The following is a 59,089-nucleotide window of genomic DNA, read 5'->3' as shown; positions in this document are numbered from 1 at the left end:
TCACTTTAGCCAGTTAGTTATTGAACATGTAATTTCTATTAATAAAAGACTCCAATACCAGCAATAGTTGTTTATTTAAACTTCAATTAATCTTTTTTAATTCATTTACTTTACTTCAATTATTTTACTTAATCAGCCTGTATGTTATTTTAAGAATTATATACCTCTTATTGTACCTGTTAAAATTTAATGTAATGTATCAATAAACCATTTATCTCTTGTGTGTTCTTAATAATAAGCATTAATGTATATATAGTTTGCCCACCACTCCTTCTCATTATGTGCCTGAGGACGACGGGGGAAACACGTCGAAACGTGTATATGTGAGTGGTGGATATACTAATTTATATGTACCATAGTATATCCACCTATCACTTGATCTGAGTGTGGGTGGGTCTGAGGGAATAAAAAAAAAAAAAAAAAAAAACGTCGCTTAAAACTTTAACCAGTGATTGTTGTTCCATAAAGCTGTGTCTATATATCGTACTCACAATTGCTAAATGCCATTTAAAGACTTTTTTGTTCGTTGTAGAGTGTTCGTCGTATATTGAAGCAGTCAAACAGTCTCTCCCAGCATAACATGTGAACATGTGAACGACCTCTGCATAAAACAATGACGACTAGGATGTATACACTAGGGTTTTTTTTAATCCTAACCCCTGATTTCATCTCACATCCTAGCTGCTATTTCCAATAATTGAGAAAGGGGCAAAGGGCATGTTCAGAGTTTTTAGTCGATTTGCCGTTGCTTTCTGTTATGATATCAAAATGGCATTTGACAAATCTGGAGACTCCCAGACTAAAGAGAAATCATTCCTTAATCAAGACCTAAAAACAATGGTTTTTCAAGTTCAAACCTCTAGTGTACTACACTGAGCACGATTCATTCCTTATCAATGACTTATGTGTAAGGGCGTTAGGACTATATATATATTTTTAAATATTGCCCCATTTGTCCAGAGATATCGCTTGTGCATAGCTGGCTCCTTACATCAATCAAAGCCACAATAAATCTAAATAAAACTCCATCCGTTCTTATTAGTTAAAGATAAATTGAATTAGATCCAAAGATAAAAAAGACCCCAATCATGGTACAAAAATGACATTTTTTTTTAGGTAATATAAGGTTAAGTACACACCATTTGTTTGTAAATTGAGTGCCATGAAAAGATCATTCAAATACAAGGCTAGTTTACTCCGGAATTCACTACCTCAAGTACCTAAACAATCTAATGATGAAGAAGGTTTTAAGACAGGACTGAAAAGGGAATTACGATCATAATATGTAATTGTGTGTCTAATAGTACTATATTTTCTCTTCATCTTTGATAACCAAAGGAAAATATTACCTCAATTAATTCAATTTATTTTATGTGTTAATCACATTATTATCGCAACCATACATTTTCATATATTCATTTATTTTCATTCTTATTTTTTGTTTATCATTTTGTAAATATTGTAGTTTTATGTAGAAAGATCCCAGGGAAGATTGCCTTGTGCAACTGGGTTTCTAATAAAGCTATTATTATTATTATTATTATTATTATAGCGTATACGTATATATCACAGATGAAAGTGGCGGCTCCAAAGAAAAATGCATTGCAAAATCTTTCAAATTGCATAAAATACAATAAAAAACGATAATAGATAAACGTATCGACATATTCCCCTAGAGTTATGGCACAGTTGAAAAGATATTTCGGTCATAACTATAAATATTAGAGTTCATTGAGTGAATCTTCAATAATCCGCTGATGGATCTCACCAAATAACGGGATACAGATTACGAAATCCATAAAATCGATCAACCTACTACCTTCCCTTTTAAATTCACTCAGTAAATGAGCGAACAATTGAAAGATAGAAGTAAGTAAGTTATATATTAAGTACGCTAGAAAGTAAGTACATGTAGTCACTAAGTAAGTACCAACCAAATCAGCCGATTGTATGCGAAGTGAATGGGTAATCTTGCTTAGTTCTTTACCCCTTCCTCTTTTGCGGACCCTTTACTTACTTAATGAATATGTTCGTGAGTTAAACCACCTGCTGTTAGTTCCAGGATCAAACTGTTAGAAGTTGCGTCCCCTGATTCCATATCTTCTTATAGAAAACTGATCAATTCCTGCAGATAGAAAAAAAAATAACCATCAGACTGTAGAAATTCATTAGTAACGATCCATTAGTAATGCTCCAAGTTTCTAGTAAAACTCCATTAGAAATGATCCCTGTATCTAATAAAGCTACATTGGTCATACTCCATGTATCTATCAAAGTTCATTAGTAATACTCCATGTAACTAGTAATGCTCCATGTATGTAATACTCAGTTAGTTATGTCCAATGTACCTAGTATATTCAATTAGTAATTATTCATGTATCTAGTATCTATCCCATTAGTAATGCTCCCTGTATCTAGTAATTTTCTATTTATTTGATAATATGCTCCATATATCTAGTAATGCCCCGTGCATCTAATAATGTTTTATTAATAAAACTCCATATATCTAGTAATGATCTATATACCTAGTACTATTCCGTTAGTAATGATCCCTGTATCAAGTAATGTTCCACGTATCTAGTAATATGTTTGTGTAACTTTATATAAATGCTCCATAAAGTTAGCAATGCTCAATTAGTATTACTCGATTAGTTATGCTCCATGAATCAAGTAATTATAAATTGTATCAATTAATACAAAGAACCTACTCTACATTTCTCCATCTTAATATCCAGTGCTTTATAATCATATTTTATTCATCAACTGTTGAATCATTGAACTGAAATTATACTCAACACCCTAACAATGTCGAGCTATTACTATCTTATACCTTGACTGCATTAGCCACTTTTCACAGAAAGTAATAATTTGATTGGATTGAACACGAGCGAATACGGCAAATCAGAGCTCTCGACAGAAAGACTGAAAACATTACAGACTTTCTGTCGACACCTCCAATTGGCTGTATTTCCTGGCTTAAAATCCAATCAAATAGCTGTATTTACATACCAAGTTTTATGAGAATGATGTGAAAACTGAAAGAACTATAAAATTTCAATATGCAAGGTCTCGGTGTTAATATCATGGGGAACTAGTCATAGATTGCTAATTTTCGAAAGCTGAAGATTCCATAACATTTTCAAGATACGAGAAAAGGGGGTTAGTTTTCCGAAATCGCTAAAATTTGGCCTTAATTATAATTTTAGGTAAGCCTATGTATTCAAAAGCCAAATTTGATAAAAATCGATTATAAAGTATTGATTCTACAGTGTTTATGTCAATTATTACGATGTATTGTGAATCAAAGGAGGGGAGATTGGCGGACGGAGGACGTAAAAAAGGACTAACCTTCCAACAGAAGACAGAAGGACATGGGCTCCAGCAAAAACAGAAATGGGCAAATCGGTCCACTTTATCATAGTGATTGTAATTGAAGTTCGATGTGGAGGTTCCAGGTGTCGTACCTGCGAATATATAAATGTATCTCACTATTTCGAAAACAAGAAAAACGGTAAAATTTTCGAACTTACGAAAGTAATTTCTTGCATCGATAAAAACATTATATACCTAATTTCTTGTAAAAAATGTGACGTTCAATATGTTGGCGAAACTCAAAACGCGTTGCGGACTCGTCTTAGCGGTCATCGCTTCGATATACTCCATAAGAAAGATAGACCGATTGCGAATCATTTCAATTTACCCAATCATTCCATTGAAGATCTTCTAGTTATGCCTATAGAAAAAGTATAACCTGTATCAACATTGGATAGAGTCATTCCTAACGGCCTAAATATCCAATATGACAACCGAATCATACCCATCATTGCCACCTACAAAACTACAGCTAAAAATGTCTCTGTCATTGTCAAACGCTTTTACATTGAGCTCCAAAATGAATTTCCAAACGTTTCTGTATATAAAAGAACTAAAAACTTTAGTAATGTATTGGTTCATGGAAGATTAGAACCCCTTTCATCAACTCCCTGAAACAATTGCATTGGAATTTGAATTGAATATATTTTTTCTTGTAATCTCTCCAGAAGTAATTATCTATGAATAATCTTCAGTAAAACATATTCTGTTTGAATTGAAATAGTTTTCATGTTGAAATCCATAGTCTCTACTTGTGACCTAGGCCAGTGCTTCTATAGGAGGGTATCTTCTATAACACCTATAACTATAGAGTATCTTCTAATGAACTTCAGTGTAACAATCGGTATCGACATTTAACTCCTGAGCCTTCAGACCGATGAAAAACCTCTTATGACTAATAAATGTAGTCAGTTGCCCGTATACTGTGCATAAATATATAAATACGTAACAATACAAATTTTGTTGACATGAAGCTGATTCGTCGAGACCTAAATACTCGACCAATCAAATTTTAATATGAGGTGGCTAAATGGTTAGATTAAACGGACTAGACCATGTTGAGAATTCAATGCAACTCTAGGAATATTTCTGTTAAGGCTGCATGGAGAAAGACCAAACTTTCTATGTATAAGTATTTAATTTGGCTTGGTGTTCATCCTGAGGTCAATTAAAGTAGCATTAATTTATACAACCATAATATTAACCCGACTTCACCCCGGTATGTGTGAAATTGGAGGTTAACCCTGTGGCAATGTTAGTAATATCCATTATCACAAAGTTTGTTACTGGTATATTATCAATTGATTTGTTTATTATCAATACTTTATTTATCTTATATCACTCACTAAAAGTTCGATAGATTTATTCATTTTCACACCATCTAAGTTTATGGAGTAGAATCAGAATATAATTTTGATTTTCCTGATTTGTTACAAGGGTTTAAAATAAGAGAATTGATAATAAAAAACGGGCTAAGGCATGGCGACATTTTTCTTGTTCAAACTGTCACACATTGTAAATGTCTAACACACTCACTCACCAACGACGAGCCATTTTCCTTCGAAATGCAGGATATAACTTATCTTTTTAATCAATTAAAATCAAACCTAACCCGAAACATACTGGCCTATCAAATTTTTCAAGGAAGAATCTTTATGGAAAAATGTGCATGACACTCTAACTGTAATATTTAGTTTTAAATTGAACAATTTATGACTGAAGCCTACCGATGCATATAAGACGTGGAATGTTCATTTATAGCTCTTCAAATGTAATTCTTATTTAATGAATACTAAATTTTCATAGGCTATTAGTGAAATACTTTTCAAAATTTCAAAAATCTTTTCAGATTGTACACTTTTTAAAATACAACATGAAAATCCACTCAACATATTTATGAACAATAAAATTGAAGAGTAAATATGAACAATTGAAATATATCAAATATATATTATTATATGCATTATAGTCTGATTTTAGGTGTTGCACGAGTGCGGCAAGTTTTTGGGGGTTTTAAAGATTCACACGAATAGAGGTTATTATCAACGGAGGGAAAGGGATAAGGATAGCTGACCTTTGTGTATTGACTCTTTTCCATTATTTAGACGACGACAGCTTCATCGCTTCATGTCAACGATTCTTTTGTTAATATCTTGCATAGTCATTGGTCAAATCTTGGAATACCCTAACAATCGTTGCTGAGTCATAGCTGATTATTGCATTGTGAAGCTATTTATAGGGCACATGGACATTAAACAGACTTTACCTTGCACACAACTGAGCTATTTTATCATAATATCCATATAAACCTGCATAAATTATTCAAATACATTTATATATAAAATTCCCAAATATTCTCCCTTTTGTTATCAAAATAAAGACAGACATTTTGAATGAGACACTGTGATATCATTTCATAAATTCATGCGGAAATAGAAATTTGAAATCATATAAAATCTGCAGTTTTGTGTTTAAAATCAATGTTAAAGCAGAAGAATTCAGAAAACTATCGAATGCATTAGCTTGTCATAAGATAAGATAACGAATCTTAACAAAAATTTCAGGAAATATAAAAACAAAATGGAAAATTTGAAATATTCTAATGATTTTATTACGTATGTTAAAGACTCACCAATAAGCCTATTAATATTTCAACATTGGTTTCGTTAGTGTTAAAATAGAGTTTTATCAAATAATTATCTAGTCTTCATTCTAGATTATTCTAATAAGATTCGGACAAACTTTAAATGGGTAACATAAATTATGCAAATTATTGCCACGTGATCTCCAGTATTGATTGTTAAGTGGGTTATTAAAAGAGGGCGGAGTCAGTTTTGTCACATGATTCAGTCTCCTTCACATACTCCAAACGTCACATACATTTAGCCAATATCAACTAGCTTACATATAGCTGTATATAAGTAATGCTCGTTACTCTATGGTTTACCTCTACAAACATTTACATATTGTGTTCACGTGCAGAAATTCTATTTAAAGTGTGTGAAATAGTGACATAATAAATGTTTTGGTATTGGTTGGAGTATATTATAGTATGATATATAAAGACTAGTATAGTATAATATGACCTGATTGTGGTTGACAGTAAATAATGACAGCCATGTGTGATTTCTCCGATCTGCTGGACGATGACTGTTTTACAATGACTAATAATAATACGATGAGTCAAAATAACCAAGAAGAAAATGATGTGCTCAGTGCTGCTCAATTGTCTTTACAGACGGGTTCTGTAATGCCTATTCTTAAACAGGAATTGAGGTATTCAATATTAGTTCGGAGGAATTCGGAAGGGAAAAGTGAGGTAGACACGCAACCTATACTGAACACATCAAACGAGGTAAAATTAGTTTTATTTTTTATCTTCAAAATCATAGGTGTTTACCTACTTCGCGATTTCTTTTTTCATAAGTTCGCAAATGGGATCAACAGCGCATGCATTGGCAGAACTAAAAAGAGAGATAAAGTAAACATTTCCGTGAAAGGATCCTATTTTTGAATCACAATGATTTTTTGAATAATTCTCAAATTGGACTGGAATCTATTATTTAATCGTAGTTATTGCCTGATCGCTGACGCAGGTTTAAAATTACTGATGCAATAATTTCAAGGACAACTTTAATTTGATAAGGCAATCAGCAATAATCATTGTCACCCATTTGGCCTTCTTGCGTCTAAATTGTTTTTTTATTATTTTAGCTGTCGGAATATGAGATTGAAAAGAAAAAACGACGGAGAGAGCAAAATCGTAAGGCAGCCTGGAGGTTTCGTCAGAAAAATAGAAGTAAAAGTTCACAATTAGAAACGGTGAGACATAATTATTGTAATTTCAATTTCTTTGGTTTTTATTTGCGTATTAAACCTAAGTTTAGGTTACATGTTTTATTTTCGGTTTTTCTCCTTTCATAGATGATATTTCCGGAATTCCATTTTTTGTGTTACAGCATTGCTACAAATACGGCACACTTTTTCCACTGAGAGTTCTTGTAATTTTTTTTTAGACCATAAATTTGGGCTTGGTATTTTTTCATAATTATAATTATACCACAACTATTTCTATCCAAATTGTTGATTGACAGACACATATTTCTGTTTTTCATAAAATAATTCTTCAATGTGTTTATGAAAATGAAATATGTTCTTGCTTTTTTATATAAAAGTTTAATTGTGTTCGCACCATTTTTTACAGGATATCCAAGCCTTAGTAAAAGAAAACGACAAATTACGAAAGATTCAGAATGACTTGATTATTGAGAGAGATAATTTGTTAGATAAAATGAAAGAACATTTTCAGATCTGTAATTTTCGTCCTGTTGGTTTACAATGTGATTTGAATTTATTATTTTCAAGGCATTAAGCTCGAATATAAAATTCAATGAACATATAAACCAGGTGTATTTTATAGTTATTTTTGTAAAATGTCGTGTTTTGCAAATATTGTGCTTAGTAATTACTGCTTTGTAAATATTGTGCTTTATATATATATCATGCTTTGTATATATCATGCGTTTGTAAATATTGTGCTTTGTAAATATTGTGCTTTGTATATATCATGCTTTGTAATTATTGCGATTGTAAATGTATTCCAATTTTTAATAGAATCTAGAGGATGTAAATAGTTGAAGATGTGAAAGTTTCAGTTGTGTATTTTTTGTTTTGTAAAAACGATACTTATGTCTGTGGATCATTTTGAAATTATTTTAGCAGTTTTTGCGGTTCGGATCGTTGGTACTTGGTTTAATTATTCCATTTATATCAAATGAATATAATTATAACAAATTATAGTAGAATGTGAAATATTTGACTAGTTATTTATACTATTCATAATCTATTGATTTTTTTTCATGTAGAAAATACGGCGTAAAAATTCAATTTATTATATTTTAAAAATTAACTTGTCATATTGATATTTATTCTTTTTGTAATTCTCGCAATTATTTCATCCACCACATTCACACACTAAAACATTATGTATTTTGAAATAAAACTAAATAAGTTCAATTTGCTATTATATATTTAGGTCACTGGGTAATTTTGCACAGTGCAATAGCATCATTCAGAAATATTTACAGTTTTATTTTATTCCTTTAGAATATTTACTTTGTTAGTTTTGATATTTGTGATCGAGATATATTTAAATAGTTTCTTTTTGAGAATCTTTAGACCACATACAATGGTAATAGAATATTAGATCAAAATTGACCGACCATTTACTTTAAATATTTACATTATGTTTTTAGGCCTTTTTGTTTCATAATCGAGATTTTTTTTTTTTTACAATAGACTTATTTTATTCGGATCTTGTGTGTCATTATACAACAACAGTTTAAAATAAAAATAAAATACATCGATAGAAGGAAGACAACGCCCAATGTAACTAATGCTAAATCTCAGATAAGCAGTAAAAATAGATTATTCTTTGTGTTGTTCTCAAAAGTCATTATATTTATATTATATTTATTATTTTCAGTTTAGATGATTATGGTCACTTCCTGAATTAATATTTTTACTAGTGTATTTGAATAACATCTAAACGTTGAAAATGTTGATTTTATTACTGAGTATTCGAATTTGACAGATATTGATATCACTTCGAACATACATGATATTATTACTAAATTCAGTACCACAGGTAATTTTAAAAAAATGTCAAGCCTAATTTGATGTAAAATAGATGAAAAAATATATTTCAATCCCTTCAAAAAATAGATTTATGACACTATAACATAGGTTACAAATAAATAAATAAATCTGACCTTTAAAGTATATTAGCCTCTACATCGATATATTTGGAATTAAAAATCAGAATATTGTGTAATAGGCTAGGCTATTACCATTGTTTGCTTTCATTTCATATATAACTTTTACCTACAATTCACCATCAATTCATGTTAAAATATACATAATTTGTACTACGTTTGTCAAAGGTATGATCAAGGCATTAACAAGTTGTAATAATAAGATATTCACGTGAAGTCATATTTTAATATTTCATTTATTTAAATTTGTGATTTAACAACTGATCTCGACTTTTTATTGTTTTTAATTATTTGCATTTTCATTCAGTTTGTTCGATTTTTTTTAAAAATATGTACAAAACCGAATAAATTCGATGAATAATAAAATGTTAAATTATATGAACAGATTGCCTTTTATATGATTATGGAGTTGTTTCCCTTGCTGAGTAAGCTACCAGTTTTAGTAACAAACTAACAGCAAGTTTTGAGTTGTTTTTAACGTGTTCTTGCATGTTTAAACATAGATATTATTTATAGACCTTACTATAATCTATCTCTTTATCTTTCACCGTATAGATATGATAGACAAACTTATGTGTCGCGTGCTGGGTCGGTTACCTACAGTCAACAATTAAAATTTGGCAATCAGCCCAAGTTTTATTGTATACCTTTGTTGAAATGCATTTAGGCCTACTGCATGTTCAATTCGATTTAATCATATTTGAAATCAGTTTTTAAGTTTTAAAACTTGACGCTGAAATTCAATTACTTCAGATGTAATAGTTTCTGCTACTCTTTTTTTTTACCGAGAAATAGAAATGTATGTCAGATAAGCCGCCAATCGATAGAAAAATACCAACAGGCACGTCTGGAATATACTTGTCTAGACTATTGTCTAATAAAAAAAGTTACGAGATGGTTTTAAAGGTGGTGTGGCACATTCACAATTTCTATTGTAATATATCATTAGAATTTAGAAATTTATTTCTATATCGCTTTATACAATAAATGTATTGAGAAGTAGTTTTATTATTGTACCATTACAATATACATAATTATCATACAGAAATATAGAAATATTAAAACAGAACCCGAAACCTGTTGTTACAACATTTTTCAGATCATGTGTTGGATATTTCTTGGTGTATTTTATTATTGAAAATATTTGGTTACTATTGTTATCATCTTTTTTTAATGTTAAATATTTACTTAACTTTAAGAGAAGAAATTTAAGAGATATTATGTTATTTCCTTGTTTGTGGTTAGGATTGAGGCATTAGATTTCACACTTTTCCTCTGAAAATTTTCTAATTTGTGACTACTCGTTTAATTTTTTCTATTAAATATATAATTACCAAGAGACTAATTCCTGCGTATTCAAGTAGAACTCTTCCAAACAAATTTTACCGTGTACGTACATGCGAGCTAAGGCCTTACAATGTCAGCTCAGTCAATTTCAAATCGTAGCCAATTTCATTGAAATCGGATGCAAAAAAAACCTTCAATCATGTTCCCAAAAACAGAACACCGCACCTCTCCCACCCCTACCCTACGTCTGGCAATCTAGGCAGTCGTCATTTCTGGCATACTCAGACATAATCACTTCTATACGATGTCATGTGAAAATGAAATGAAATGAATAGAGTTTTACATTTTACTTACGATTCATGTGAGAATGAGACCTGAAAGGATTACAATAGGGAAAATTTGTGTTACAGAAGGACGGGACGTAGGTTATTGTTTTGAACAGTTGGAATTTAAATCTATATAAAAAATATTTCGACGTCAATGTAGCTTTAACAAATATCCTTATAAATGTCCATAGTTATATCTGATACTATCGCACCTGATTGTAATCTTGTTATTGCCCTATACTTACTATATATTTATTATGCTATACTGAACTAATAATGATTTAATCAAAAAGAGAGACCCACAAACAGTTTCTTGTCGTATCAAGTCCCAAAATAACTACTTGTTTTTGTGTAACTAAGTTAAATAAATTTGCAAATCAAAACATATTTCAACCAGATATCAAATTTAACAGTTGCACTGGTAACTGTAATATCAGTACCATTGTGCCACAACATAACCAGCCATGACTCTACCTGGTAACAATATTATCAATCTTGACTCTACCTGGTAACAATATAATCAATCTTGACTACCGGGTATCAATATTACCCAGCTCGACTCTACCTGGTATCAATATTACCAATCTTGACTCTACCTGGTATAAATATTACCAATCTCGACTATACCTGGTATCATTATTACCAATCTTGACTCTACCTGATATCAATATTACCAATTTTTAGTCTACCTGGTATCAATATTACCAATCTTGACTCTATCTGGTATCAATATTACCAATATTGACTCTACCAGGTATCAAATTTACTAGACTTGACTCTATCTAATATCAATATTACCAATGTTTAGTCTACTTAGTATCAATATTACCAATATTGACTCTATCTGGTATCAAATCTACTAGACTTGACTCTACCTGATATCAATATTACCAATGTTTAGTCTGCTTGGTACCAATATTACCAATATTGACTCTACCTGGTATCAGTATTACCAATCTTGACTCTACCTGACATCAATATTACCAATGTTTAGTCTACTTAGTACCAATATTACCAATATTGACTCTACCTGGTATCAGTATTACCAATCTTGACTCTACCTGTTATCAATATTACCAATTTCGACTCTACCTGGTATCAATATTACCAATCTTGACTCTACCTGGTATCAATATTACCAATCTTGACTCTACCTGGTATAAATATTACCAATATTGACTCTACCTGGTATCAGTATTACCAATCTTGACTCTACCTGATATCAATATTACCAATGTTTAGTCTACTTAGTACCAGTATTACCAATATTGACTCTACCTGGTATCAGTATTACCAATCTTGACTCTACCTGTTATCAATATTACCAATCTCGACTCTACCTGGTATCAATATTACCAATCTCGACTCTACCTGGTATCAATATTACCAACCTCGACTCTACCTGGTATCAATATTACCAATCTTGACTCTACCTGTTATCAATATTACCAATCTCGACTCTACCTGGTATCAATATTACCAACCTTGACTGTACTTGGTATTAATATTACAATTACCTAATATCAATATCTACACTCTTTTTGATATTTTCTGGAATCAACCCTTTATCAATGTATCCACCCCCTGGATCAAAATTGGCAAAGTTATGGGTTGTTGGGAGGTCTGAAATATTGATTTTACCCTGTTTCATTATTACCACTCAGGACACTACTTAGAGTTTACTACTCAGTACTGGTGGCACCAGTAGTATCAGTAATTATAACTCTATCCAGTACAAATGGAGCAAGGTTCAGGTACAAACCTGCTTGGTTTCATGGTACCATCTGTGACTTCCCAGTATCATGGGTGACAGTTGAGGCTCTACCCCACAGGAGATTATTCCGTGCCAGTGCTGTCAGTTGTAAGACTATCTGGTAACAGTGGTGGTAATATCATGGTGGCAAGGTCATGGATGCCAATGATGTCAGCCTTGACATTGCCACCTTTTCGAAGCCAATGAAAATGTTTAAGACTTCTGAACATCTAATATAGTTAATCATTTGTGTCACTATATAATCAGTTTATGGCTTTATCTACGTTTCATTTTCATCATTACTTGTACTTTCGCCTATTGATCTTGTTGATAAATTCATGATAAGATAAGTCGTAAACAATGCATATTATATACATAAACAAACATTGTTATAGACCTATATCTACAAGGGTATATTATCATGAAACTGATACGATAACATTGCTGCCAAGAACAACCTTCGGATAAAGGCGGTGTTTCAATAATATATGACATAGACATAGAGTCTTCCGTTCTACTTCTTATATTTTCTTGGTTTCATGAAGACTTAAAAAGGCATGAAGTATGCAAGATGAGAACGAAAAATGTAGACATCATTTGCTGTCATTGTTTGTACCACAGACAAATCTATAAAGCCTTTTTTGCTGTAGCCATCCCAAAAGATCTTAAATATTATAATAAAAAGATTTTGTGATACTAACGACACGCTATAATTCTCACAAGAACCACTGGGGGAAATTTTTAATTATGTAATTAAAAGCCATAAATTGATTGTCCCAAAACATATTTACATCCCCATTCAGAACAGCTTCACGGGCTACGTTCTGTTTAAATTACTAACTCTATTTATCAATAATGACATTTGAAACGAATTGATTTCTGAATTAATCTGGGAGAGCAGCTTTAATGAAATCTAATTGACTAGCAGTAATAGAAGTACAAAATGTACTCGCACAGACAGAGATAAGTAAATTATTTTAGCACTGGGAGAACTCGTGGCAATGAAGAAACTAAGTTGATAATAAAAAATAATAATTATAAGGAATGTAGTAATTAACTTTTACCTAAACAACTTAAACTGGTGTGTTTGGTACCAATCAATCTGTCATGAGATATTGCCAACTTAGGGTTGAGCTGTCGATGGGTCCACTGTTGTACGAATACATGTCTGTAAATTTTGTCTTTTGAACTTCAATATAAACATACCCGTACACTTCTGGAATCTTGCTCGAACTATTGCACTAGAATCCCACCTCCTCCAATGGCATTTCGTCTATGATTCTTAAGTTTGAGGGGGAGGGGGAAGTAGGGAACACAGATTTATTAAGGTAAGCTCACAGTTCGTCTCCTTAGGCAAATGAGAAAAAAATGAGACTCCCATTGCCACCATTTCGCAGAAACGCCCGTAACCTGTTTGTTTGTGTATTTTTTCGAACTTGAATAGTTTGACCTGTATGACTGATTCAATAAGTACAATTTTTATTGTTAATAATTAAAAATGTAAAGGTAAATAAATATTGCAGTAGTTAAATCGATAAATAAACGCCTACAGTATATATATATATATATATTATATACTGCACCTAGTACTACCTTACCAACTGTTGACTATATACCCAATATCTATTATTGATATGTTTTAGTCCGTTAGTTACTAGCTAGTTTAGAATTTGACTATTTTGTGGATATTACATTAAGCTCAATGTAGGTAAGTTTTCGTTGTGATATCACATTATAACTATGAGATCACTACTCTATCTAACTTCTGTGCGTGGATACATAATCACTGAACTCAATGGCAAATAATTTGATCAGTATTAAATGTATAAGCTGATAAGGTGTACTTTATATGAATATTCGTTACTGAATTTGTCAAGTCGTCTTCGAGTTGAATCGCATGTTAACTTCAGTATACTCGTATATTGTGCAATTTTCGTGTACATTATTTTTGTCATATCACGAATGAATAAGCTTAAGCGGTTTTATCTTCATACCGTTGCTATATTTACCTATAACTTTCTGACATATTAAGACATTCTACAATAGTTCTACAGAGCAATCTCGAAGTTATAGTGTGAAATGGTCTCATATTCATCAGATTTATTCATACTTATAAGTACTGTAACTCAACTTGATTCATGAAGGGTGTGTGAGCCTTTTTAGACATCAGACCTTTGATGTAAAAAGATGATAAAAATTAATTTAGATAACTAATAACCAATACTGGTCTGCTGGATCAAGTAATCTATCTAGATATATTGATTTATGTATTCACTACCAAATTGATGGGGCCGTGACTTATTACTAATCTAAAGTGATACATGTATCTGAAATTTAAATGTGCTCTCATAAAAAGAGATCAATACGTTAAAGAATATACACCGAATAAATATTAGTTTGACACAATTTAATTTTTAAAACACAAGCTGTACCAGCTGTCATGTTTACAAGGTAAGTAAACTTATATGCTTGATAAGCATAGGATCAAGGTTCAAGGTTATACAATGTTTTATACTTCCGTTATATCTTTAATGGTATTGTCAAGTAAAAAACAACATAATTCTTAAATATCAAAAAACTATATTACCTTGAATATCAAAATATCCATCATAACATATCACACTTATCTTAAATATTCAAAACAGCGATCATAGAATCACCCTTCGTCCAGATGCCATCGATTTTACGTCATGATATAAACAATATTGACCCGATATATTCCCAATTCTTGCCTGTACTTTGAAATCTATTCGGTTGATACACAATCGCGAACACAATTGGGTCAGCTTGTATGAAATATTCTGCAAATGTAATTATCCTACTCTATTTTGACTTTTTTTTATCAACTAAGGACAGAAAGGTTGAAGCAACGTTGATTAAGGTTGTTCGCTGCCATGGTTGTAACCTTAATTAATTCAAAAGCTGCAATATTGCAAACCTAATATACTGTACAAGAACTCCGGTATTCAGAATATATGCCTCAACTTGATTTTTCTGTGATTGAATAGAGCTCATGCTTCTGATGCTTTGACTTTTAGCATTGGACTAAAAGTAAAAAATGAGGCATTGGAAGGGTAATATCTCTTGCTCACTCTGCAGACGTTTTGTATGTTCATTGTAAGATAGGAATAATGCCTATATATTCCGAAGCTCAAGGTTTACACCACTTTCAGAATTAGGCTTAAATGACAAAATGACCAACTTAAAGAGTACCATCTCTTGATCCCTTAATTACAGACTACAATTCTTGATGGATTGTTTCCATATTGTATTATGATTTACTGTGTGGATCAAGTTTTATGGCCAGAAGGTTTAAGGTATGATCCCACTCAACTACATTGTATAAGCAGTGTTTTTTGGAAATTGTTTGGTTCTTTGATTGATAGGGGAATGGTGATCTTAATTGAATTTGATGATGAATTAAGTTGTCATTGATTTTCAGCAAGTGAGGGCTGGTTAGGCCTTAGCTCGTGCCCATTTTACAATTCAACAGACTCATTTGCTAACACTAGTCTTTTAATTAGATGTCGTTTGGGCATATTCCAGTATCAGTATGAGTAAATAATGTAAAATTATGTAAGAATGTCAAAAGGTGAATAAAACGTTAATACTTCAGTACTTCGCTTTCACTGACTAATAATCAATACATCTACCTTTTAACATAGGAATCTACTAAAGTATGTCAATATAGGAATTATAGGTTCGAATCAACACCAGATGGACAGTGAAATGATTTATTACAATATTAAATCAAAATAATTCACGTTTGTCAACAAAGGAAACGATAAAATATTGCCTGAAATGATAATTTATGAAGGATATATGTAATAAAATGAGTGCTATATTATCACTCGAGGTCTGTGAGCCTGAAGCTTAGCCCAGTTTACTATTTATTTTGGTTTATAATGATATATATTTAATTGTCAAACTTGTTTTCTACACTGGAATGGGTCCCGAGGTTCGAACAATCCACATTTTCCACACCCTGGTTCTATTTGAATAGCAAATTATTACGCTACAACAACTTAGCCAAAATTATCTACCGGAAAGAAGGGCTAAGGTTGGATTTTTCGTCAACTGGCGGAATCTGATCAATTGATGTATTTATTCGACATGGTTGAACCAGGTGGAAGCGAACGTTAACTTGTCATCTACCAACCAACCAACTGATAACCATAAAACTAGCAGTCGTCTTTCGACTCACCTCAAGAGAAGTAGGATTATGCTGCTGGAAAAATAACCCTCGTTGTACATTACATGGCGTTGCCAGTCTTCATTAGCCCATAATGTGCAAAAAAGTAGGACGTAAAACTTCATGCATTTCATTTCGAAACCCCTCTTCAGGTTGAGATACCTTACAACTTTAAATTATATCGTAATAATGTAGCATCATTTTTGAAAAGAATTTATGATAAATCACTAATCTGAATCAATTTATCCATAGAATAAAGGAAATTGTTGCAAAATATCATGAAAGGATTCTCTGATGCATGACTGAATTTTCAACACTATTTAAGATGATATTGTTAATTAATAAGTCTGATTAAATTGCCATTAAATGATCACCAGACACTTGATAAGCGATCGAAGTTCATTATTGAACCAATGTAGTTTAATAGTTATGCACTGAATGATATCACAGATAACATTTAAAGATGCACGTTACACGGATTTTTTAATGAGAAAATTGTGAGAATTGCGAAAACGAGAGAGGGATGGTGCATGAAGAACAAAATGAAGATGTAGAAAAGAAAAAAAGAACAAAAGGAGGAAGAATGAATATAGAGAGGAATCCAATTAGATGAGATTTGGAAGTAAACGAAAAAGAATAAGAAAAGGAGGAAAAATGAAAGATTGAATTCAGTTTATGAAGAACAAAACGACGATTTAGATGAAGGGGAAGGTGTACAAAACCCCATTCAGTCAATGAAGAACAAGATTTAGATTAAGAAGGACCAAAAGAAGGTGTACGGGAAGACGAAAAAAAAATCCATTCAGTCAATTAAGAACAAGATGAAGATTTAAAAGAAAGAAAAGAAGAAAGGGAGGAAGAATATGTATAGAGAGGAATTCAGTCAATGAAGAACAAAATGAAGATTCAGAAGTAGGAAAAGAAGAACACACAGTAGAAGAAGAAGACGATGGAAAAAAAACATTAAAGTCAATTTAGAACAAGAAAAAGATTGAGCTGAAGAAGGAAAAAAAATATGTAATGGAAAGATGGAAAAAATTCGTTCAGTCAATTAAGAACAAGCTGAAGATTTAGAAGGAGGAAAAGAAGAAGGGAGGAAAAATGTGTCTAGAGAAGAATTCAGTCAATAGAAAACAAGATGAAGATTTAGAAGAAGGAAAAGGGAAAAGAAGAAGAAAGGGAGGAGAAATGTGTATAGAGAAGAATTCAGTCAATAAAAATGTGTATAGAGAAGAATTCAGTCAATAAAAAACAAGCTGAAGATTTAGAAGAAGGAAAGGAAGAAGAAAGGGACGAAAAATGTGTATAGAAGAGAATTCAGTCAATAGAAAACAAGATGAAGATTAAGGAGAACGAAAGGAAGAAGAAAAGGAAGAAGAAGAATGTGTATAGAGAAGAACTCAGTCAATGAATTCCAAGATAAAGATTTAGAAGGAAAAGAAGACAAACAAGAAATAGACAAGTAGAAAGAAGAATGTGTATAGAGAAGAATTCATTCTACATCGAATAATAGTAAGACCACAATAAAATTGTCAATATGAATGATATTCGATTTATAGTTTATACCTATTTCTTGAAGATAAGTATTTATCACGTGATTAAAGTATACAAGGTGCAGTCTCTTTGAAGTTAGATAAGTATAGATATCTAATACTTATAATAATTTATTCGAGTATATTATGAGCTCCACTTCATTCCAAAACACATTAATGTACATATGGACATGCTATGCTATGGTTATATCTATAGTTATCTGTTTAAGATATGCTATTTGAAACTACAGGTATGTCCTCTTTATTCTTCACAGCTTGACCTTGTAAACTTTCAGTTCGCATTGGGTAGTGCCAAGTCTTGAAAATGTCTACGGTTAGGGATAAATCGAATTACTTTTGTCCAATTTTATCTGTGTCGCCATTCTGCAGTATGTTTCTGAACTTGGTTTTGTGACACACAACAAACGTGTCAGATTGAAGAATTTGTCCCATACTAACCAATACCAGCTCCGTTAAAAGTGAGCTAACTATAGAGTAAAGTTTCAATATAGGAATCTAATAGACCGGAGAATTTCTTAACAGAAATAGATAAATCTTTTGTTGACATAGTATTTGATTGGTTGAATATGGAGAATCTGGAGAACTAGTTGCATAACAATCTCGTCAGATTAGAAGTGAAGTTAACATTTTAACGTAATATTTTATTCAGATAGCAATTCAAATGATTGACATGGAAAAGTGTGACTGTACCAGAATGCTTTAGGCCATGGCCAATGGGTTTTGTCCGTTTTGTTGAAAACTTCTCACAATTATAGGACCATCCTTGCAATGGTCAGTTGTTTACAATGTAATAGGTTATCTTAACTGACCCGTGATAAAGTTACTGGACTGTCATTTTTATACCTGCCTTTTCAACTTTCCTTTCAATGTTTATCGTTTATTCTTAGTTTACTCACAGTATCTTATTATCAGTCTCCAATTACCCATCCTATTTAAATTAATAGGGTTAACAGTACAATTATTGTCTAGAAAATCGTCTGAAAGAGAATCAAATAACATCTGTCAATGAATTATGCACGTGCGTGTGGGATGGGCTGGGATGGCTACCAGCTTATATACAAACCGCTTCAATGGTAAATAAGAGATACGTGTGGATGTAATTTGATGAAGTTGAGAAAGTGTGCATTAATTTGCTACTTTATGCCGGCCGTTATTATTTGAAGTATTAAGTAATGTATAACCCAAGTTACTGATGTATAAAACACCGATCTTGTTAGCATCATGCTAAAGTAACTTGACAACATATTTATCCCTTCCCTGTTGAATATATAAATATTGAAAGACGATTATTGACATATCTTTTTTTAATTGAAAAAGAATTTTGACATTCACGTCCGTCGGTCCATCCATCCACATTTGCTCGTGAACTCTACAAATCTAAATTCTTGATGGATTTTGACGAAACTTGGTGTGAGTGTATGTTAACATCCAAGGATGAAAATCAGAAAAATCGAAAAATATTTAAAATGGCCCGTGTTCTTAAAATCGCGTTCAAGTTAAACACTCTAGAAGACCCAATTCTTGACAGATTTTGATAAAACTTTGTAATATTATTCAGTATCGCCTCAAAACATTCAAAGGAAGTGTATGTCTGAAGGTTGAATATTTCATACTGGTAATTGTTACTGTACTGCCAAATATTTTTATTTAAAATCAAAGCTGCCAGTGTGCGTATATTACCTTGCCTGGCAAGCTATCTTATTGATTGCAACAGATATATTATTAATAATTACTTGTATCATCATACATCATGCAAAACTCAAGAAGCTCGCTTTAAAGCCATGTTTCGTCATTTTCGATGGTTGATTTGGGTCTTGAAAATCTGTAAAAGGTACTCTCGATTATCGATGACGAAAAGTGCACATTTCTTCGGATGAGAGCCCATATGGTTGTATAATTTTCATTATAAAATCTTTGTGTTGTGATACAATTGATGATCTGTTGTCTGTTCAATAGTACAGACGTTTTCCAGCTCGACCTCAACAATCAATGTATGAAATTAGTATCAGTATTACACAAGTCAGAAAATCAATAACCTTCATTTTTTACCATCAGTTTCTCTTTTGTTTCTGCAGTTTTTTGTGTAAGTTTTTTATTTGTGATTTCGAGATTGTCTTTTATTCCACCACCGATTGTTAACTGTATTGTTATTGTAACTGTGTAACTTGTCACAGACTTTTTATATTTTCCTCTTCTAATGAAACATTTATAGAATTTGAAAAAGAATGAGCTTTCTTTCAATGACAGCTGCAGAGTAATGATTTCACTTCAGACTTGGCTTGCCTTATAAAGGAGGAAACTATTTTTCCGTGTTTTATAATGATTTTGGTGAATTATGAGATGATTATGATTATAAATAGTAATCAGAGGTACTATTTTACATCACACAATGGACGCTCTGGGTGATTTACCAATTTTAATAGTATGCTGAATCTTTTGTTTCATGGTACTATATTGGGGCAAATTATGACGTCAGGATAGTCCCAAATCAATAAACACTAATAAAACAATATGGTACTATAAAGAGTATGTGAGTCAGTACCTTTGTTGCTAGGTAACTCTCAGCACACCTTTTCATGTAACAGGTCATTTTACTGATCACCAACTGTTTTATACCTGACATAATGACCTTTTTATTTGTCATTTCTTACGTTTATTCTTTCCTCAATTTCCTGATAATTTCTAACTACTTCCCTGTATATTAGTAAAGGAAATTATCGATCAAATTTCCTTATACACCAATTTCTTATTGATGACTTGGTAACAAGGTAAGAAGCTGATTTCTCTTTACGCCAGCAAACGTATTCAAAAAGTTGTACGTCTTATTTTTGTGGTCCTCTGGGTGCATGTTATGGGACGCTTTGTCTCATATTTACAGTTTAAGTGCCCTCTTGCGTGGTATTGTGTCCCTTCAATATTCCGATTATCCCGTGCTGATGCAAAAAGCTAGTCAGAACAATGCCAACTATGGTATCTGTAGGTCAGTTTCTTGTACAAATCTATTGCAGGTCATTTAAGAGCAAAAAAGTCAACAGCTGTCAAACTAGATTTGATTCTAGTGTACCAAGTGTTCTCAGGTGCGGAGTAGATCTGATACTTTACAAAGACTTTATGGCATCCTCAATAGTACGTCTAGTTTCGTGACCAAGGATCGTCCAACAGAAAAAAGAACTTCCTAACAAACTAACAAAATAAACATGAACTCATTTTGTTAAATAGGGAATGTCAAAATGGTATCACCTTACTAAAGTAAATTAATTTTCCTGTAAAAGTTTGAAGTTGGTGACTCATGTCTTATCGATTGTAAAGTAATGCCCATCCTAAATATCTGTCAGCATGACCGAACCCCAAGCTCTCTCGTTTAGTCTAATAAAAAAAATAAATTGTTAAGAGCTGTGAGTGTCGACGAGACATTTGCCTAAAACACCAATCGATTTTTCTGGTAAAAAGGCATTGCGTTGTTTTGTTATTCAATGTGTTGAGTAACTGTGTCAGGTTATAGTAAAATAGTTGACGGAATAATGCCAGTCCGATTGGCTATAATGACAGACACTTGAGAATTAAGCTAGGAATTGATGATAAGAATGTCATATTACATGGACAGGTAGGCACTAGTTTTTGTGTATGGATGTTTGTGTTTTAAAAGAAATTGTATTAAATATTGTATAGAGGAATCGGCGTCAGACAAAGACAAAGAGATGCAGTGACAGATATGGTGTGACAGTGCATGTGTCTGCTAGCTCACGTCATGTCTTTGTCATAATGTTGCATTTGATACCGTACAGCTAATAGACATAAGCAAGGGTACTAAAATATCGACTTCTTGTTAAGACTAAATTATGTATAATATGCTTCAAATTAATAGTTAAAGAGTGTATTATTTAATTTGATAAATAAGTGTATCTAATTCAAAAATGATAAAAATTGTTAAAATATTGCATTTTATTGTACATATTCAACGGTAATTGATAAATGCAAATATGAAAATTATTCTTTTTATGCATTTCAATTTATCTCAAATGGCATAAATTTACCTAAAATTTACATATTTGAAAATGACGTCAAATTTAAATCGAGATATTTTTTTATTTTTTAGGTTTTTCTCGGTTGAGTTGACAATTGAGTAGATTATCATATCATAAATAGAATGGAATGTCTTTGAAGGTAAAAGTATTGATTTATTCAAGTTGCGGATGTCTGGAACTTAGATATTGATATCAAGACGGATTGCCTCGAATATCAAGTGCATACTATATATTTGGAAAGAAAACTTTGTCATAGTTCACCCGACAAATGTCATACTAAAACTAAATAGCTATTTGACATAGTCCTAAAAATAAAATTATTTGAATATGTATAAAGTATATACATGAATCGTGTTGATTGAAATCCGGAAAGGAAGTGAACAGGAAACATAATACTTTCTTAAACTAACATAACTACATATAATACTATCTTTACTTTATATTATCCTTATAATTATCATCTTATACCATAACTATATAAATATTTCTACTTTTATACTTCTTTTTCATTAATTTTCATTCATCATCCTATGATGTGATTTAATTGCTGAATTTCAGCTGCAATCACGTTGTATGCTGCCAAAAATACTACCAATTTTATCATAAGCAAATATATATCTGTCTGAAATCAGTCGCATCATGACAACATGACAATAACAAATGGATTACTAACACACATGGTTGTCATGAATAGTTACTGTTAACTTTACATGATTCCAAAAAAACACATGGTATGATTAATAATTGGAAATCATCATTAAGAATTATCACCATCATCAACATAATCATCACCATCATCATAAAAAATCGTTATCATCAATCAAGAAATTATATCATACATATTACATAAAGAATAATTCAAAACTATCATTATCAAAAATGACATCATCTTTTTTAAGAATTATCTTCATATTAATCAAAAAGCATGCTTGTCAATAATCATCATCATTGTTTAAACATTCATCCTTATCAAAACTCATTATCATGTATATCATAACCATCATCATGTCTTATCTTTTTCGTATTGAGCACCCATCAGCACCCATCAGCACCCATCCATAATCATCAATATCATGAATAAACTTTCATCCTTCACAATAACTTAGATAACGTAAAAACGTTTTTCTTATTCAAAGCATTCTCTTATCTCCGTCTCTGAGGATCTATATTTCTTTATTTCAGACTTCTAAAAAGATTCTCTTATAAAGGCGATTAGTGTTCAGAATATTATGTTCAATGAAATAATGTGTGCAAAGTGCTTTGTGGAATTATGTGAATTGGGAGTGGGGTGTATAAAAGCTTATATAAAAGAGATTAGAAATATTGTGATTTCATTACAACAATGTGTACTCTATAAATCTGTTTATGTACAAAATAATAGTGAAATGGATTTTATCTTTACGGATATAACTTGAAAACAGTAAGTAAAAAAATTTCTTTTCTCATTATTATAAATAATTGATAATCTTACAATGTATGGTCCATTTAACTTTGGTCTAGAATTCTTCTTCGTTTTCTTTTCAATTGATTTGTATAAGATGCTTTATTAGTTCTATGTTGGGTTTGTTTTTTGTCTTTGGGGATATAGGAATCAGAAATAGAAAATAACTTTTGAATTAAAGATAGTGTTTGAAATTGCTTATTAAAAGTTAACTATTTTAAGAGTAGTTCTTTTTTTTTTCATTCATGATAAAAATGTTACTTTGTTACTGCTTTTTTTTTACTGTTCAGGTTTATATATTATATATTATAAATTCGATCAGGTTTAGGTTTATATATAATGACCTATAATACACTGAAAGATATTTAACTAGGCTATTGATTATATTATTATAAATTTGTGAGCTCAGAGGGTAAATATTAAACATGAATTCCACATTCTAAGATGTGTTAAGATCTATCTAATATATATTAAAATATCTTGTTTTCTCAGACTCTTGGCAGCAACTGATCAAATATATTGACAGGTTTCTCCTTACCTACTTTTGTTTTATAAATTATCTATTACATTATTGGGACCAAATAACATTCTCTAATAGAAAACTTATTTCCGATGAAATGAAAACGCGACTAGCCAGAACGTAAACATAGTGCCAGACAATAGGAAGTAGAATTGTGTTATTTTTATTCTGGCTAGACACCGACCATGTTTCTAACATAATGAAATATTTATGATATTTTTTTTTATCTTTGATCTCCTTTCATACTTATCGAACGTATTGATTTCACTTCCAAGTCCGCACTTTTTTCATTACTTATTATTGTTTTCATTTGACAGAGCGATAGAACTACAAGAGTTAAGTCCCTTGATTTTTTTTAATTTATCTAAACGATCACATCTAGTAAGCAAGCAGTCACGCGCTTATCTTTTGAATAAATTATCTTTCTACTAAGTTTAAAAGATTGAATAACTGGCTTGTTGAAAATTATCACTGGTATACCAATTTGTCAACAATTCTGCTATAATACACACAGTAACTCAAACAACTATTTCCACTTCGAAATTCATAGGGATTACGTCATTTTGTATGAATATTGAACTTTGCTAGCACAGTTCTGCAGGCTAGGAAAGAAATCGCGTGGTGCTAAAAATCAATAGAGAATTTGGACATATTGTAAACATGAGTTTAATTGTTTAATATTTGACAATTTGTTTATTAGTGATTTTTTATGACGTATATCAAAGTTAAATCACGTGATGTGAGACCGTGTTTTGGGTGTAGTGAGTAGTAGTGGAGAGCTAGAGAGAAGGCTGTGAATGATATTTCCTCATGTTGCTGCCCCGATAGGAATCTGTTTGGTCCAGGAAATAGTGTGATGGCGGATGAAAGCAAGGGTTCAAAGTGTCCCGTTTCTCCGGAAAATTTTTTCCGAGATATCTCTGAGGTACAGGACCCGAGCTTGCGACGGGCGACATACGCATCTTTGGAAACGGGCCAATTGACCCCACTGCTGAAGGAAGAGTTGAAATGTCGTATACAATCAAGGCGTTTATCAGAAGGAAAGGAGGAACTGCTTGTCGATTTTACATCTCCGTCCAAATTTCAGGTATAACGCCATTTTTCGTTGTAAACCTATGTTTTATGGTTATATTTGGATAAACTATGTTGTAATTACCTATTTTGTAGGATAGATTCAGTGTATAAGCTGGTAGTGGTTTACATGTTGTAAGGTTGTAGTAGGAAAGTTGTAAAATATAACATACAGGAAACTGTATAGTCAATAATTGTACTGCTCCGAACGACCGGAATTATCATTTTTCAAGGTTACTACGATATGTACTATTCATCTAAAACATTGATTAGATCTTATAATCGGAACTGGTTTCAGACTAAATGGAATATGTATTACAAAGGTTTTTGACACCTGCCTTTATGATAATTTTGATCTTTGCTGATGTCATTATTTCGTGGTTGTTGCTTGGTGGTATTTTGTTATTTGTGTTATGACATTCTATGTTCATGTTTTGTTATTGGTGAGGAAATATTTGTTATTGTTGGTATATATTTTGTTGTTTGTTTTTGGTGGTATTTTGTTATTTGTGTTATGACATTCTATGTTCATGTTTTGTTATTGGTGAGGAAATATTTGTTATTGTTGGTATATATTTTGTTGTTTGTTTTTGGTGGTATTTTGTTATTTGTGTTATGACATTCTATGTTCATGTTTTGTTATTGGTGAGGAAATATTTGTTATTGTTGGTATATATTTTGTTTGTTTTTGGTGGTATTTTGTTATTGTTGGTATGTATTTTGTTGTTTGTTTTTGATGGTATTTTGTTATTGGTGAGATAATATTTTGTTATTCCTGTTCGTTGGTGTAATATATTCTTATGATGGAATAAGATTATTATTGCTGTAATATTTTGTTATTGAGAAACAACGCATTTTTATTCAAGCAATTTTTGTATTGTTTGGGTAATAATTCCTCTGTGCAATATATTCTTATGATTCAAATTCCGTCTGCATTATATCTTTCTTTTGGGTGTATTTTTTTTTCTTTTGTTGGTTTTGTGAGGTTTATTTTATCATAGTTGATTTTGATGAAGTATTTTATGTTTGTCTGTATAATATTTTGTTATTGCTGTTTATTTTTTCTGTTGTTGTGGAGATTTTTAATTTTTTTTTTTTGTGATGATTGATAATTCGCCCATGTTGATGCTGTATTTTTTTTTATGTATATTTTGTTAGCAATTTAGTTTTTTTTAATATTAGTTTCTTTGATTGTGTCTTAGATATTTTTTCTAGAAAAGTGTTTATTTTGTTTTAAATAAGAAATGACCAAATAACAACAACGGTATTGAAAATAGCATATTATTCTCTATATTTTGTTTTCTTTTATACATTTTCAATTACTCCATTGTGATTTTGTTTTCTATGTATATTAATTCAATAGTAAGCTTTTGTGTTTTGATTTTGTTAGTCAGTCAATTAGGTTAGTGAATTATTATGAATATATGTATAAGGTTTGTGGTGTTTCTTAGTAAAATTAGGTTAGGTCTTTTAGTTAACAGACTAGGTTAGCTTGACATTGATATTATTAAATTATTATGACCACTCATTGATTCTTCAATATTTATTTCTATTAAATTTATTAACGTACATACATGTATATCTGTATTACCTTTATATAACTGACAAGGATAAACTAAGATATCTTATTGATGTGGTTGTGCACTTGTTTCTAGGTCTATTCTGTTAAACTGTTTCATTATGTTACAGTGCTTGACATTATTGATCATTTGCAAAGCGATTTCTTTCAATGATCGTAATTTATAAATTTTAAAAAAAATGTATCTCCATTTTTCATGATTGATATTTTATTTTGGTTTTCTATTTCTTTTAAAATTTGTCTGATTATTATTATTTTTTTCTCGCATGATTTTGTTCCTTTCAGATATCTTATTTTCATATTCTTTGATTTTTTCTGTGATTATTACTTGCATTGCCTGGTTGGTGAGATTTCAATAATATGCAAAGTTCAATTTGAATTTTTGGTTATGTATCGCTAACAATGCCTGGAAGAAACAATTTTGAAGAAAAAGTTTAAACTCTATCCACAGAATACAAAGATTCCAAATTTAGGTATTATTGGTTTGAAGTCATTAATTGGTTTATTATAGGGTGGGGTGACGCCTGAAATAAATGTTTACCTTCCTGCTTCTATATATCTCACAAAGATTTCTTAAAAATTGTTATACGGTTTTGTAAAATGTTGACGTTTTCAATGGAAATTCCTTTTTCGTTGCTTCTTTCATTTTGTTCTTTTCAAAATGTGTCTGATTTTTTGTATTAGTCGTGTTTTTTCCCTTTTACATACAATAATAGTCATATCATGTGTGTAGTGGTTCGTTTTGTTCATTTCATTTCATTTCATTTCATTTCATTTGTTTCAACTTTTTAGCTTGGTCGATGATAATCTTCATAACACATTAGTACAGGTCTCAATGAATATTTTCTTATTTAATTGTTGCAGTATTTAAGATAACGAAAAAACGATGCCAAGAAACGGATTTTTTCATTTTTTACAGCTTCAAAACATAATATACTAAAAATAGGGAAAATTTGTAATATTTCTTTAGAGAAGGTATATATTTGTACCAATTGTACATGTGGTTAGAAAGAGGAGCGTGTGCATTTTTTTCCGCTGCTCAGACTACTTGTATATTTGAAATTTTTTAAAAATGAAATGTCTGCCGTTAATCATACCAAGAAAGGACAAAGCTTACTTTATAATTTATTCCGTAACAAATAAACAGATAATAATTTGATCGTTTGCTACGAAATTTAGAGGATTTTTGTACTTTGTTAGATTTTTCATGCTTATATGTGGGCTCTTAGGTCAGATTTAGTTATTTTTTTAAAAAACAGAATAATTATATGACAGGAAGAAAATGTTTGATTAAGTTAAATAACCATGGGTACATTTGGTTTACAAGAATGTCATACAGATTTCAGAATTAACAATTTGTATCAAAATGGAATGGAAATCACCCTTAAAGTTATATAGAGTACAAGTACACTGCGGCATAATGAAGTCAATGTCGTATTTAAATATATTATTAAAATCATGAATTAGCAATCAATGAAAAATGTCTGAAGGACTTTATTGTGTCTGAATATTTCACATTCTTGAAATATTTTGAATAATATAAATAGTATGTAATTGACTCTATTTTAAACCAATGGCAAGGCAAGGTATGTAATTTAACAGCTGGCTCAGTGTGCTCAAATTTTTCAAGAGAGCTTTCCTGAGAAGGTAAAGTATGCACTCACGACAGATTTCTAAAAAATAGTACTTGTAAAATGATTAGAACATAAAAGGAACAAAATTGAACTTTTTATACCATGATTGAGTTTACAAATCAAGTAATACAATTCAAAATTGTTCAACATCATTAACTTGTGTCTTGTCTTAGATTTGATCAATCTGATAATGATTTCAAGAATGATTAAAATACGATAACAACTTTAGTCTATAGTTAATCATTATATTTATATAAATGTCCACATTTTCACTCGGGCTTATGAAATACTCATTGGGTTATCAAGAATGGCAAAGTTATGTTTATGAAACATAAACATAGGGCTACAGGCTTATACAAAAGTGTTTTTTTTTTTTACCCCCAATCGTATCCCCACTTCAGTTCCCACAACACAAACCCATAATGTGTACAGCCTTTCTGTGGAGGGCTCTGATTGGTTGTGTTCCCTGGCGTACAATTCAATCAAATTGATGCATTCATTGATACAAGAATAGTTGCTATTGCACTTAAGATAAAAGTGCGAATTACCATTGTGAAGATGAGTTACGGTTAGCGTTACGCTATGATTATTTAAGCTACAGATAAATGTTACAAATCAGCTTAGATCTTGGAAGCTTAAATCTCAGAGTCAATGTTTATCATAAAAAGATAACCTCTGTACATTTAAAAAACACCGCTAGATTAATGAAGAAAACAACAGGTATTATATAATAATAGTTACCTTGGACTCGGCTTATCAGTTTCAAGTTTATACTTCTTAAAGTAATTTATAGTATATAAAAATACTCTTCCTAAAGTTGTCACTCCTGAATGCACCAAAGAAACAGTATGATAATCATATGTATTACTACTGCATTGCATCAATTTGTTTTTGAAAAAATTTGGTTGACTCATTCAAGAAATTTAGTGGAGCGGATTGATTTTTGATTACATCTTATTTCTCCTTTTTCAGACTTGCGAATAGTTTTAACGCCTTGGTATTTTGTCAGCGATGATTCCCTCTCCAGTTAATGACTTCTGAAACCTATTTTCCTTGAACTACATTCAGATCTAATTAAGATTAAATGTTATTTATAGATTAAAAGCATATTAAATATTTTTCACTCAATCTAACAGCAGGAATGTGTGCACTATCTATCTGTCTTTCATCGTGTGTAACACTTTGTGTTATCCAGTTATTCCTGACCTGGATTCTGGTCGAGTTGACTAATTAGTCCCTTTCTATTTTATTGATGAGAAAATGTCTAGACTGATATTATGATTGGTCTGTTTACATCAACTGATATGGACAAACTTCATTATTGACATCTTTTGAACGGAGAAGAAAACATCTAAAAAATTAAACACCAAAATGATCTCTGATAATTTCTTTAAAAGCTTCGTTAACGCTGGATTATATGACAATATAGGGTGTTGTTATTGTTATGTTATAGAAAATATGCATTGTAGTAGACCTAAGAATGAAGCATGCAAATTATTTATGATTTCATTAATTATACGGTTCGTTGTACGTTCATCAATTTCATAAATTAATGTAATTATGTATCGCTTTATCAGGGACGTATCTAGAAAATACCTGAATGTGGTGAGGGTCAAAAATGAAAAGTGTCTCTCCGAAGCGAGATCAAAGAAGACGGGAACGGATCTAGAAAATGCCTAATTGGGGGTGGTTAGGAAGGGGGTGAGGGGAGTGAGGGTAGGGGGCAAATATGACAGGTGTCTCTCGGAGGCGAGACTCCCAGAAACCAAAGGATTTGGCCTGAGATTAATTTTGAGCATTTAGAGGGTTTGATTTTCATCCCTTAAATACGCCACTCCACTTTATATGTGTGTATATATTACTTGTATATCATACATATATAGATTATCAATTAATAAACTTATCATATCACAATGATGTATTGTATTATATAATTATCATACAGATTTTTATCATAATAGATACAAATTCGTTTTGCGCAATGGTGTAACTGTGATATTAAAAGTTTCTTCCCATTAGATGCGAATTTGATTGAGAAATACCTTTTGTGAATAAAAAAAATCCTAACTTTTAAAGATGGGTTTCCTTGTTTTTTAGTGTCAAATTAAGCAATTTGATTAATTGGTGTTTCTAATGAATTATCATGTATTCTTAATCATATCAATATGATCTTATTGCATATGATTAAAGAGTTTTAACCAATCATAAATGTCCGTGTATGTACAGTCTTGATAAAAAAAAAAAATACTTTTTGATCTTTCTTGATCGGCCATTCATTGGAATTCTGTTGGTAATTCTCCTTTAATTTAGCTAATTGTGAATTAAGAACATTTAGAGTCATAAGAACACCTCTACTTTCTATTCATATAAGTATTTTCATTTTCATAAGTAGTGCTTTACATATTACATTTTATTATCAAATAACGCGTTGTCGATTATTATTATGCTACGGTGAAAGACCCGCTCTGTGTAAATGGTTTCATGAAGTATTTCATTATACTTCTAATAATTTTCATATACTACTCATTACAAATTATCTAGCCGATACCAGCGGACAAAAATACATTTCAAACAATACCATTTTAATATTTTTTGATATACAATGCACATTATTAACAGGTTACAATATTCATGTATCAATATAGGCCTATATTTGATATCTGTATAAGTCATGCATATAGATAGGCATAAGTCTTTGTGTGTTAATATCGTCATAACAAAAGTGCCTGAACAATAAAATTTATACAGTTATAATTCTGATATAATATATACTTTTTATATTAAAACTTAGATTATTTTATTTGATGATGAATTGTCAATATCTCGTCACGTAACAAATGATCCTTTTTAATTAAATATATTATACTAGAGATAACGATGGTTATAATAGTACAGATAACTTTGTTATACTTTCTTTGTTATGAATTTTTATTGAAATGCAATAACTGATTCGAGATCCCAAACAAAATGTCTTTTGTTACCGTCAATTGTTCTGTGGCAAATGTTTTTGTGAAAGATAGATCTGAAATATTTTAATATATACATTTATTTCTTCATATATTTACATAAAATATATAAATATTAAAACAAAACCTACAAAAATCTTGTTGTTACACAGAGTTTCACGATATAATCCGACCTTCAGACATCTGACCTAGAGTTGTACAAGTAGAACTTATTCTCATGTCTACAATTCGAGACAAGTTCAGAGACGTAGGCTGAAATAGGTCAGTTGTCTGAAGATCGCATAGCGGTTTAATATCTCTATATCGCTCTACAATTGATGTATTGAGCACTATTTTAACAGTGAGAATTGTTTATTATTATATATGTTTCAACATCAAAATTTTCCACGTGAATAAAGATTGAAAAATACCAAACATATTGAACATTAATTCATTTCCTTTGTTATTATATTTTAAAGTCGTTTTTGACAAAACATTTTTCTTAATGTTGTAATGATAAGAATATTTTACACTTTTCAGCCAAGACCTGATGAGATTGAAAAGTTAAATAAAAGAAGAGAGCAGAACCGAAGAGCTGCAAGAAAGTTTCGACAAAAGAAACGAAAAGATGGAGATAATTTGATGAAGGTGAGCTCTATTATTTCAGTATCGAATTGGCTGAAAATGCAAATGTAGATGTTTCTTAAGAGGGACAGTTGCGCCACTTTTTTAACCAATCAAACTTCAGACTCAGAAACGGTAATCATCGTCGAAATTTGAGCCTTCAAATCTATGTGTTTCGAGAATTAAAGGCGATCGAATGTTAAATTGACAACTGGTCAATTTAAGATAGGCCTACTCTGTAATAGGCCTATATAGAATAAACATCTATAGAAATAGTGAGTAAAATTCCTAGTTTGAAGTAATTTTAAAGGAATTATGTGATTTTCTAGTACTTCTGAAGACTATACTTACATATAATCAACCCCCCAAATTGGTGCATCCCGTTAAGTTTGTTTTCTGTGGAGTGCTACACATCAATTCTATGTTTTGAAGATCGCGTCAAAAACCTTTTTTAAGTGGCCTGCCTATAAAGCCCAGGGTAGATAATCTTTAAAAATCCCTTCCTGAACAGCGCATTTGATTTTGATTGGTTGTATATTTCAATAACCAAGAGCATGATATTTTGGATATCAATGTTACCAGTTTTATGATGAAAAGTATATAATTACCAACAAAAAACCCCATATATATCTATATATTTGCATTTCAACCACCCTCCCGAAATATTGGGTCTAATGAAAGTTCATTGTTTATCGGCTCATGGTTAAGAATTTGTCGTTTGTCCAGGTGCATTTAATAAATAGATAAAATTAGACTAATTACATATATTAGTTCTATTGATAATGACAAAATATAACACTTTATAGTTCTTTTATTGAGATTAGCATCAAATAATCATTCCTTATAACCGCATAGTTTTCTGAATACCTGTAATTCTTTTCTTTAAACTAAAGGAGTCAGAAAAACTGGAATCCGATAATACCTCGCTACAAGAAGAAATAGCCAAATTATATGAAGAAAGAAAGAAATTAGAAGAGATATGGAGTGACCACACCCGCAAATGTCAATTAATTACAACCGGCCAATCAACATCTAGCACAGATGTCACATGATCATGAAACATCATCATTATTATGCACCAATTTCCATTCATGCTGATCTCTCTTTGTCATTACAACTCGTTTTAGATTTTAGACTTAAAACATTGAATTCATTGTTATTTGAATATTTTAGATATAACGTAACAAAATAATATATTCAGACTTTATAAAAGTTTCAACATTAAAATTGAACATAATTCATTCTCTTAAATAATCGTATTAAATTTTCAGTCCATTTCAATGAAATATGAAACTCATAATTGAATTCATACGTTATATCTTAAATATTTCAGTGATTTATTGTTACATATTTCATGTTATATCCTCTCTAGTTATAATCATATTTCTGTGATATATATCCTCAAACTAAAGCTGCTTTATACAAACAAATCAGCCTCTTATAGCGACTCATCGGTCACCTCGCAGTTAATGGCTCATGTTATTATAACTAGCCTAAACTTACGATTCCATTGGAAATACACCGAAAGGCTTACTTAAATTACATATGGACGACTGAAGTGTTTGACGTATTTGAGAGCAAAGATATCATATTATAGGTTGTAGATATTTTGATTTGGATACACCTAGATTGAAATTATCCTTCTTTCTTAACTACGGGATTGATCCAATTTTACATTAAGCATGGATGTACGATTTCTCATGGAAAATGGAAGCAAGGTACAGAAGTTTATGTTTAATTGTGGTTTAAAAAGCAGCTTTGTTGGTTTCCACTGTAGGCACTGTCCCTGAAGGTCTGACATTTTCTGAGATATCCCACGAGTCTTACTTTCTCTGAGAGAAAACCAATGAGTCGCTATACCATCATTATTATATTATAGCTCAATTATCATACATTCAAATGTTTTCATATAGTTAAGTTTTTACTGATATTATATAGCTGTTTTAACTGGTTACGAATTATACAAGTCATGTTGTGGTTGGTTACAAATTTGATATTGTCACTGAGTGTGATAACTATTTAGAATGATGTTATAGTTCCGCTCCCGATTCTATTTATGGTAATTCATAATGTGCGTATATGTGTACATGCTTTTCGCTTTTATCACATCTACACATTGCAGTTCCTAAAGAATCGTTCGTGCTGACAGAAAATAGCAAATTTTTCTTGTCCAGAAAGATACGTTTTTGTCTATTTTTGCAATTCATTTCTCGAAAGTCCTGCACATTAAAATAACATCTCCTCGACATTTATTGAGTCTGACCTTTAATGTCACGAACAAATCTGTGATCATAGTCATCTCTTTCCACGTACACAATTGGCAATGATGGTAAAATATGTGTCACTAATAGGTTGAGGAAACAATCTCATTGAAATTGTAAGTGTTGGGCATCAACCTGCGAGTCAAAATGGAAAAACCAATAAGTCAGCTAATATACAAAATGCCATTAATATGATTAGTTCATAAATAGAATTGGGAATCTGTTGGTTGTTAATGTTTAGAATAGTGTTTTATGCTTCCAGTGTTATATGTATTTGAACGATGATCAGTATTATATGCAATTCGCATGATTATTGACCAAAGAAGTTTTAGATTTGGGTCATGCTGTTAACTGTCTGAATCTTGTTAGTCGGCATCTATTTTCAAAATATCATTTGTTCCTATTAAGAGACAGCAAGTTTCAGAACAAGTTAAATGCTACTGTAAAATAATGTTTTGGTGTTCACGTTTTGAGCAACTGAACATGCATTCGTTAAAATATAAGCAAGGATAAGTAGGGACCATGGTAGAAGCTATATGATAAATTCGGATGTTTTATCTGAGGTTATTATGTCAATACCATGATAAAATATATTTCAATGTAGTTTACCATGTTGTTCTGAACACCAAATTTTACAGTTCATAAAGCGACCCAAACCTAAATGTTTGATATTTTGAATGATCATTGATGTATCAGTAAAGACTACCATGTATCATTTTCTATCATGGAATCCATCTTTCATGTTTCCATTCATAAATTTCCATCATCTCATGACACAGATAATTTCTTCCGTGTAATTGTTTAAAGATTAATGAAATACATACGAAATGGAATAATTTGCAGGAATTTTAATTTTTTGAGAATTTAAAGTTATTAAGATTGATCGTATCCAAAGAACTCTGATACTGTCATTTAAGGAGATTTATTATTAAAAAAAAACCTCTTTGCTACCATGTTAATTTGTTAGATTCGAAATTATCATTAGTCTCAATAACATCTTCATTTTTTCACTGCAATTTAGAAACTTATGATACTGGTAACAATGGCGTATTTTCAGCAGCATAATCATCTATCATTGATTATATAAAGGTTGCATTAAGACATAATGTTTCTGCCAAATCAAAATAATCGTAGAATTTCAGAGACGTTAAAGGTGCATCTTCGAGATGAAAATAGTCTTGATAGGTATTATTTGTGTCAGATTATCTTATTTGTTACGAATACTATTTGGCTTTAAAAGTTCCATTGGCAATTTTTTAAGTAATTGATCAATTCTATCTGTATGTGCAACTTTCATGTTGAGAAAAAATTTGGAACAATATGAAGACAATGAAATGGTATTCTGTATTATAATGTATAGGGTAAGAACGAAATATAAACCATTTAAATACCTCAAATATTCAATTATTGTATAAGTTTATTGGTTTTTATATGTTTAATATGTAACTAGCTTTAAACAGTTTTTGTATTGATATTTTTGACTCATAAATCAAAATACTGTACAATTTGTACTTATATGCTGTCAGTATAGTTTTATTTCTCAAAACATAAAGCAATACCAGATTAAGTTAAAATTTTGGCCAAATATTCTATGATCCTCAGATTTATCCAAATTTTTGTTGTTGCACATCTGAAATACAATTATAATATGCACTAACTAGTTGGTATGATACTTTCAAAACTTATATATCCTGTATTCTATAATCCTTAAAATACTTTCTGATACATGAATTTATTGTATACAAAATATTTCATGTTTTATGAGGATCATTCCAACTGGATGAGATGCATTAGATATATTTGTGATATAAAATTTTGTTTTGATTTGTGATGCAAAGCAACAAATACATCCTGTATTATTGCCAGAATACCTAAATGGTTTTAAATTCTTAGTTAATTTTGGCAATCTTTCTACAAATTCTAAGAATGTATTACTCACTTTTTAGATTTTAGTGTTCTTAATTTGACTGTTGAAATAAAAATGGCTCTGTGCATAATCAAAAATGGCGATTCGGTTGAAACACAAGATGTAGCATTTTTATATGTTTTGAAGTAAAAGTTTAAATTCATTTAAATAAAGAAAGAAAACGATAACAATTTCATATAAAAAAGATAATTGTAATTTTGTTTTTATGATCTAATAGATAAATGTTAATAAATTTTCTTGTTTAATATGCACGTGTTATTTGCATGTCTGTGTTTAGGTAATGAGCTGAGAAATTCTTAGATCATGGTGTGGGTGTTCAATAAGGAATACGGGCATTGAACTATAAATACAAAGGTAATTTTTTTGAATCTATCAAGTTTAAATTATAGAAAGTAGCTACAGGGAGACACCCCCTGCAACTGAACACCTTTGACCTTCCGAATATATTTCTTGCACCCGCAAACATTCAAGTCTGGCCTACTACATTCATATTTAACAGGTTGGTTGGTAGACGAGTTAACTTCCGGTTCCAACATAGACTGATGTCACAGACATAATGTAACATATTTATAACTTTATTTTTACTTGACTGACCAGAATGAAAAGTTGATAACAATCTGACAATGTCAAGATACAACTATTGTGGTCTGGAAGTAATTAGAGGTAAACAATAGATGTACAATCAATATATATGTACTGTTTTACACATTATTAACCATCATCAGTTTAATTCAATAACAAACAATATGTCATCAGGTACAGTTTTCTAAAAATAATTTTCTCACTTTAAAGTGTTTTAAGTGTATATTATTATGACCTATTTTGTATGAATTACAAGACAACAGAGTTTCTAAGAATATAAAGATCGTTCATTACAAAACATAGACAATACAACATATGGATCAAAAGGAATAAACTTTTGAATCATAGAGATTTGTACATAATGAAAAAAAGTTACTGTAGATCTGATCTAGGCCTGTTATAGCCTACTTTAAAACAAACACATTTAACCTAACTGAAACCCACACTTCAGAGTTTAAAGTAACCTGGTATTGCACCGTGGTAGTTAAAACGTATGTACGTGCATTTTCCATCGAGAATGTTATTATATAATACCTGTAACAAAAAGTACACTAAATGGACATGTATCAATGAAGAAAGAAAAACGGCGAAAATTGAGATACTGTCCAAGGGAGATAATAAACCTAAATTATAAACATTACGTGAGGCAACTGATCGGGAATTTACGATTAGTGGAAAAATGTTTCATATAGAATATAAAAAAAAATCTCTTTGTCGACTTCTCGTTTATCTGTTCGCATGAGGGCATACATTATAAGTTATTATGGTTTTCACTTCGGCCTATGACTTATCATGTTGTCACCACAATAGTATTGCCACCAGAAGTTTCTTTAATTTTACTTAACACAAGGCTTTGTTTTTGCCTCCCTTTTTTGATTGTAGTATTATTGCGCAGTAATGGCAGGTGTGGTTCAAGCCTCTTTTCTTCTGACTGCAAGAAAGCCTAGTAGCATAGATGCATCAAAACAAAAGAATGAGAAATATACTCCTTTCGCATTGCAATAGTTATTCTGTTTTATCCAGTTCTTTCCGAACCAGTTGCTTTCGCACTGGCAAATAAACTTATTTGGTTATAGGCTAACCAGAAGTTATAGAGATAGAAAAATCTACATCCAGAGGTGGATTTCGTCTGGATACGATCCATATATTTACGCATTACGTAAATAGGCCAACAAACAAAAAGGCATAATTGAAAATCACAAGAAAGGGATTAATGAAGTAGACACGAATATTAATCGTAAAAGGAAACGGAAAATTATATTGTTATTATGTTCATAATATATAATGACGGACATTTTAATTCAATTCCGTCCATTGTGACAGGACGTGTTACTAAAACTAAAGTCATCTTGATAACTTTTCTCGACTGTGCGAACAGAACCGATTCGAATCAAACTGGATCGGATTTTTCTATACGGTTATATAACCGAATTCAATAAGCCAGTTGCGCAGTACTTTTCATTATAAAATGCTTCCTCATTGTTGCGTGTTTCAAAAACACTTTCTTGTCATAATATAAATTCTTATCAGTTCCCTCCCTTGAACGATTAAAATTATATTATTTTCATCAGTTACCTCCCTTGAACTTTCGTAGTTGGTTTTGTTTTTGCCTTCCTGTTTGTCGTGTATTGTGTATGTTGAGCAACAATGACGGGTGTGGGGTCAGGCAGGGTAGCCTATGCTTCTCAATTTAGCTGTTCTTTGAATTTCGGGTTTCGTTTTGCGATTTGAATTGTTATAACTTGGTATATTTATTTACACTACTATTAAGGAACCGTTTTCAGACCACTTGGTTTTCTGTGAGAAACATTTGACCCGATTCGCACCGAGAATGGAACGATTTACAGCGACCTAATAATAATATTTATTTCTTATTTAGCGCATTCTACGATGTATATAACATGACATTACATTATCAATGCGCTTAAGAGTAGGCCTATACATAACAATATATAAATGAAATAAAACAGAAATGAGTTTAGAGTAGTCAATTTTAGAAATACACCACAACGATTAAAGTCATATCACATTCAAAAATAAAATGGCGTTCGAAAAGAAGTGTTTAAATGTTGCACGTCCAGGTTTGATTCAGATCGTAGGTCTGGTTGTAATGTATTCCTTAGTTTTTATTTACTAATTGGGACAAGCATGCCACATGAAAGTCTCACATGCACTTTACCTTGAGACTGTGTGTTTTGGGAGTTTGCGCACCATTAAAATAGGCTCGACCACTTTATTTCCGATAAGTCTGAAAGAAGCATCAATCCAATTCTTGGAAATGTACATGAAACGTTTCACCAAATAACCTTCCCTTGAGACTTATCATCTGATGATCTGTTTATTACAATAAATTAAAAGAGTTTATTAGGTGCACAATTATTGAGATGATCTTGTTTTGAGTACATAATATTATCTATTAACTCTTCACTCCTACTCAAAGATGCAATGAACGGTTATAAAAAACAGTTTTAAGTACGCAATACATTAGCATCGATTAAAGGTCTGAAAGAAGTAAAAAGGTAATTGTTTTGGACAGGGAAAAGACTGGTCATGATCCGCCAAATTTCAGAAATTGAAACGCAATTGACCAGGTTAAATTAGGCCAAACCTTTGTTCCGTTTTTATTAGCGTTTGGGTCTAAAGACGGCCTTCTTGAACATTCGTCTGTTTGATGACACTGCCAGCCAATCAAATTTCTACCCTTTCCAAACCTTTTGTGACCTTTTGATACACGTGTATCCGAGAAGCATAATAGTAGACACTGAATCCACCTTTTGAACGCGTCACAAAATCCCAGCGTTGGAGATCGAGGAATTTGATTGGCTGGCGGTAGGCTATTATCAAACAGACGAATGTTTATATATTTATTAATGGGATAGTAAAGAGGTTTTCTAGCCATTATATGAATATCAGGGACACCTTTGACATTCTAATTCTTCGTCCGTTGCCTGTGTTACTGCAATTCCAGAAATAGTTAACCGGAAATGATGCATCTCCCGTGATCATGTGATCAATCAAGTTAGCCCAGTAGTAGTACAGTAGTATAACTGGACTAACTTGATTTACCAAATGTTCGCCTCACTGTATTCGAAACCGGCCATTTTATCATAAATAAGGATATTTAGCCCTCTGATTTGCACAATTATCATAAAACTCTTTCATTCCATTAAAATTAAGCAATATAAGACGTAGTAAAGTTATATAAGGCAACGGTGAAGCAAAATGTAGATGAGTCGACAATTTTTTATTTTTGTGGTCCCGTAAAATCCTAATAGACAAGGCGCTTAAAGGGATACTACGTCTTAGAATACACTCGTCCTGTGGCTAATTTTTGTGTTTAATAGTTACAATTGGTTAAATAAGTATGCATCCCACACTTTATCAAGTTTGAAAAAGCGACAATAAAACTATAATCATAATTTAAAAAAAAAAATGAGCAAGTGATGAATCCGTTTAAGAAAAATAGAGTCTGGGTAATCAACGCTAAAACAGGAAACAATCATCTTCCGGTGTATACAAACAAAGTTGCCAATGATTAATATTCGTTGAAAATTGTGTCAGTGGATGAGAAATTCATTCTAAATTATATGAATTTCTTTTTCACGGAGTCACTTAATCCCCCTACGAGGCATTATTATTCCGTCTTCAAAATATGTCTGACAATGTCGAGGTCAATTCAAGAGTAGAGGTCAAGGACGCGGGAAACCCCACTTGAGAGTTACTTCCCCTTGGGATTACCTAGACTCACGATTTGAAAATCGCTTAATGGATGTATTAAAGTGATACTACGTCTTAGGATGAACATAAAATTTTAATTTTGCTCAAATTTGGCCAATAACAGTATATATCCATCAGTGGACTTACCTGGTGCCTTAACTATACGTCAAAATCCCTCTATAATCCGATATATCCACAAAATCAAGTAATTAATTATAAAACGTTGAATGCATCCATTAAGCGATTTTCAAATCGTGAGTCTAGGAAATCGGGTGTAGTCACAAAGGGGAAGTAACTCTCAAGTGGGGTTTCCGCGTCCTTGACCTCTACTCTTGAATTGTCAGACATATTTTGAAGACGGAATAATAATGCCTCGTGGGAGATTAAGCGACTTTGCGAAATAGCAATTCATATAATTTAGAATGAATATCTCCACCACTGACACAATTTTCAACGAATATTAATCCTATTTTGGCAAAGTTTGTTTGTATACACCGGAAGATGATTGTTTCCTGTTTTAGCGTTGATTACCCAGACTCTTTTTCTCAAACTGAACGGATTCGCCGCTTGCTCACTTTTTTTTTAAATTCTGATTATAGTTTTATTGTCGCTTTTTCAATATTGATAAAGTGTTGGATGCATACTTATTTAACCAATGGTCACTATTTAACACAAATATTAGCAACAGGACGAGTGTATCTAAGACGTAGTATCCCTTTAAGCGTTTTATAATTAATTACTTGATTTTGTGGATATATCGGATTATAGAGGGATTTTGATGTATAGTTAGGGCACGAGGTAATTCCACTGATGGATATATAGTGTTATTGGCCAAATTTGAGCAAAATTAAAATTTTATGTTCATCCTAAGACGTAGTATCCCTTTAACGAGTTCTAAAGGGTAATAATGGATGGTAGTTAACTTTGAGAAGTATGATTCAACCCTTAATATTTTTATCACCAGCCGAGTTGTAATTGGGTGATGATTGCGGGCTTTTATTTTGGAAAATTCTTCCAGGTCATGGTTAGGTGCTGCTGTAATTGTAATGTCATAACTTCTTCTACCATTAAGACATCTCTGGTTGTCCAATGCATGACCAACCTCCCCAATTTAAAACGGTGATAAATTCATCAATTTCTGGATCTTTTTTGGGTGCGGAATGTCAAGTTCACTAGTTTGGGACAGATTCGATTGCAAAAAACGCGCGTTAATGCTTTTAACGTGATGAACAATCTACCGCACAAGTAGTGGTACGATTTCGGTGAACGTTGTTCCGAGTTACTTCTCTCGAATTAGCCAAATCGCGACAAAATAGGCTTGTGGACCCGAAAGAGGAAATAGTTTGGATAATACTTGGTTTAGGTATGCATACTTATAATTTATTGTAGTCGTGAATGTATGTAATTTTTCAAGTTAAATCTACCTTCTTCATTTTGATATACAAATATTTTTGCACAGGTTACTTCCCTTTAAATGTTAAATTTGTTCAGCTCGGCATTTGCCATATATATGACTAACTTGACACCTATAACTAATTTCATTTCGTTTTTTTCTTCTTCCGAGTGACAGGCGTCCCTTGATAGGTGCATTTGATATTTATCTATAACATCCTAATGGGCCGCATACTTTTCAGGTTCAGGAAGGAGCATTATTTCACCTTAGGCTGCATGAATTTGAGCTCCAATACAATTACTGTGGTAACTTTACTAATGGAAAAATGATGGGATAGAACTGTCTATTTTCAGAGGCCATTTTTCAAGCTACCAATCAAAAGACATAAAACCCTCACCCTGAATTCATGACAAATTTATACAAATTATTTTATGTAAACATTACGGGTGATGATGATTATGTCTTGAATTCGTGCTTATAGCTCTGCTTTGTTTCATCAACATCTACCGTTTGACAATTAAATTAGAAGACCACGTGTGTATGTGTGTGTAAATAGGCCTATATATATAACACCAGACTGAACTAATCATCCTGTTGAAGAGAAATAAAAAAATAACAATTAAAGATGTACCGGTATAACATAATGAGACATAATGAGTGGAGAATATTAGGCCTACATTACGTATTTCACTTTTCAAACCGGACTTGAAAGCAAACAATGTATTCAAAAGACCATTTAAGTTCTGTATATGTACTCGTTGGGTCGAATTCTATTTCGAAGATACTTTCTTCATTAAGGCAAAAATCAAGAAATTGAATGAGGAACGTCAATTCCTACCCATTCATCGTCTCCTATCTCATCGGCATTTGACTTGACTGTAGATGGTGGTTGAATAGACCGTATCTTTTCTGTCCATGAAGCTCCAACTTGATCACCACCAGCGAAATTTGAAACCTTACAGGAGTCTCCTTCAACTTTACCTATTGTATCTGGTGAGTAAAAATGGAATCAAAATATTTTGCCCTTTAAAGCTCATGGACGTTGACAAAATGTTGAAGAGCAAACAATTTATTACAATTGAGCACAGCTGATGGAATATTAGCTGACCCTTTCCCAAACATCGTCCAGATAAATGCAAATTGTTCAAATCCTCGGCTGTTAAAATGCAAATTTTGCACAAGTTCACTTTACTCAATCTCTGTAGCCTACTACAGAGGTGTTGAAAATTTGAGCCTTCTTAGCCATGTGTATCATTAATTATTTGTGTTTATAAACTATCTTATAGACTCATCTTTTTGAAGAACTTTCGATAACATGATAGCTTCTATCTTTTAGTCCGGCTAGATATTAATTATAAATAAAAAGTGCAATTTCTTGTTTGAGGTATATTTGAAAGAATAGTGTGATTTCGGTACAGTTATAGTAATATGGAATACTATTAACATATATTAAAGGTTCAAAACAACCCCCCAAAATGGTGAACCATGGACTTTTAGACTAAGATAATGAAATGAGTACTTACATATAAATGGACTATTGCCTTTAGTTTTCATCCGGACAACATCCCCAGATTCTAATTCCATTTTTTGTAATTCTGATTCTTCAATCCAGAAAGATATTGTGTTGGTTTGTGCTGATTTATCTGATATTTTCTTCAATTCTGATTTCTCTATCATATTAACAATTTCAGTTTGTGATAATTTATCTGTTTGACCTTTGGCTTCTGTCTCTGAAAAAAAAAAGTTTATTATCACGAAACTCCACCATGAGCCACTGAGAATCCCTAAAAAAACACCAATTATTACTTGTAATAAGAATTGTACAAGTCGAAAACTCGTGCGAAATAATAACAAAAGCAAAATCTTCAATTGGGTCACCAAATCCGTCCACATCCTAAAGGTACACGTCCACGTCCACATTCGGTCATAAAAGAAATTGTTAATGAAGAGCCAATGTGTTTTTTATTTATTTATTGATGAATACTTACTGTAGGAAGAATTGAGATACCCGGTTAATACTTTCGTCGTTTCACTAAAATTAGGTTCTATTTCCTTTCCATTTGCATCAAATTTACGTTTATGTGCACGCCCTGTTTCCACATGTAGTATGTAATATTTTACCTACATTTATATAAAAGTAAACGATATGATATTTGTAGATCAATCTCTCAAACCATTACTTCTCTGATAAATCACGTATACCATTATATCTTGCAGAGCCGTATTAGTCTACGGTCCTTTTTTCTATGAGACAATAATCCTGCCTCATTTTCCTTGCTTAGTACCACCAGATGTCCCACGGTTAGGATCATTAAATATATACTGGATTTTTTCAAAACTGTAATTAAACATAATAATTCCTCGAAAGATGCTTTCGCAAACTAAAACAAGGCTTCTTCGAGTAGATTGTCCTCCTGTTATAATGTAATCATTTGAATCATCTTACAATATTTATTCACCAACATATAAAAGAACGTGACTCGGGACTATTTTAGAGCCATAGTGGTGGATAGACTGTTTGAAGCCTGAGAACGGTTCATATCTCGATAGGGTTTACAAACAATAGTCTCGTACTCGCCTTTTTGTTTGAATTATCTGTAACTGCTATTCTGGACTTTGCTTTTATACATGCTTCAACCAATACTCCGGATCCATCTCTGAAAATGAAATGCTTAAGATACAAACATTTCCAGATGGTCGTTGGTAACTTGTGCCGTCGAATTGTTAACACTTACCCCTACACCACAGAGACTTTGATATTGTTGTCGTATATATTCATTTCCACGGAAATGGATACAATGAAATTTAATTGTGGTCTTGATTAATGTAATTGCTACACTTACTTAGTCCATTTCTTTGTATTCCAACTCTCAGGCCACGTTGTATTAATTTGAGGTAAATTTGTCAGTGGAGTATTGTCGTACAATCTACTCATCGTGAAGTCTGAATCATTTTAGAAAAGAAAGTTGCTAAATTGTTATTTCCTTTTACTTGCTTCCTGTTTGCAAGTATTCTCCCTTTAAAACTGGATTAAACGCAGTTATCTCCCTTCGACCACAATTTCCTGCCAAATGCTCGTGAGAGTAATAAATAGTCTTTGAATCAACCTGTTTTTCTACGTCAAATCCGAAAATACTAAGAATGCAAGACACTGAACCACTGCCGTGAACAACAATGTTTTTTGAGAGTAAAAAAAAGATTGACAGAAAACAATAAAATATATTGTACATAATAAATCAGAAACAAAAAAACAAAAACTTCTCTTGAAGGTTTATAACAATGTAAAATGAGTTTAATATTGATTTTTGCTAATTTTAGCACATATGGTCCAAAGTGATATTTAATACTTAATATTTACTTAAATTCTTTAAAGCAAAATTCACTTTTAAGCTTTAGAATAATGTATTGGGTGTTACAAATGCGCTCTTATCTCTAAATTATGTCTGAAATTTTAATTAAAAATAATTAAAAAGATATGTATATTTGAATTCTATAACAATAAACAAATAAACAATACCTGGCTAATTAGACTAAGATTGACAATAAATTAAAATGAATACATATACATGAAGCATTATAATATTAATACTAGTGATTGATAAATTATTTGGTCCACATAAAATGACAAATTGCATAATTTTAAAAAAAAGATTTACGAATAATATTTGAAATAATATATGATCCATTCAAATAATAAGTAATAATATAACAATTACTTAAAATAAATCACATTTCACACTTGACTGATAAACATATACCACTTCCAAATAGAAACTCCCAACAAGATTTCATCTTTTCACCATTCAGTATTTATTGACAATATATACTTATACTTGTAAATAATCTTCTAGAAACATAAAATTAAATTAATCCAACTCATACACCAAATAATCATTAAATATTTTCTATTTAGAAAAAAAACTCATTACACTTAGTAATTAACCCACTTGGAATAACCCTTTGCCAAAAGAAAACAGATAATCAGAAAAACATCTGTATATATATACCCGGTACATGCAGATATTATAAAATAAACACACAGCTATATATTGTTTGATGAGTAATGAAATATAGATCTAACTGCAGTCTTACACCAGGTTTTCCCTATTTACTTATTGACCTACTTGGATTTACGTTTAGTTGAGAGGAAAGTACCTATACCAGAATAGTCAGAAAAATATATTTAAGTACATATTATTTTAATATATTTTTTCAGAGGCTGAATATTTTGTGATAGGTGAAAAATGTAATGAATTGAGACTATATTTGGATTGAGAAATAAACATACAGTCATGAGCATTAAGGAAAATGTCACATTTCCAATTGCCTCAGGATTTCATACATGACAAACATTCAGTTTGAAAATTGCCTTAAATTTCCATATCACCATATAACGTTTTGAACATTGTTTATGACTGTATTCTTGAAAGAACATTTGGAAAATGGTGTTTTTGATTTCGTAGATATTTCCATATATATTTTGCTTGGATTTCACAATTATTAAATGATAAATACACAATAATATTCTTCATGGATAAGAGCCTTTTAAGGTGAGTAATGCAAATATTTGTGTTTGATATGTGGTCAGAGGGACTCAATGTGGTCCTATTGGGATTTAGATAGCAGCAAGTTAACCTTTTAAAGATCTATAAATAAAACTATCTGCTGGAATACTGAAAACCCTATTAACAACTCTAAATTTCAGACAATTATAATATATATATATCTAAAACTAAGTATCTTAAAAAATCTTAAAGCATCAAATAAGTATTTCTGAATATTGTGATGTGATCTTTGGTGAATATTCCATAAACACAAGATAAATATTGGTATAATTCAAGAAATACTAAGTTTTTGTTTGATATATCTTGACACAATAATTTGAGGTCGATTCTGCCATTCTTCCATAACATCATGAGGTGTTGAGATTTGGTCACCATGGAGACGGTCTAGTAAAGTCACACAAATTACTGCACCTGAAGATACAGAAACTCGTACAAGAAACAAGAAAATACATTATCTACAGTCCATTAGCAAAGTACAAGGAATTAGCCTTTCATTTCAGTCCAAATGAAATGAAATTGAGCTTTATGTCCATCTTTTCTGCACTTGTTTGGGCTCATTTCAGTTCAAAATTAATATTTCATCAATTAACAAGAGCCAGGATGATCTCTGACAATTACTTACTTTTAATGCCAGCTCTGTGACAGTAAGCAGAAAAACATAATGATTCCATTTCAATGTTCCGTACACCTCTTTCATAAACTCTTTTTAAAAATGACATTTTATCATCTTTACTATAATCACAGAATGCTCCATCAAGTCTGGCTTGTCCTGAAATTGTAGAGTGACAAAAATAAAATGAATTAAAGCCAATGATCAGCTGCCTGCACCCTTACAGTTACATAATGGAAATATTCCCAAAACAACACATATTCCTATACAATTGCAAACTAATTGCAAACTACAACTTTAAATACAGTACCTGTAACTCATACTGCTAAAATTCAAACAAGAACAACAGAAACAACATGATGTGAGATCTTGAAGCTTTTATTTTAGTGGTAATCAATATGTGGACGAAATGAGTCAATTGTAAAAAAAATATATTTTCCAACCTTCATAGAAATCCTGAGTACACATTGTCTTGCCCAGTAATGTCTTAAAATGGTCATTGTCTTTAGACATATTCAATAAATCGTGAGAAACTGTTTTATCTGAGCTAGCTGGGTACTGTAACATCATTCCCAGTGTGGCCTACAAAAAACAATAGAGACCAAATCTAAATCACAATCAAACCATACAATGTCTTTGAGACAGATACATATGAGTCAATCATCATTCCTGGATAATTCAGTTAGCAACAAATCCACCAAGGCAGCAACCCTATATTCACACTGAATAGACTCATAAAGTGCACATCAAAAAAAGACCATGTATTACAGTACACGCTGCAAATCTTGTAAGATATATACTCATGCATGTAGATCATTGAAACGACAATCACCCAAGGTTCATTAAATTTCAAATTGTGCTTTGATCAATTCAAGGTATTAAAATCCTGATTTCAACTTACTACTTCCATATAAGGTCTTAAAATACCATCAACAGCTTCATCAGTTATAACTACAGAACCAGGTTCCACGCCTGTAAAACAAAGAGTCTCCATAATATTCTTTGTAAATTATGCCTTTTGACTCAAAATATTGTTGTTCAATAGTGGTCTGAAGAGTTAGCTGTTAATACAAGATATGTCAAGCATTTTAGAGCTTATTAATCATGTTCTTCTCATTTACTTACCTAATCCACCACTAGTACCTATTCTAAAAAATGTAACATCACTACTACCAGCATGATGAAGAAGCTTCATTATCTCATGAAAAATGATGGATAATGATGGCATACCCATACCATGCTGCAATTTAAAATAAACATACCACAAATTATATAATATAGTCTAACCTTAATTATTATTGATTTAACTCACAAATATCAAAAGAAAAAAAATTATGTGTTAAATATTGAAAAAAATAACACTGGTAGTTGTTCCAAAATTGAGATATTTGCATTTTCTGAATTCTGTTGTTAGGACTTTAATATCATTGCTGCACTACTTTTGTTGTGTAAAACAAAAAAATCTTTTGGACAATCAATTTAATGGAGTGTCTCCATATCAGTATTTTTACTAATAAAATGAAAAATGTACTGATTTTTTAAGATATACAACGGTACTCACACTAACAGATATTACAGGTCCAACTTTATACAATACATAACGGTCAGAACCATGAGCTATATTACATAATGTCTGTCCAGCAGGTAGTTTATAATTTAATTCTTCTACCATAAACTCAGCAAATTTCTTCATACGACTAGGAGAACCACCAAAACACACAAACTACAGCATGAAGAAACAAGAATGGTGTACTACAGTCATTGATATTTCTACACATCTGAGTCCAATTAAAACATAACAGAGAACAGTCTACCTTGTTTTTAAATAATATAAGTATAGTTTCAATTACTATTTATGCTACCCATAATTATAGTGGGCCCATACCTGAATGTGCACAGTATCTTTGCTCAACTTGAACTTCAAGAGTTATCATGTCATGTCATAATATAAAGGGGAAAAAGATATATTAATGCAAAATGATAAATGAAACACCAGATTTTGAATAACCTTTTCAGAAAGGATCAATCATCAACTGTGCAGCAAAAAAAAACCCAAAAAACATACCTTGACATCTTTAAACATCTCTTTCAGATCATGTGATTTATTACCTAGTGCAATATGGTATAAAACATCTTCCTCCATTGTGGCAATGTGTGGATTGAGGATGTGCATCTGGCCATTCCTTAAAGAAATTTTTATATTTTACTTAATTGATCTAACATTGAAATAGTGTAAAAATGGCAAGAGCCAAATATAGTAGATTCTATAAAATACTGTCATCAAAGAATGCCATTTGTCTTTAATCTTTTGAAGTACATGAGGTAGGCTTTGGTGGTAGGCTAAAGCATAAATAGCATTAAACCATTCACTGCTTTTGAATCGTGCAATTGCTCTGTATGACTGAAATATTGACTCTATGGTGAAAATAGACAGAAACAGTGTAACAATATTAAATATTTAAGTGATCATCTAAACATAAGCTCATCAATTTGATAGAATATATCTGATATTATGACGCATACTAGATTAATAGTTGTCATTTTCCTTTCATTTGATACAGTATCAGTACAATTCCATTTTATATCTTGTTTATAATATCACTGGCATTTTATAAGATTTATCTGGAATTTCTATTTTCAATTCAATGTTTACTATTATATTATTAATATGTTTATATACAGTGATCTTCATAATTAAATGGTTAATAATGTTGTTGAAAATTGTCTTTATTTGTGTTTTTTAGAGGCAAATCAGTTCATTACCGGTACCATGCTGTTTATAGTAATATCATGACCTAGAATATAGATGTCAATAGTGCATTTTAAAATTTTGTGAACGGATTCAATTCAGAAATCGCAGTATTCAAGACAGTAGCTGCAAAAAATAGTAGACTCGTCACTTGGATTATTTTGTGACAGATGACATGGCGTAAACACCCAGGTAAAGAGAACTTTCCAACGATACATACTCAGTATTAATTATTATTATTAATTTTCCGTCCAAGTTTTTGAGAAAGTAGTATTTTAAGTCAAATGTGTGACTTCTTCAAAACTATCTGACATGCTATTGAAAATTTCACATTAAATGAATTTTAGAAATCAAAAGTTGTTGGATAAGAGTAGATGATGATGAAACTTACTGTGGTTTGATAACACTATCTTCAACAGATTTTATAGGCTGAAATCCTGCCATTTTGGTGACTAGTAGACTCCAGATATACAAATTAATTACTAATTATACTAGCAGTATTTCTCTATATTCTAGATCTTTCTTTCTAACCTCAAGTTCCCTGAAAAAATATGCTTATTATTAGTATATTAGTCAGCTACAACAGCTCTATATCTACATTACATTATTAGCCAATTGGACTATAGTAGTAGCCTATAGCAAGAACACAGAACTGACCTATGTATTATAGTAGATACTGGTACTCATTATAATTAAGGAATAAGAAATTGGCTTATAAGGCAAGGCACATTAACACATTAAATTCTAAGAAATACACGTAATATAATATCGATTTGAGCCAGGTAAGAATGTGTAGTAAGCCTACTAGAATGTGTACCACTGCATTGCAATTTTGGCATGTTGTAATATCTTGTTTACATACCCAAACAAGGGCATCAAAATTGATAAAAACCTCTACAGATGGACAATATTCCAACCACATCCAATATAAATTTCTATTTCTAATATACCAATGAATTTGCCGCTTAATATGTTTTTTAATACTGGTTATTCATGGGTTCTTTTAAATTTCCTTTCCACTCTTTATTTTCCTAATATCAAGGTCACGTGAACCTATGTCAAGGTCGTATCTAAACAAGGTCACCTTTCAAATTAACAATTGACAGGTTTCTGTTGAATTCAGTGATATGAAGATGTAAACAGTTGAATTTGTTACAGTGTTTTATGAATATTGATCAATTGCGAGTCCTCTTATCTAGCCTACATTTAAAAGTTTCGAGTCTGCTGTACTGAATATGGACCTCTGGTGCGTTAAGGGAGTTAACCAATTTCAACAATTACTTCAATCAGACCACAAATATACAGTCAAGTAACCTAATTTCGTGGAAACCTATTATTCGTGGATTTCCGGAAATGATTAATAATTTACATGAGCGACCTTGCGCAACCTCCGCATTAGTTTGTTTTAATAAACATGGGTTTTCTGTACAATATCAGCTAGTAGAATGAATCCAGTATTTTCAAGCAAGGTAAAATGTATTAATGTATACAAATACAAAATGGCGGATTTCACTTATTACCAAACGTCACCATTTTTTATCGGCCGAATTTCCTTATAATCCCAAGCGGTAATCGGAATTCCAAGTGTCGTCTGCTAGAATGTAGTCCAACGAATGAAGTCACATGATCAACTAGCGGATTCCGTGTCAGCAGAAAATTTCTATGGAACACAAAGTGGACCATATTTTTATGTTGTTTCAGTGACTTTTAGCAATAAATCACACTACGTATCTATTTTTATTCAAATTATAGTTCTTTGAAGGAATTGTCACTAGTTATAATGAATTAATATTAAAGATAAATACTAAGAGAAGTTAATTATACCACTCGGTATCTATACAACGTGTTTTTCTCGACTTATTTATAGATCAAACATTGTACACGAAAATAGGTGACGCATTCTGCCGCCGTTGCCGAGTTGGTTGCTCATGAAATATGGGTCAAAGTGAAGGATTCATAAAGAAAATCGAAAATAGGTTACACCACTGTACCTTTATTAAGCATAACAGCATATATTTTCATGACACTTCACAATCAGCCTTAATTTCACAGGTTATATTTAAAAGACACCAATATTGAAGAACAGGAACAGTGGCGTATTTCGGCAGTAATTTGTTAGCTAGTCCCAGAACCTAGTTGTAGGTGTTGCAGAAGATACTCTCCTATAGAAGCACTGGCCTAGGTCACAAGTAGAGACTATGGATTTCAACATGAAAACTATTTCAAGTCAAACAGAATATGTTTTACTGAAGATTATTCATAGATTATTACTTCTGGAGAGATTACAAGAAAAAATATATTCAATTCAGATTCCAATGCAATTGTTTCAGGGAGTTGATGAAAGGGGTTCTAATCTACCATGAACCAATACATTACTAAAGTTTTTAGTTCTTTTATATGCAGTGACCAAACGTTTAGTATAAACGTTTGAAAATTCATCTTGGAGCTCATTATAAAAGCGTTTGACAATGACATAGGCATTTTAGCTGTAGTTTTTTAGGTTGCAATGAAGGATTGAGTGAAATTTGGTCCTTTGAATATTGTTGTATCCAAGAAGTTCATACTATTTTCAGAAATACCTGCGGTCAGTTTTACAGAAGGGTGGTGGTTATTCAAAATTTCGAAATACTCCCAAAAGTTTGCCAAAGATTCTGTCCAAATGATAAAAATATCGTCTAAAAACCTCCCATAGTAGAGAGGTTGAAAGGGGGAAATTAATGAGGTTTCGCGTTACCTTTCTGCCATAAATATGTTCGCATAACTCGGCGCGAACCACTTCCCCATCGCAGTGCCAGAAGTTTGAAGATAAATTTTTCCGTTGAAAGTGAAGTCATTTCGCGCGAGACATATAGTTCTAATAAATCTAATATTTCTTTGTCTGGACGATCAGGACATGGATGTCTAAGAAAGGCTTTTCGAACAGCGTCTAAGCCCGAATTATTATCGATGTTTGTGTACATACTCGTTACATCTAGAGAAATAAATAGCGCATTGTCTGGTACATCCAATTTTTTAATTTTTTTCAATAAAGTCGGTAGTATCTTTCAAGTAAGTCAGATGTTTACAGGCCAATGGTAGCAGAAAGTGGTCAATGTATTCGGAAACTTGGTAAGATTCGCTAGAACAGTCAGAAATAATCGGCCTACCCTTAGGTATGGTACGCGCCATTCGGATTGGGGATTTTTATGAATTTTCGGTAACGTATAAATGTGACGTTGATGGACTTCCGGTTTTGCGCAAAGATAGTCATATTGAGTTTCTGATTAAAAGCTTTTTTGTACCAAAATTTTCAAAATATCGTTAATTTTCCTAGCAGTTTCCATAAAAATCGGTAGATCTAATTCTAATTGTCATTATTTAACTGATTATCTATTTCAAAAATATAGTCTTCGCGATTTTGAATGACACAGCAATTACCCTTGTCACTCTTTCGAATAATAATGGTCGGATATTTTTTCAAAGTGTTCAAAATACAGCGTCAAAATTGGTAAGGTTGTTCTTTTCGTTTACCAGTGGAGACTTCTGTCGCATTTACTCAAAATATTATGGTCAATCGCACTGTCTGGTGGATTCCAGCCAGACTTTTCTACGAACGGGATTCGCTTTCCTCGACCTAATCTTTCTCGAAAAAAATAATTTAGTTAAAAAGTCCTATTGACATGCTCAACCGACGACAAAATTGGTACACGTGAAAGAGGTTTAGATGTAGGTTTAAAAGTTAATCCTCTATCTAAAACTCTTTCTTCAAGGGGAGAAAGTTTACGCGAGCTCAGATTCACGACGGTCTGGACTAGTTTTACGATGTTTCCTCCGCGTTTAGTTTAAATGGGAGACCCATTGTGAGACCCATTGTGAATAAATAGCTATAGCAGTGAGGGGTCATCCAGAGGATGTGATCCGAAAAGACACCAATCATTCCATTGAAGCGGGGAATAATTTTCGCGTCGAATGAAGGCTTGTGATATAACAGGTAGTTGAATCTTCTGAGGTTGGTAGCTGACTGGGGATTTGAAAGTTGAAGACCTTTGGAAAATGGTATCTGAGTAACAAATATAGCTGATGTTGGAAATTTCACTTTAGCTAATTTTACCAATTCCATCATTCGCCTATGGATTGATTCACCAGATTCGTCTCTGTTGTTCAAACCAATGTGAAATAAGACCTTCGGAACTGTAAATAGTAAGTGGATGATGTGAAACACGCGCACCGGGAAATGATTCAGCTTGCATATCAGGATCAATAGTGGGAATGTTGCTCACGTTCGAAGACCTATTATGAGTTGACTTAGGCAGTGACCATTTGGTTTTATCTTTTTGGTTTTCGTGGCGTCTTGGTTTACATGGGGGTGGTGAATTCAGACCCAACCGACGACGAGAGGTTGTATTGGTTTTGGATTGTGGAGTTTCTGGATTGGATCGTGGACTGGTATTTGGCGGCGATGAGGATGGAAGAGAGAATCGGATATGAGTGGTACGGTACTGGTATTCGGTCTTTTATTGGGTGTTGGTACGCGTGATGACGTACTTGGTATCTGCGTTAGCGATGGTGTACGTTTTGGCATGACGGTGATACGTTCTTGGTTGGTGGCGAGCTACTAGGAATATCCATGTCCTCTACCACACTCCTAAATTTCAAATCATCAATAATTCGCGTGAACTGATCCAAAGTTTCTTTTTGAAGCCGTCGATATGACCATATTAATAGCTTCCGTAGAGTGTTTTCGTAGGTCAGATTCTAAAACATTTTGTGATTTGATCAAGTTAATTTTGGTGGCAAGCTGTGAATCATAATGATCCTTAAGAGCTAAAGCCACATTTATTGCCCAGGATTTATTAACTGCCTCAATGGCCGGGGAAATCTGGTGGGTTTTTAAAGCTGGTTTTACAAACCTAATGTAAGATAAGGAATACTACACGACGACTCAACTGACAAGCCTAACGTCCTAAATGCACAGTTTCAACAAGCATTTTCAAGTAAAACAGACCTAAATGAGACAGAATTTCAGACAAGATGTAACATGTCCGGTCAACACAACGATCTATCCTTCACACTAGAAGAATAAAGCTCCTAAATGGTCCAAATCCACATAAAGCAGTCAGTCCAGAGAACGTCTCCCCGAAGATTCTTAAAGAACTTATTGAATATATTGATGATATCACTAAAAACAAACGGACTGATCATGGACTTCGACAAAGTCAGCCATAGTCTACTCATCCAAAAGCTACCACACTATGGAATAATAGGGAAAACAAACAAATGGATCAAAAGCTTCTTCTCTGAGAGGACGCAGAGAGTCCTGGTAGAAGGAGAAACATCATTGAGTTAGAGTCAGGTGTACCACTAGGACCTAGTCTCTTCCTCTTCTATATAAATGACATGTCAAAGAACATTCAAACCACTGTGAGGCTCTTTGCAGATGACACCATCATCTACGGTATACATTACCGAACAACAGATGACGATACCCTTCAAGAAGATTTAGACAAATTGGCCCTTTAGGAAGAAAGGTGGATGATGAAATTAAAAGTATTTGGAAATAAACATCCGAAACATCTGCCTAAAAGCAATTAAAACGATTTGATTCTGCAAATGAAACCTCAACATGACAATGCTATCAAAGAAATAGCCTTCATCTCACTTGTAAGACCATCAGTTGAGTATGCGAGTATTGTGTGGGATCAAAATCTCCAAAAAGACAAAACCAAACTAGATAATAATATGGTACAGAGAAGACCAGCTAGATATGTCAATAAACTCATACCACCAGAAAGAATCTCCAGAAATATGACCGAAAACTCTTTCAAGATACCATCATGCTACACCACAACGAGGAAAGAATCAATCTACCAGTATGGATTAGAACGCCTTGCCCTACCCTATGACATCTGTCAGTATTCTCGAATCCTTAAAGAGACTCCTGACCAAAAATTAAATCATTAATCACTTGTTTTTAACCCTCACTGTAGATTAAATGTATAGCACCTATCTTGTATTTTAAAAATTATTCAATGCGCACATCCCAAAATGACAGAATAGTCGACCTGATGACGGTGGTCACTTAGTGGTGGAAGTAGAAGTAGAAGTAGAAGAAGAAGATAAGACATCTTCTGGCGTATTGGAGTCCATGATAATTATTATAGTCACTTATTCGTGGTCTCTTCATAACCCGTTTTACCCATCCGATTGTGGTTACCTCCCTTCTTACTGTTTCTTAGCTCTCTGTCATGGTGGGTACACCAATGCCAATCTGTATACAGATGGGTGAAGCAAAGTTAATCATCGCAGACAGCCTGAGGGCCATCGTATCATCCTCTTCATCAAATTGTTGATGACCACCTTCGAATCTCGGCATCATATACAATGGGTAATGGATTTGGAAATTTCAAACTTATCTGCGCTTGAGCTGAATGACTCTGGGGTTCCAAGATACCATAAGAACACCATTGCCGGTTGGGAACAGTAACAGGGTCACAACCAAAGCCCTGTTCAGTTCGGGGCAGCTCTGGACACGGCTGAAGTTCAGCAACAAATACTGTAGTTGAAAAGCAACCCTTGACAGACGAAAATAAGATTTGAAGTCATCCAATGATTTAGAGTTCTCAATTCTTGTCACTTTGGAACGTCGGGAAGGCTTCAGGACTTGGCACATCAAAAGACTGTCTGCATCATTCGAAAACACAGTTTCATCTGAAGAAGTACAGCCAGCATTGATCGTTTCCTGCGCCCTGCCCTGTCCAGAAGGCACAATTCTTGACGGATTTAGATGAAAATTGCCATGAGTGTTACTAATCACCCAATAATGAATCCTATTGAAAAATCAGAAAAATAGAAATATATTTAGTATGAGTTATTGCCCTTGTTCTTGAAAACGTTCAATTTTTAGCTCGCAAACGCTGTAGAAGGTTGAATTATTGACAAATTTTGACGAAACGAGTGTTTGTGTTTGTAATCACCCATGGATGAACCATGTTGAAAATCAGAAAAATCGAAAAATATTTAGTACGAGTAAAATATTTAGCCCTTGTTCTTGAAAATGCGTTCAATTTTATTCTTGATGGATTTTGACGAAACTTGGTGTGAGTGTTGTCAACCAAGGATGAACCCTATCGAAAATCAGAAGAATCGAAAAATATTTAGTTTGGGTTATTTCCCTTGTTCTTAAAAACGCGTTCAAGCTTTAGCCTGTAAACACCCTGGAAGGTCCAATTCTTGACAGATTTTGACGAAAGTTGGTAAAATTATACAGTAAAAAGTCATAAAAAAATGTAAGACTGAAGGTTGAATATTTCATACTTGACAATTGTTACTGTACTGCCAAGTATTTTTTTTTTAAAAAATCAAAGTGCCAGTGGGTGTATATTACCATGACTGGCAAGCTATCTGTTTTTTGCCTTCCTTTTAGTCGTGTTGTTGTTTGTGTTGAACAGAAATGCAGGTTATGCTTACTTTTCTATTCACCTGATACCACTTTCAATATGGAGTACTCACTCCCTTATGATTGATAGGCCTATACTTCCTGAAGTTCATTACCTGCTCGCTATGATTCGCCAATATGTTGTTTTGGATTTCGGGTTTTGTTTCGGTTCGGATCATTTTTTGGTTTATTTATTTATATTGATATTGCTAAAGTAGCTTACAGATATTACTGGAGTAGTAAGCCTAAATTGATATTAGCACATTATTAGAGGGTAGCACACCAATATATTACCAGGGTAGCATACCGATATTATAAGAGTAGCACACAGATATTACAAGAGTAGCATATCGATATTGGTAGAGTAGCATACCGATAATATTTGAATAGCATACCGATATTACTAGATTAGCATACCGATATTACTAGAGTAGCATACCGATATTGGTAGAGTAGCATACCGATAATATTTGAATAGCATACCGATATTACAAGAGTAGCATATCGATATTGGTAGAGTAGCATACCGATAATATTTGAATAGCATACCGATATTACTAGATTAGCATACCGATATTACTAGAGTAGCATACCGATATTACTAGAGTAGCACACCGATAATATTTAAATAGCATACCGATATTACTAGATTAGCATACCGATATTACTAGAGCAGCATACCGATATATTACTAGAGAAGCATATCGATATTACATGAGTAGCATACCGATATTACTATAGAGGCATTCCGATATTACCAGAGTAGCATACCTATATTTCTAGAGTAGCATACCGATACTACTATAGTAGCATACCGATATTACTATAGTACGTAGCATACCTATATTACTAGAGCTGTAGAGTAGCATACCGATATTACTATAGAGGCATTCCGATATTACTAGAGTAGCATACCTATATTTCTAGAGTAGCATACCGATACTACTATAGTAGCATACCGATATTACTATAGTAGCATACCGATATTACTAGAGTAGCATACCGATACTACTATAGTAGCATACCGATACTACTATAGTAGCATACCGATATTACTAGAGTAGCATACCGATATTACTAGAGTAGCATACCGATACTACTAGAGTAGCATACCGATACTACTAGAGTAGCATACCGATATTACTAGAGTAGCATACCGATATTACTAGAGTAGCATACCGATACTACTATAGTAGCATACCGATATTACTAGAGTAGCATACCGATATTACTAGAGTAGCATACCGATACTACTAGAGTAGCATACCGATATTACTAGAGTAGCATACCGATATTACTAGAGTAGCATACCGATATTACTAGAGTAGCATATCGATATTTCTAGAGTAGCATACCGATATTACTAGAGTAGCATACAGATATTACTAGAGTAGCATACCGATATTACTAGAGTAGCATATCGATATTACTAGAGTAGCACACCGATATTACTAGAGTAGCATACCGATATTACTAGAGTAGCATACAGATATTACTAGAGTAGCATACAGATATTACTAGAGTAGCATATCGACATTACTAGAGTAGCACACCGATATTACTAGAGTAGCATACCGATATTACTAGAGTAGCATACCGATATTACTAGAGTAGCATACAGATATTACTAGAGTAGCATACCGATATTACTAGAGTAGCATACAGATATTACTAGAGTAGCATACCGATATTACTAGAGTAGCATACCGATTTTACTATAGAGGCATTCCGATATTACAAGAGTAGCATACCGATATTACTAGAGTAGCATACCG

The 59,089-nt window shown here is 32.2% G+C and overlaps 4 protein-coding genes across 4 annotated transcripts; 2 read left to right on the top strand and 2 right to left on the bottom strand.

The window, feature by feature from the left end:
* Positions 1-6,476: 6,476 nt before the first annotated feature.
* On the top strand, positions 6,477-7,947 carry LOTGIDRAFT_233902 (hypothetical protein). Its single transcript, XM_009060920.1, has 3 exons — positions 6,477-6,727; positions 7,087-7,194; positions 7,577-7,947. The coding sequence occupies exons 1-3, from the start codon at positions 6,482-6,484 to the stop codon at positions 7,742-7,744; spliced, it is 522 nt and encodes a 173-aa protein (XP_009059168.1). The 5' UTR covers positions 6,477-6,481; the 3' UTR covers positions 7,745-7,947.
* A 17,152-nt stretch (positions 7,948-25,099) lies between these two features.
* On the top strand, positions 25,100-33,148 carry LOTGIDRAFT_164395 (hypothetical protein; the record flags this gene model as incomplete). Its single annotated transcript, XM_009060919.1, has 3 exons — positions 25,100-25,330; positions 32,013-32,120; positions 32,990-33,148. 3 exons carry the CDS (start codon positions 25,100-25,102, stop codon positions 33,146-33,148), a joined length of 498 nt encoding a protein of 165 aa, XP_009059167.1.
* Positions 33,149-42,011: 8,863 nt separating this feature from the next.
* On the bottom strand, positions 42,012-44,985 carry LOTGIDRAFT_218129 (hypothetical protein). The gene is made up of 6 exons (XM_009060918.1): positions 44,820-44,985; positions 44,534-44,633; positions 43,965-44,097; positions 43,500-43,706; positions 42,815-42,966; positions 42,012-42,567 (listed from the first exon to the last, which is right to left on the bottom strand). Exons 1-6 carry the CDS (start codon positions 44,909-44,911, stop codon positions 42,559-42,561), a joined length of 693 nt encoding a protein of 230 aa, XP_009059166.1. The 5' UTR covers positions 44,912-44,985; the 3' UTR covers positions 42,012-42,558.
* A 1,827-nt stretch (positions 44,986-46,812) lies between these two features.
* LOTGIDRAFT_218127 (hypothetical protein) lies at positions 46,813-50,928 on the bottom strand (the record flags this gene model as incomplete). Its single annotated transcript, XM_009060917.1, has 9 exons — positions 50,763-50,928; positions 50,292-50,441; positions 49,217-49,334; positions 48,713-48,874; positions 48,277-48,391; positions 48,053-48,123; positions 47,595-47,733; positions 47,164-47,310; positions 46,813-46,952 (listed from the first exon to the last, which is right to left on the bottom strand). Exons 2-9 carry the CDS (start codon positions 50,342-50,344, stop codon positions 46,813-46,815), a joined length of 945 nt encoding a protein of 314 aa, XP_009059165.1. The 5' UTR covers positions 50,345-50,441; positions 50,763-50,928.
* Between the last annotated feature and the right edge of the window lie 8,161 nt (positions 50,929-59,089).

The sequence above is a fragment of the Lottia gigantea genome (assembly GCF_000327385.1).
Source record: "Lottia gigantea unplaced genomic scaffold LOTGIsca_45, whole genome shotgun sequence".
Classification (NCBI taxonomy): Eukaryota; Metazoa; Mollusca; class Gastropoda; family Lottiidae; genus Lottia; species Lottia gigantea.
This window is presented reverse-complemented; position numbering and strand designations above follow the sequence as displayed.

Coding starts and splice junctions, on each gene's coding strand:
- LOTGIDRAFT_233902 (XM_009060920.1), top strand. CDS start 6,482: ATGACAGCCATGTGTGATTTCTCCGATCTGCTGGACGATGACTGTTTT. Junction 6,728..7,086: donor TACTGAACACATCAAACGAG/GTAAAATTAGTT, acceptor TTATTATTTTAG/CTGTCGGAATATGAGATTGA. Junction 7,195..7,576: donor AAAGTTCACAATTAGAAACG/GTGAGACATAAT, acceptor CATTTTTTACAG/GATATCCAAGCCTTAGTAAA.
- LOTGIDRAFT_218129 (XM_009060918.1), bottom strand. CDS start 44,911: ATGAGTAGATTGTACGACAATACTCCACTGACAAATTTACCTCAAATT. Junction 44,098..44,533: donor CGAGTACGAGACTATTGTTT/GTAAACCCTATC, acceptor ATATAAATGTAG/GTAAAATATTACATACTACA. Junction 43,707..43,964: donor GTATCTCAATTCTTCCTACA/GTAAGTATTCAT, acceptor TTTTTTTTTCAG/AGACAGAAGCCAAAGGTCAA.